Source organism: Pinus tabuliformis, chromosome 1_2, assembly GCF_031772625.1.
Source record: "Pinus tabuliformis cultivar Carrire ecotype Pingquan chromosome 1_2, CPIR1, whole genome shotgun sequence".
NCBI lineage: Eukaryota > Viridiplantae > Streptophyta > Pinopsida > Pinales > Pinaceae > Pinus > Pinus tabuliformis.
This window is the reverse complement of record NC_142298.1, coordinates 1172623963-1172676855: the sequence shown is the minus strand read 5'-3', so window position 1 is coordinate 1172676855 and position 52893 is coordinate 1172623963. Positions and strand designations below refer to the sequence as shown.

Here is a 52893-nt window from a genome sequence, read left to right as displayed (position 1 = left end):
AACAAACTCTTTCCTCTCATAATGAATTACAGTGATCATGCCAGTTCTTTTACATTTGCATGTTCTCATGATTATTAGTTATGGCACTTTCAGTTTGGACACTTGCACTTTTCTGGTTTAAGATTGTTGCAGCAGAAATAGATGGTCAGAGGACTACCTCCCATCAAAGAACCTGCAAGTACTTGTGAGTGTTGCATCTTGGGAAAGCAACACCGTGAAATTTTTCCAAAGGGAGTTGCATACAGAGCAAAGAAACCTCTTGAGCTAGTGCATACAGACTTGTGTGGACCTATGAGGACACAGTCGATTGCTGGAAGTTGTTACCTCCTCACTTTCATTGATGATTATAGCAGAAAGACTTGGGTTTACTTCTTGAAGCAGAAGTCTGAAACTTTTACAAAGTTCAAAGAATTAAAAGCCTTAGCAGAGAACCAAAGTGATCGACAGATCAAGGTAATGAGGTCAGATTGTGGTGGAGAATATGACTCAAAGGCATTCCATGATTACTGCAAACAATATGGAACCAAAAGATAGTTTACAACCAGGGACACACCGCAACAGAATGGTGTAGCAGAGAGAAAGAACAGGACAATTATGAACATGGTAAGAATCATGTTGAAAAGTAGAAACTTGTCTAATGAGTATTGGGAAGAAGTAGTTGCATGTGCTATTTATGTGATCAAGGGATCTCCTACAAAGAGCGTGATGAACAGAGTATTGGGACAAGCATGGTCAGGTATGTCTTGCAACGTATCTCATCTCAGAGTATTTGGATGTGTATCTTATGCACGTGTGCCTAAAGAGTGAAGAGGCAAATTTGTTGATAAAAGTGAAAAATGCATATTTACTGGTTATAGTGAGCAATCAAAAGATTACAAATTGTATAACCCTGTCACAAAGAAGACCATAATTAGTAGAGATGTTGTGTTCAAAGAACAAGAGGCATGGAATGGAACTGTAGACAAGATAGTTGATGCACAAGTGCCATTGATGGAAGAAGATGATGTAGCAGAAAAGGAGTAGCAAGAATCACAAGTGAAGAAACCAAAGAGAAACACACCAACAAGGACTCCAAGATTTTCAAAGCAACATGGACCTTCATGCAGATCAACAGATCAAGATTCTCCCAGCAATCAATCAGGTGATGAATCAAGAAATTGTAAGAGAAAAATGAGAAGTCTGAAAGATATTTATGATGATTTGGATGTTAGTTCAAATTTTGCATTGTTGTCATTCCAGCCTTCTTCGTTTGAAGAAGCAATTAGAGATGAAAATTGGGTACAAACCATGGATGAATAAATTGAAGCTATTGAATATAATGATACACGGGATTTGATTAATTTACCAAAGGAAAAAAATCTCATTGGTGTAAAGTGGGTGTACAAGAAAAATTTGAATGAGAAAGGTGAAATTGACAGATTTAAAGCTAGATTTGTAGCAAAAGGATTCTCGCAGCAACCAGAAATAAACTTTAGAGAAACATTTGCTCCAATAGCTAGATTGGATATTGTAAGAGCAGTTCTAGCCACAACAACGCAAAACAAGTGGAAAGTATATCATATGGATGTGAAATCAACCTTCTTTAATGGAATTCTAGAAGAAAGTTGAAGGTAACGAAGAGAAAGTTTACAGGTTGAAGAAAGCGCTCTATGGACTGAAGCAAGCGCCTAGAGCTTGGTATAACAGAATCGAAAATTACATGATTAAGAATGGATTTTACATAAGCAACATTGAGCCTACCTTATACACAAAGGTAAATGAGCATGGACAAATTTTGATTGTTTTCTTATATGTTGATGACATGACTTTTACAGGTGATTTTGAGATAGATGAATCTAAAACAGTCATGATGAAATAATTTTAGATGATATATCTTGGTCTCATGAAATATTTTCTTGGCATAGAAGTTGAGCAATCTGAAAAATGAATTTTTATTTGTCAAAATAAATATGCCAAAGATTTGTTGAAAAGATTCAAGATGGACAATTGAAAACCTGTCCCTACACTAGTTACAACAGGTACAAAGTTAAGCAAGGATGATGAAGGATCATATGTCAATCCAATTCTATTCAAAAGATTGGTTGGTAGCCTCATGTATCTCACAGCTACAAAACCAAATATCATGCAAGGAGTGAGTTTGATTTCCAGATTTATGGAGACTCCAAAAGACACACATTGGAGTGCAAGAAAAAGAATTATGAGATGCATAACATGAACTAGATATTGTGGCATAATGTATGCAAGCACATAAAAGAAGGATTTGATTGGATACATAGTGATTTTGCAAGCAGTTTGGATGATAAGAAGAGCACTTTTGGTTATGTGTTCCATCTTGGTTCAGGTGTGATTTTGTGGGCATCTAAGAAACAACCCATTATGACACTTCCGTTAGCAGACGCAGAATATGTAGCAGCAACATCAGCATCATGTCAAGCAGTGTGGTTAAGAAGAGTATTTGATGGACTCAAGAAAAAATAACAAGGATCAACAACAATATATTGTGACAACACCTCAATGATTTCACTATCCAAGAATAGTGTGTTTCATCAGAAGAGAAAGCATATTGATATTAGATATCACTTTATTAGAGAACTTGTGAGCAAGGGAGAAGTTCACTTGAAGCCTTGTAAATCTAGTGATCAATTGGTTGATATATTTACTAAGTCATTAGAAAAATATGTGTTTGAGTTTCATAGAAGAAACTTGGGTGTTCTAAGCCTAGCTGAGACATAGACCAACATGCATGTTTGAGTTTTCATGAGTCAAGTTTTAGTTTAGCAGTCGTAATTAAGGGGGAGTGTTAAAATAGCTAATTACTCTCGCATGAGGAGTTGGCTAAACTTAGAGTGTTAGTTAACTAACTGTTGAGGGTTGAGTGTTGAGTCAAGTTAAGTTAAGTGATAGACGAATTTTAGTATGTGGTTGCATGTCAAGATATTTTGGCAAGTCGCTAGTTGGAAAAGGTTAAATACCCTTCATCGGGTTCTTTGTAAGTATCAAGTGTTTATTGAAAATAGCAACAAAAAATGATAAAAATAGAAATGCTATAAATAACATTGCTATAGATAGCATTTCAGGTACCAATGTGGAAAATAGCAACAAGGAATGATAAAATAGAAATGCTAAAAATAACATTGCTATAAATAGCATTTCAGGATATATTCCAATTTTGATTTGTCCTTGAATCAAAATTAAGAATTAAAATCTGAATTTAGTCTTAGCAGTTGTTTGAAAAATAATTAATTAATTCATCTTCAGTTAATTAGTTGGAGAAAATCAAACATGAAGTCTTTGTGAAGACATGCAATAGTTATCCCTTTGATTGAGGAAGTTATCCCTTAATTAAGGAGATCAGGATGAGTTGTACTTTGAGTTGTAATTAGTCAGCTCAGTTAACTGAGTTAAGTCCAGTTAGATTAGTTCCAATAGTTTATGGAACTGATTGTGAGTTTAGTTAGTTAATGCATGCATGCATGTAACTAGTGTACTTTAGATAACTAAATATTCTCTCATAAATAACTCATGTATGTCAGTTCAGTCAGAGACCCAGTTGAGATCACAGGATGGGACAGTGTGCTATCAATTGTAGGAATATTCCCTTGAGGATATCTCTTGCATGCAGAAGGAATTCATATCCTTTAGGATTGCGTAGTTAGTTCAGAGGTTAGTGAGTAATGTGTGAGGTAATTACACACAAGTGACAGCTTGAGGACCCAGGAGAAACTGCACAAGGAAATAGGAGGCTTGGAGGGCAGAGGAGAAGGTTTGTGAGAAGCCTTTGACTGTCTATAGCAGCATTGAGGGATTGTACTGAGAGCTGGATAGCTTGTGAGCTAAATCTTTGTGTAATCCAGAGATATTTCCACTTGTATGATAATACATATACGGGGTTTTTAGTTGAGGCTTTCCCCAGAGTATTCTTTTGTGTTCATGTGTGATTGAATCTTCTTCTCTGTTATATGTGTTCTGTTTGATCTTGCTCAAAATCGATTAAGCTTCCGCAAGTTTGATTGTAGAAGTAGATTAAGTATTTTTCTTTAGTACATTACATAATCAGTTTAATCTACAGTGGAAATTTCTATAGTTTTGTGTGATCAATAGAAGAGCCGCAACTCATGTATTTGTGTGTGAATTTGTGTTTTGCCTCCTCCGCCTTTCCAACAAACTGATCTAACTTATTCTGTACCATCTTCCATCATTGTAATTTTAGTTCTTATGTGTTCATTTTGTTGTTCGTTGATGTATGTAGTATGAAGGGCATTTCTTTCTAGACATATTTGGACATATTTATTAGATACATTGAGGTGACGATTTTGACCTGAGGGCCTCGTCATAATTTTGTCAATTTTTTCAAGAACTTTCATAGCGAATTATTTTTGTAGGTAGATATTGAATTATTTTTGTTGTTACTCTCGAGGCTACCATTGCATTGACAAATTTTATGTTAAATAAATCTTGATTCTAGATATTAAAAGTATTAATATTTAGCTCTATCTACTTTGCAGGCATTACCATTCTATTTAACCAGGCTCCACTGAGTTTATATCCCTGTAACAGTAATAGTCTAAGCCAGAACCAATCTTGCATGGATATGTCTCTAGGATCGGAGTTGAGCTGCACATATGCCAAAAACTCCTTCACTTCACAACCAAAGATTAGCCAATATATCAATGAAAATGAGGATTATGTTAGGGTTACTGAGATATCATCTTGCGAATGATTTGATACAAATGGAAGTCATGGAGGCATCGATCTCAACTTGGGTCTGGATTTAACATTGTGGATCAATCATGTTGAGAGCAAACATGCAATCCCCCAACATAATCCCCCAAACTTAAGAGTGCAATCAACTATTTTAGCAGGAGGAATGGAGCAGGCAAGAATGTTGACAAGAAGATATTTTCAAACCCCAACTCTAAGCAAAGAAGACCAAAACATGTACTCTGATTCTAGGAATATGGTGGCTGTAGTGGAACGGTTTGAAGAGATCTACCAAGAAGTAATTGTAGCCCAGCTAGGATCAATTCAGTGCAGTGCTTTGGGAACACTAAAAGAAAATTAGTAGGAAACTCCTGTGAGTAACTCGAATGAAGCTAAGCATTTAGCTTTTTCTTGGATTACATCCAAACAGTTTTAGTCATTCTCAACAAACCATTTTAGAATGGATGACCTTTGCAACTCGAGCTATGATGAAGCATGCCAACCATCTACCTTTGATCACAATTTGATAAATCACTCAAAAACTCTTGATGACTCTTCTATCATAAAGTAAGGTCATACTCCTTTCTATTTTTTGGGAAACAATTTCGGTATTAATCTTGTAAATTTATCTAGTAATTTCTAGTGCTTGTCCAACTTTTATCTAGCAATAAACTTCTCAGGAATGGGTAGAGTCTGCCCTCAACTTGGGGCACACAGATGTGGACTAAGTGGATTAATGTCCACCCCTTTGAATAATAGCGATTGGAGACTGTGACTCTGAGCAAAGATGACTTGCAGAATGTTTCTTCATACAGTAAAATGACTTAGGATCATGAAAAAATTAGGCACAAATGACTTTGGTATGCTAAAGTCCAATTTCCAATTTTTTGATATGCATATTTTTCTATTATTATAAGGTATCTTAGAGGGTCACTTTGTTCTGTTTGGTGTTTCATATTTGACCACTTATACATCTTTTGGTAGCTGAAAATAACGGGAGATTTATTTGCGGCTCAAAAAAGAGAAATACTACTTGAATGGAAACACCCATCTCCAGGTCCAAGGAGATTACATATGTTGTTTCCTTGCATCATCATTGAAGAAAAAAGTTGGGGGATCACATACTACTCCTGGTGATCATGTTGCAGTGTGTTTATTATTAATTTCATTATTATTTTCCAACAATACCATCTGCCTGTAAACCATTGTTTCTGCCATTTTTGTTCCCTATTGATTGAACCAATGTTGCAGGTGTTCATTATTATTTTCCAACAATTCCATCTGCCTTTCAACCATTGTTTCTGCCATTTTTGTTCCATATTGATCCAACCAATTTCTATCTACAATTTGGACACTGTTCATATATAAGCTTCCAGATCGACAGATATATTTCCTATGTGCTTCATATTATCTTCCCCTCTTTTAGTTGCATTATTCACATTCATCTCACTAGCTTGCTAGAGTTTTACTTGTTGATTTTGTCTTCCGAAATGATTTGCAAGATTAATTTGTACCTGTGAGATTCATAGCATCACTGTTATCAGCACTGGCTTTTGTTGGACTGCATTTTCTTGGTTATTTTGGTGGGTTGTACAGATACTAAAGGCTTGGACCTTGCTAGTTATATGAAAAACAAGAATTTTCTACACACCCTTGCATTTGTACTTAAATCTTATTCTCGGCTCAGGTTCTATGGTTGTTCAATTTTGACGAGTTCATTTCGGTAATCAAAGAAACATAAGATTTCCTCCCTGAAGTTGTATTTTCTCGTCATATAGAATTATCTAACTGATGAAACACTGACTTCAGCATTTGAATATAATTAAAAAATTTGGCAAGGTGAACATGTAACACAAACCACTATTTAATACCGTATCTTGGTGGATACATCAACAAATCATTACATTCCTTACATATTTTTAAGATTTATATTTTTTTGAATCCATGCTTAATTTGTCATTTCTCTTTGTTGTTTCTCTGGAGTTTAGTCTCATCACCTCAGAGGTTGAAATTTCATTGGAGGGATTCAGAATGCGAGCTACTTTTCGAGAATTAAACCATTTTAAGGGATCCCGACTCCACCTAGCGTTGCATAACAGTTTGTTTTTTTACCCAACATTTGGCTAGCCCTCTACTTAGGCTCCCATTGTGCCCATTTTGGACGAGAATCTAAGGAAACACTGACTTCAACATTTGAATATAATTAAAAACTTTTGTCAACGTGCACATGTAACACAAACTGTTATGTAATACAGTATCCTTGTAAATAAACTAACAAATCTTTATATTTTTATATTTTAAACTAATGATCAATGGGTGTCTGTGGGGATTAGTCTTATTAGGTTAGATGTTCAAATTTCAGAGGAGAGTTTGAATTTATGATTAATTGGTTTTTGTGGGGATCAGTTTTATTAAGTTAGATGTTCAAATTTCATGAGAAATGTTGAAAATGAGAATCACTTTTGGGGAATTAAATTATTTTTAAAATCTAAAAATTTCAAAAATCCAAGCTAAACCCAACTTTGCACAACATATCATTCTTTTTTCTACAAAACCATAAATAACCCTCTACCTAAACTTAACTATTTTGATATATATATATATATATATGTATATATATATATATATATATATATATATATATATATATGGGGGGCATAACGAGTCATTTCAGCTGTGACGGACCTCATGATGGGACAAGAAACAAAATAACAAATTATTACTTAAATTTAATTAATTAATTTATTTATTTTCATGTTTCCTAACATCTTGATAAAACTTGTCCAACAACTCTATTCCCATGGAGGTTTGAACTTCGGTCACTGAAATAATAGTCCAAGACCTAGTTCCCAGAAATTTGACTTCGGAGCACTGTTTTGAAGGAGAATGACTTGAAATATCTAAGTTTCCATTGCCAAGCCTCTCTTGCACCAGGGTGTAATTGTTAGTCTTTACCATGTGTGAATTTATGCTCATCTTAAAATCATTTTAAGCAAACAAGAAAATAATACTAAAATACTAAATTTAATAAGATTATTATTATTATTGAGAATCAAAGTAATTTTTTTTCAATTTAATAACTTTATAAGCCTCTCTTGCACCAGAAGGTGCAATTGTTAGCCTTTACCATGTGTGAATTTATGCTCATCTTAAAAACATTTTAATCAAACAAGAAAATACGTTGGATCATCTTGAAAGTGGCACATGCATAACTTTAATATCCATGTGCCCTCTACCAAACAGTAGTTATATTTGTCTATTGCACCTTCATTAAGTCTGTTCTTCAGTATTGTTATAAGGAGACGCTAATCATTATGCCCTCTGTGTTTTCTTCTTTGTTGCATCATATTTCAGCAACAAGTAAGAAATTAAAGACACCCGATCAAATCAATTAGAAAACACAGAGTTTAAGATTGGCTTGTTAACGAAGATAATGAAACTGACTGAATTTAGGATGAGTTAGATGACCATATATATTACAACACTAGGCTCCATGACAAGCCAAGTTAATCGAAATAAGAATAATAATCTTCTTTCAAGGTCTTCGAGACCCAACTCTCCATTTTCCAGAATGAAAACTATAAAAAAAACCAACAAACGTCTGAGTAGATGTAGAGCACTTAACGAGTTGAAGTAATACCCGCGAACTAGATTGGTCCAAAGAGAGTTTGATCAACCCCAAGGTAACCTTGAGTATAGGTCATTTCAGTAAGCAGCCCCCCTTGTGAAATGAAAGGAGAGTGATCAATGCTTAGAATGACCTCAACGCGTTACGGACTAGGTGATTCAGGGTTATCAGAGTTGTAGCATATTCAAGATTATGTGATTCAGGGTTACCAGAGTACTAGCATTCTTTTTTATTTTTTTTTCGAGTAGTTGTATTAATTATATAATATTAAGATAATTATATTTAGTAATGTGGTTGATATAAATATATCTATATAATTTTTATAAATTTATTAGCTTATAAAAATAAGAAAATATTTTAATAATAATAAATATTGCTGTGTTAATAATTAAATTAGTTACTTATAATTAATCATATTTAATCAAAATTAATTGAAATTGACCCAAAACAAACTTGATCAACCCCAAAATAACTTAAATACATGCCTTTTCAGTAAGCAACCCTGGTTAAATAAAAAAGTAGTGATCAATGCTTAGAATAACCTCAACCCGCGAAGGACTAGGTGATTCTTGGTTACCAGAGTTTTAGCATACCCAAGATGTTAGATTCTCTATGCTATATAACAGGCAATCATTCGGATGGTTTGCTAAGAGTGTGAGAGTTTTGTGAGGCTTTCATGATGTAATCTCCTGATTTTATTAATAAATTCCTGGTGCCTATGTTTGGTGGACGTAGCCCAGATTGGTTGGGTGAACCACGTTAAAAACTGTGTTCATGTGCTTATTGTTGGAATTCAGAGGCACAGTAAATCAATTAAAACACACAGCAGAATAAATCAAGCACATGAACACAGTTTTTAACGTGGTTCACCCAACCAATCTGGGCTACGTCCACCAAACATAGGCATCAGGAATTTATTAATAAAATCAGGAGATTACATCATGAAAGCCTCACAAAACTCTCACACTCTTAGCAAACCATCCGAATGATTGCCTGTTATATAGCATAGAGAATCTAACAGCCTCATAACTCCCTCACATCAAATATAGGAGGCATTAACTCCCTCCCAACAACCTGGAGCTAATCTAGGAACTGAATTCCTATTGTTGTCACCTACAGAGATTTCTGCCTATTTCACTTCAAACAGAAAATCTCAACAATCTCCACCTTGACAACAATTCGCCTGATGCCCTGTTATTATTATTTTATCTTTTCTGCAAGCCAAGAGAAGCCAAACACCAGCGTAGCTTCTCCAACAAAACTGGTTTCGTGAACATGTCTGCACAGTTCTCCTTTGTATGCACCTTTTCAAGAGAGACTCCCCTTTCAGTGATAACCTGTCTTACAAAATGGTACTTAATTGGAATATGCTTTGATTTGCTATGATAGGCCGGATTCTTAGCCAAATGTATTGCACTTTGACTATCACAAAGTAACCTGATGTTGTCCTGTAACCTACCAAACTCACCAAGCAAACCTTTCAACCAAACCGCCTCTTTGCAAGCATGAGAAGCAGCAATGTATTCTGCTTCAGTAGTGGACAAAGCAACAATATTCTGTAGCTTTGACATCCAGCTGATAGCTCCACCTGCAAGAGTGAAGACGTACCCTGAAGTTGACCTTCTCTTATCCAAATCACCTGCAAAATCGGAATCAACATATCCGCAAACAAATTCACTACTCTTATTGTAAGAAATACAATAACTACTTGTGCCTCTCAAGTACCGAAGCACCCATTTCATTGCTGACCAGTGTTCTTTACCCGGATTTGCCATGTACCTGCTAACAACCCCAACTGCATGTGAAATATCTGGTCGAGTACAAACCATCGCATACATTAAACATCCTACTACATTGGCATACGGAATTCGAGACATATAATCCTTTTCTTCATCTGTATTAGGACATAAACTCGAAGAAAGCTTAAAATGGGAAGCTAAAGGGACTGACACAGGCTTCACATTATTCATACCAAACATCAAAAGTATTTTCTCAACATACTTCTGTTGTGATAGCCACAGCTTACCATTGCCCCTGTCTCTGAAAATCTCCATGCCCAAAATCTGTCTTGCCGCTCCTAGATCTTTCATATCAAACGTCCTTGCCATCTGAGTCTTCAACCTGTTGATTTCTTCAATGCTTTTGCTTGCTAAAAGCATATCATCAACATACAACACTAATATAATGAACATGCCATTATTTAACTGCTTAAAGTAAACACAATGATCATATTCACTTCTAACATATTTCTGACTCAACATGAAAGAATCAAACTTCTTATACCACTGCCGAGGCGACTGCTTCAGGCCATATAATGACTTCTTGAGCCTGCAGACAAATTTCTCATTGCGATGGTGAACAAACCCTTCCGGTTGTTCCATATATATTTCCTCATCTAAATCACCATGTAGAAATGCAGTCTTAACATCTAATTGCTGCAACTCTAAATCAAGCAAAGCCACTAATGCTAACACAACTCTAATTGAAACAATTTTAACCACTGGTGAAAATATCTCATGAAAGTCTATGCCAGCTTTCTGAGAAAACCCTTTTGCAACCAGCCGAGCTTTGTACCTGTCTTCCGTATCATTCACACCCCGTTTCAGCTTGTACACCCACTTACATCCCACAGTTTTCCTGCCTTTCGGAAGTTCAACCAGATCCCACGTGCCATTCTTACCTAAGGCCATCATTTCGTCCTTCATGGCTACTTTCCATTTGTCACTATTTGAACCTTCTACAGCTTCCTGATAACACAAAGGTTCATCATCATTAGCGATCAAAGCAACTGAAGTAACATGATCATCATACCTTCTCGGAGGGCGTTTGATCCTTGTAGACCTCCTTAAGAATGTTTCTGGTGCTTCCACAATTGGCTGTCTATCATCCGTAGGAACTTCTTCATGATCGCCATCTGAGACCTGTTCATGACCTCCATCTGAACCCTGTTCATAATCTGATTCTGAAACCTGTTCATGACTAGAATCTGAACTATGGTCTTTATGACTATCATTAGAAATGCTGTCAAACTAAATATGCTGGAAATCAGATACATCATCCTGTTTCAATCTACTATTTACATCTAACTGTACAAGAGAGGATTCATCAAACTTTACATCTCTGTTGATGATGATTTTGCGGGTAGTAGGATCCCACAATCTATATCCCTTTGTTCCATCACCATACCCAACAAAGATATACCTTTTAGACTTTGGATCTAACTTAGTTCGTTGATGTTTAGGCACTAGAGCATATGCATCACAACCAAACACTCTGAGTTTAGAATAGTCACAAGGGTGTCCTTTCCATACCTCTTGCGGAATCTTGCAGTCTATGGCCGTTGATGGAGATCGGTTTATCACATAACAAGTTGTTGCCACCGCTTCCGTCCACAACTCCTTCGGCAACCCGGCGTTACTCAGCATACTCCTTGCTCTCTCCAGAAGAGTTATGTTCATGCGTTCAGCAACTCCATTTTGCTGAGGAGTATAAACCGTGGTCTTATGTCTCTCGATCCCTGCATCCTTGCAATAGCTGTCAAACTCCTTGGAAGTAAACTCACCACCATTGTCAGTTCTTAAACACTTTATTGTTCTAACAGTGTTGTTTTCTACCAATGCTCTAAACTGCTTGAAAATTGTAAAAACATCAGACTTATTTTTCAACATGTAGACCCATACTTTCCGAGAAAAGTCATCAATAAATGACACAAAATATGTCGAGCCACCATATGACGCTGTAGGGGCTGGACCCCAAACATCTGAATGGATATAATCAAGTATGCCTTTACTAGTATGTTTGCCTGTTTTAAACTTTTGTTTACTTTGTTTACCAAACAGACAATGTTTACAGAAATCCAATTTTCCAGATCTCAGATTAGGAAGTAACTTTCGGTCAGCCAAAATTTTCAATCCTCTTTCACTCATATGCCCCAATCTTTGATGCCATAAGTGAATGGAACTACTGTCATGTTCAGACACAGACACATGATCTGAACCAGTTCTACCTTCTAACTGAAATAGATTTCCTATTTTCTTAGCTTTCATAACTAGTAAGATGCCTTTGTAAATTTTCATTACTCCACCTTGAATTACAGTTTTATATCCATTTGAATCAAGTGCTCCTAATGAAATCAAATTTTTTCTTAAATCTGGTACATGCCTCACATCAGTTAATATTTTGGTTGTGCCATCAAACATTTGTAGTTGTACACTTCCTATTCCAACAATACTGCACGTGACATCATTACCCATGTACACGACTCCATCATCAACTGATCTATATGTTTTAAACCAATCTTTATGAATACACATGTGGTTAGATGCCCCGGAATCTAACAACCAATATTGATCATGTTTTGAAATATTAACTGACAATACCTCATCACTCATACCTGAACCTGATACGGAACCTGTATCTGTGGTGTTGGCTTCCTTCTTTTCTGTCGACGAGCCTTCTTTAGCAGCCTGCTTTCGCTTCCAGCAATCCTTTTTCAGATGTCCAGCCTTGCCACAATGCCAGCACTTCACCTTTGGCTTATTTCCTTTGGACTTTGAACGAGAGTCGCTATGCTTTCCCCCGGAGTGTCTCTCTCGTGAGCGACCTCTGGCCATCATTACCTCTGATGTAGAGGTGTCTGCATTCGACCTCTTCCTCGTCTCCTCAGCTAAAAAGGCTCCAACAACATCGTCAAACTCAAGGATATCTGATGTACTAAAGCTTATGGAAGTAACAAAGTGATCCCAGGATTCAGGCAATGAACACAATAAAGTTATTGCCTTATCCTCTGAATCAAATTTCACATCTAGACTGTCTAATTGCACCAATAAGGTATTAAAAACATTCAGGTGATCAGCAATTGAGGTACCTTCTTTCATCCGCAAACCGTAAAGCTGCCGTTTCAGGAGAATCTGATTTGTCAAAGATTTCATCATATAGAGCTTCTCAAGCTTTGACCACAAGCCTGCGGCGGTTTTCTCTGACACAATGTTGAACAGAACATCGTCCGCCAGACATAACCGAATTGCGCTCAGAGCTCTATCGTCCATCTCATCCCAATCATCCTCCGTCATGGAAGGAGGTCTTTTGTTTTTCGCCAACAATGCTTTCGCCACACCTTGTTGAACCAGCAGATCGTGCATTTTCACCTTCCAGATCTCAAAATTATTCTTGCCATTAAATTTTTCAATTTCAAAATGGGCACTTTGAGTTTTCGCCATTTGATATCAGCAAAAAACACAGTAATCTCCAAATATCCAACCAGCAATTTAAAAATTGCCTATGCCTTTCTGCCTTTGCCTTTAAAACAAAAAACTGCCCTTTGCACTTATATTAAAAAAATAACTTTTTGCCATATGCACTTCTCAAAAAATAAGTAAGAGATGTCCTTTAAAAACAACTGACTTATTGTTGTGCAAAAAACAATTACAGTATATAAAGACCACCGCCCGAAACAAAAAAAAATTGTTTTATTAACTTCTGTCTCAAACAAAAGAAATCTGCAATATTCATGTAGAGACCAAATGTTATTCCACATAGACACGCAGGAATGCCGCACTGGATAAACACTAACGTGCTTTCACGCCAAGGATTGTTCCTAAATGGTGTCTTTGGTGCGATTTTAGTGTGTTCAATACTTCCCAAAAAAAAAACTGTTATGAACCTGAACGCCGGCTATAAACCCACGCAAAACCAATTGCACGCACACAACAGTGATATACACCCACGTAGCAGTGAAAAAACAAAAAAACCACGCTGTTCGCCGTTTGGAAACAATCTATCCACGTTGTTTTTCAAATAAATCCGTGTTGTTTGAACACATAGCCACGCAGATTTCTATCCACACCGATTGTAAATATATATAGCCACGTCGTTTTACAAAACCATATACACGCACCAGCAATGAAACATGTAATACGCACCAGTGTTACATACGCACCAGCAATGTAAACAACAGGCTCCACGCAATTAAAACATACCAGGTATCAGCGCGCACACCGCACAGCAACCCTCAGCACAGTTCGCCAGCGCTAACAGCATTCACACGCAGGCAGGTTCACGCCCGCACCAGCACAGTCCGCCAGCATCAGCAGTCACGCACGCAGCGTCTCCAGCAGGCAATCTCAGCACCTCCAGCCCTCCAACATGCTCTGATACCAATTGTTGTCAAGGTGGAGATTGTTGAGATTTTCTGTTTGAAGTGAAATAGGCAGAAATCTCTGTAGGTGACAACAATAGGAATTCAGTTCCTAGATTAGCTCCAGGTTGTTGGGAGGGAGTTAATGCCTCCTATATTTGATATTTCTGCCTATTTCACTTCAAACAGAAAATCTCAACACAAGATTCTTTCTATTTTTTTCTACTGTAGCACAGTTGTATGAATTACATAATATCATATCACAAGGGCCAAATTTACCCTCACCCTCTCCTCGCTAAATCGCTAAAACAGAATTCAATGGTCTATCCTTCAACGAATATTATATTTGAGATTCACGCACGAGCGTTTGTGTGAACACATGGAAGATGTTTCAAATGGCCATCCACTCGCTGTTGAGGTCGAAGCCTCCAGTACTTCCTAGACACTTTGTCAATGTCAATCAATCTATAGAACTCTATTTCTTCTCTTGTTAGGCGAATGTCGAAGGACTCTTCTTTTGGTCTTTGTCGAAGGACTCTTCTTTTGATCTATAAAATTCTATTTCCTCTCTTCTTAATCGAGTTATTGTTTGGTTCTTAATCGAGTTATTGTTGTACTTGCCATGATTCATTATTCCTGTGATTCTCATGTACCCACTTTCTTCCCGTATGGGTTTTAGGTTATAATTCTCTACCTACGGATATAGCAGCCCCCTATTTGGAGAGAGATTCCAAATGGTGGGAAGGCCCAAAGGCAAATCAGCTGGGTGTCCTCGAATGGCCACCCGACCATCTACATAATATGACTTGCTTCTTTCGAACAAGAATCATGTCTAGGGGATTTCCAGATCACAGAGATCTATGAATCACAGAGGATATATGGTTTCTTGGTATAAAAATTGAAATTTAAGGACCAGATTCAGAAAGAATTTCAAAAAGTTGAGGTCGAAGCCTCCAGTACTTCCTAGACACTTTGTCAATGTCAATCAATCTATAGAACTCTATTTCTTCTCTTGTTAGGCGAATGTCGAAGGACTCTTCTTTTGGTCTTTGTCGAAGGACTCTTCTTTTGGTCTTTGTCGAAGGACTCTTCTTTTGATCTATAAAATTCTATTTCCTCTCTTCTTAATCGAGTTATTGTTTGGTTCTTAATCGAGTTATTGTTTGTACTTGCCATGATTCATTATTCCTGTGATTCCCATGTACCCACTTTCTTCCCGTATGGGTTTTAGGTTATAATTCTCTACCTACGGATATAGCAGCCCCCTATTTGGAGAGAGATTCCAAATGGTGGGAAGGCCCAAAGGCAAATCAGCTGGGTGTCCTCGAATGGTCACCCAACCATCAAAATAATATGACTTGCTTCTTCCGAACAAGAATTATGTCTAGGGGATTTCCAGATCACAGAGATCTGTGAATCGCAGAGGGTATATGGTTTCTTGGTATAAAAATTGAAATTTAAGGACCAAATTCAGAAAGAATTTCAAAAAGTTGAGTTTGAAGCCTCCAGTACTTCAATGTCAATCAATCTATAGAATTCTATTTCTTCTCTTGCTAGGCGAGTGTCGAAGGACTCTTCTTTTGGTCTTTGCTATGATTCATTAAGCATGTGCTTAATAGCTTTTGAAATTTAGTGGATAACCAAGAGGAGTGCGTAAACTGAGAATTTTTCTTTATTTTTTTCATTAATATATACACCCAAAGATTTACCTTAATGAAAATCTTCTCAGTTTCATATGTTTAAAATAAAAAACAAAGAGAATCAAGATAGAGATGAACCTCGATGAAATCGAAAAGCCGCGATATGTAGTTGATAAGGTCACTGAAATCGCCATCAATATTTTCTTTATCAAGTTCCTTAGCGGCTTCCATTATCAACTGGATACGGGTGTACGTTTGCTCCAAGTGTTTCTCAAGTTTAGTCAGCTCGCCTCCACCCCCAGTTGTCCCCCAATACCTGTACCTGTGTTAAGAAATAAATATTATTTACAAGCCTATTTAATAAATGGTGTCCAACATTTAAAAAAAGGTGTGAATTTATTTAGGTGGGACAAGGAAGTTCCCACGCTATAGACGACCTAGGAATTCAGCATCCATTTACACAATGTTTATTTTAAATATTAAAGTATGTTGAGTGAGCGTTCACCTGCTTTTTTTGGAAGCCTCAATTTGAGTGCAGCAAGCGATAGAGGTTTCAATTATCAACTCTATTGCTTCCTTTACGTCATCCTCCATCCTTTTCTTCGATTCAGGGTCGTTTTGAAGCACTTTTTGAAGATCTATAACAATTTTGGCGAATTTATTAATCTCCTCCAATAGGGACAGACATGCTTCTTCACTCTTAGACATGTCTTCGTACCGCTCCCAAGCATTTGCCACTACAATAAAAGCTATATTAAACACCTGTCCTCCTCCAATGTCTTTGAGAAAACCCCGAACCATTTTCTTCGCGTCGCCTCTGGATGCAAATTCTTTCTGGATACCATAAAAGGAAGAGTAAGAACATTTCTGAATACATGTAAGATACCTTCACGTTTTAATAGAATAAATGTAGGTAATGATAAATAATCGTGAAATACATCTAATACTTACGGCTGCATTAATTGCTTCATAGAGTACTTCTTTTAATTCCAGTAAGTTCTTTGAACCTAACCAGGAATCTATAGCAAGCTTTGGCTCTGACAGCTCATTCTCCTTTTTATTCTCTTTTTTGTTTTCTTCTGTTTTTTTGTTTTTCTCCTTTTTATCCCGTTTCTCTTTCTGTAAAAATAAAATACAATATTTAATATAACAGAACACTAAAAAAAATTGAATCTATAAAAAATTAAATTAATTTTAAAAAATAAAATAACAAATTATTTTTTAAAAAAGTGTAATATTTTTTAGTATTTTATATAACAAAATAATAATAATAATAGATTATAATATAATCTATGGTAATAAAAAATAACTTTCTAATATAATGTAAATAGAGTTAAAAACTAATCAATGTAGCTTTAAAAAATGAAAAATGAAAAATTACTTTTTAAATAATGTTATATTTTTTAGTATTTTATATGACAAAATTATTATAATAAATTATAATATAATCTATAGGAAGAAAAGATAATTTTCTAATATAATATAAATAAAGTTAAAAAATAATGTAGTTTTATGGACATCAAATCTTTTTTCAATTTGTTCTCTCATTCTAGTTTTTATACAGGGTTTTCATTGTGTAGGGTTTACTCATCAAACTTGTGATTTCAATAAATTCCTAGAGAAATTAGACTGGAAAAACTTCCAAAAAGTCTCACTAAAAGCAACTCGCTTTTTATATCTCAAGAGATTTGATCTCTCCAAATGTTTAGTAGGTTGGTTTATTTTTATGTAATTTGAACTTGTTTTATTGTTAATTATAATTATTAATTATTCTTTTATTTTAATTTTATTTTATTTTGACCTAGTCCAAATGTTTACAAGACATTACATTACATTACAACATAGCTACTATTCTAGGCTAGAGAGCTCCTTTGGTGCAATAATATTTACATGGATGACATGTCTATCTTGGAATAAGACTTCCAAAATTTTAATTTAATTATAAATAATTATTAATTAAAAAAATGTCATAATTATATGTGCCATATGAAGTAAGTTATGTTTTTTTGAACATGTGGTATTGATAAAAAATGATATTGGCTCATGGTATTGTAACAAGGCCTCTTTACAGATTAAGAATCTCCATGTTAAAGTGGGGCAAATCTCCATGGTTAAAAATATTGTTCCATGTTTTAAAAATGTATATATGTTTAACTTATCTATTATTTTTTTATTTGGTAATAATAATCTAGAAAAAAATTATAATTTTATTATATCTATATATATATATATATATATATTTTAAATTTTAGCAATGTGGGATGTATCATGTAATAAGTGTTTTGATTCTTATCATGGATTAATGTCAAAAGACATTTAGTAGTCATAGGTAAATTTTGTAGTATCTTCTAAACATGAACATATATGGAAATATCTCAGTTGGGTAGCCTGTTGGTCAAACCTCCCAGCCAAGTCATTGGCCCTCTATCACAAGGTGTTGGTTTTATCCTCCTCGATCAATCTAGGTCAATATTCCTTCAGTAGAGTCGAATGGGCATGTGGCCCCTTTAGGTGGGCCTGACTAGGGGTCTTCCTGCAATAAAAAAAAAAAGGAGTGTATATGGAAATGTTGAATGATTTAGGTCAGTCTCTGGCTAGGAAGACTAGACCAGAATGAGAAGTCCACTCTCCATAGAGAGAGATACGATAGCGTAGTATTCAAAAAAGAAAAAAAGAACATGCATAACCTAAAAAACAAGTTAAATTGGCCTTAAGAAAAGACAATAATACTAAAAAACAATAGGAGCTTAAGTGTATCAAAAAACTAGGCAAAGGGATTAGAATCCATAGCTGCAACTTAGATAACTCCTGATTGTTTCCACTCGCTGAGGGTAGAATGTTGAGATATTTCTCTATACGGCCCAATCTCTAATCCAATGCCTTCATGTGATGATGCAAAAGCTGCATAGAGTGAAGGAGGTCTACTCAATGGTAAAATCAATCCATCAAAATTATGCAAAGGAGGAATTTCAAATGTCAGTACCAGTCAAAAGTGAACATGTACTGGCTGAAATTTCCACGTTTATACCCGACTTATGGCACTCGGTCTTCCCTCCTAGTGAGAACCTCTAGAACCATTGTGTTTGAGAGATGGCATCGATGAGGTCTCCTTCTCTCTCCATGCAGGTGAGCTCGTCCTAGATGGGGCCCTGGGTAAGCTCGCAAAATAAAGCAACAATTCCCTCTAGATGATGAAGAGTACATGTGTTTCCTGAGAGGCCCATTCGTAGTAGTAAGCTACTCCTCTACGAACATAGGCACAATGACAATTCGTGGTGGAGGGACCAAGAAAGAAGGGAGAGCATGTGATCCATAAAGGAAAGGCATAAGTGACAGGCACAAAGAGAAAATCCAGGTGTAGGAGGGTCAGGCCCAAGTGGCATGGCAACAAATGTGGTCAAGAGTTGGGAAGGACATGGAAAATGAACATCAAACAAAGAGAATGAGCCAGCTCAGGAGGGTGCAAGGCGGGTGATGTAGAGTTAGATGAGAATAACATTGAGGGGAGGGAAACAACTGAGGGGAACAAACTAGAGAGAGGTCTCTTGGGCCCTGAAGCAAGCTGAATACCTAGAGGGATACACCAGATGAGAATGTTGTTCGGAGAAATACAAGAAGGGAGTCCATAGATGAAAATAATGACTAAACAAGGGGTGTTACTCAAGCCAAAGCCCATCAAGAGCACATCTATAGAAGGTTTCTGACACCTGAATGAGGAATCCTCTTGTATGTAGGAGGAATTGAATTTAAAAGTTGTGTCACGCGCGCCAAACCTATAAAGGGAAAGAAACAATTGAGCAAAATCTATTCTCCTCGCAGTCAAATGGAAATTTCCTTTGTTTCCATAGCTCAATTCTGTGTGGGAGGGTCGCTCTTTTCTAAAGCTACAAACATGTTTAAAGGAAAGAAAAATAATGCTTTTTCAGGGATCAAGAAGGTGGGCCGACAGGAGACCCCAATTGTGATCAACAAGAGCCAAGGCCTATGTTTTATGAAAGAGACTCAGGTAGCCAGCAATAACTATATGATATGCAAATTGAGCAATGAGGAGGGACACAATAGTCCACAATAGAGCTAGTTCGAACTTCACATGACTGGAGACCATATAAGCTAGTTGGAGGAGTAATTGGAATTCAAAATGGAGTGTAGGATGAAGAATGATGGGTGTATCCCACATGTGGTAGCACCTTGGGATCATAGGAATCATAAACATTCTTTACAGGAGTGTGTTGTTGCATCCTCTATCCTCTTGGCTTGGTGGGGCAGTGGCAGCCCAACCTCCAACCCCTATTGCTCCATAAACACCCCATCTAGGACAAATGTATCCTTTCGAACAAGCGTCTAGCACATATCCTTTAGAGGGAAGTCTTGCAGAAGGTTTTGGTGGAGGATAGCACTGGTGAGGAGTCCAAACTTCCATAATTAACTAACATATTGACAAATTTCATTCACGTTTGTTGAACATGGGAGGAGACAATGACCGGGATGTTAGCAATACGAGAATAAGCATCACATATGAGTGCTTATAAACTCTAGCATTTGGATACATTATGCACTGGGGTATTGTTCTATATATTTCGTAGCATGTTGATGATAAATTGAGAGTCCCATTTTGCAAAAATATTGGAGAAGCCGTGTACTTTTGCAATTTTCAACATTGTGATGGAGGAAGTGAGTTCCACTTCATTATTATTGTTAATGCCCAAAGTACCAGAGTATATATAAAGTGGGAGCCCTATGTGATCTCAGAATATACCTCCAAAACTAGTTGGAATCGAATTCCATTTTGATGCACTATTGAAATTTAGGGTTAGGAAAGAAGGTTGGGGGAGGGGACAGTGTAGAGGGAATAACAAGCAGAGGAGAGGGGACGAGGAATTTGTGGAAATTATGGTGTAGAATTGCAACTGCTCATGAAATTTTAATCTAAATCACAAGACACAATCCTATTCTACTTCTCTGTGGAATTCAATTCATAATTTAGAATATCAATCTCAAACATGCAATGAGAAATAACACACCTGCAAACAATATTTTTCCAGGGGGAAGTAATCTACTAAAAACCCATTTTCCTACTTGTGTTAATCTGATGAATAGAGATGTGTTACAATTGCTAGCTCAGTATGAGCTCAACCGGCAAATGAATAACCTAACTCTCTACTCACTGAGAATATCTAACCCAGACTTAGTCAATTTCTTCATTTTCTTGAGCCCCTATTTCCTTGCGCAATTCCTATGGAACTTAGGCTCTTATTATTTAAGAATTTCCTCCAAAATTCTTGCGCAATTCCCAAGGTTAATCATCTAACTGTGTGCAACACCTCTACACTCAAAACTAGTATACAACTGATGTTACACTGCCTTAAAGTCTCCACCACAGTTGGGGAACTCGAATTCTCTGCATGCACTGGTTATTTTGCGTTGATTAATCAGTTCAACTCACAATTTAGAACATCAATATCAAACATGCAATGAGAAATAACACACATGCACACAATATTTTTCTAGGGGGAAGTAATCTACTAAAAACCCCTTTTCCTACTTGCATTAATCTGATGAATATAGATGTATTACAATTGCTAGCTCAGTATGAGCTCAACTAGCAAATGAATAACCTAACTCTCTGCTCACTAAGAATATCTAACGCAGACTTAGTCAATTTCTTCATTTTCCTCGGCCCCTATTTCCTTTCGCAATTCCTATGCAACTTATGCTCCTATTATTTAGGAATTTCCTCGAAAATGCTTGCGCAATTCCCAAGGTTAATCATCTGACTGCATGCAACACCTCTACACTCAAGACTAGTCTACAACTGATGTTACACTGCCTCAAAATCTCCACCATAATTGGGGAACTCGAATTCTCTGCATGCACTAGTTATTTTGTGTTGATTAATCAGTTCAATTCACAATTTAGAACATCAATCTCAAACATGCAATGAGAAATAACACACATGCACACAATGTTTTTCCAGGGGGAAGCAATCTACTAAAACCCCATTTTCCTACTTGCATTAATGTAATGAATAGAGATGTATTACAATTTCTAGCTCAGTATGAGCTTAACCAGCAAATGAATAACCTAACTCTCTTCTCACTGAGAATATCTAACCCAGGATTAGTCAATTTCTTCATTTTCTTGAGCCCCTATTTCCTTGCGCAATTCCTATGGAACTTAGGCTCCTATTATTTAGGAATTTCCTCCAAAATGCTTGCGCAATTCCCAAGGTTAATCATCTAACTACATGCAACACCTCTACACTCAAGACTAGTCTACAACTGATGTTACTTTGCCTTGGAATCTCCACCACAATTGGGGAACTCGAATTCTCTACATGCAATGCTTATTTTGCGTTGATTAATTAGTTAACTAGATGATCACTTAGTTAGATTGTTGTCCCATTGCACAACTAACCTTCCACTAGTTCCTCCAACAATTAGAACTAGTTTAACTGAAAACAACTTGAAATAGTTGACCTTGATTGCTATAAATTAGCAATCACACATGCTTAACTGAACTCTCACTCCTCTAACTTGAATATATTGAGCTAATTGAGTGACAATTGCCATGTCACATCAATTAATTGCATCCCAATAGTCTGCTAGTGTGGAAATTTGAATTTTCTCAATTTGACCAAGGCAAAGTCAAATTGAGACTTTCTTTCTGCATTTTTTAACACTCTCTCTTAGCAAGAAAGGGATTATCAACCACCCCTATCCTGCACGTGTGGATCTCAAACTTCCCTCTTGACAAAGCTTGATTCCGCCTTATACAAGAATGCAACAAAATATAGATACAAACATAAACATCAAGATGCAACAAAAATAAAACTTCATTTCATTAATATCAAAGCACTGAAATATGCTTACATACATAATGGAAGTAAAGTAGCTTGGGCGATGATAACTTATCTCTAAGAAGAGATGTGGCGGATACATGCCTCTGAACTATGTTTCAATGAGACTCAGTGGCCTTTTTATCATTGAGAAACAATGAGAAACCCCGAAACATCCAAAAACCTAACCCGAGAAGATGAAGCGCCAAAATCTTGTTGGCCCAGTTGGGGTAAGTTGGAATGTTAACTTCCCGAAGTCGTAACTTTGGCATGCGATCTTTGTTTGGCTATCATAATATCTCATTTCAAAGATCTCAAAAAGGAGGCCAAACATAAATTAGTCAACTAGTTGGGCACTTTTCAGGACTCTCTATTTTCCCTAAAAACATATTTTGACCCTCAAAATTGCTATGAAAGACTAGGACCCAAAAAACTGCCAAAAATAATAACTTGTGCTACAATTAAGGAAAGTGAAAAGAAACAATGGTGTGGGTCCAAGTGGAATAAGCGGGTGGCCACCAATATCCACCTGGATCAATCATCCCTCCTTAGGAAGAAATGGTCCCCATTGCGTTGAGTGCCTCCATGAGATGGGGAAACTTATTTTAAACTTGGTCCCTTGTGAGCCACTTGCCTTGGTGTAGGAGTTGGCCAACTTTGATAACATGATACAATTGGATCTTCTACTGGCGAGTGTTCTTAATATGTGTGTCCACGATTCGATCAGTTGTGGCTTGTTCCATGCAGTCTGGGTTCAGCTCTGCTGGTGTGAGTTGTTCTGCAATGTCTGATGTGTCATGTAATGGTGGAAAGTATGGTCAAAAGTGGTCCACATTGAACACTAGGTGCAAGCCAAGGAATGGGGGATTTCTAAGCTCAAAAGCATTGTCTCCTACATCCTTAGTGATGGTGTAAGACCCATATCGAAGCGGTGAAGCTTGTGGTGGGCCCCAGCGAGATGCTCCTTCTACAAATGTAACCAAACTTTGTCTCCCACCTGGAACCTGTGTAGCACCTCATGTTGATCATGATGTTTTTTGTACTTAGCATTGGCTCTGTCCAATATGCATGTTTGCGGCTATGCTAAATGCGCTTAATGATGTTGTTAACCCTATCAGTTTCGGCTCGAACATAAGCCGAATCTACTTGAGTAGCTGCAAATGGTATGGCCACATCAATGGGACATAATGGTTGGAATCCCAATCCCACATGAAAGGGATTGTGGCCAATTGAGTTATGGAGAGCTCTGTTGTAACTGTGTTGGACATAGGTGAGGCTTTCATCCCAAGTGTTTGGATGCTTCATGTTGTACATACGTAAAATGTGCATGATCATCCTCTTAACGACCACTATTTTTCCCTCAGTTTGAGGGTGAAAGGTTTTGGACTTAGTGAGCTTGGTATCCAGCATCGACTAGAGGCTTGACCAAAATGTACTTAGCAACCTGTTGTCTTGATCTGAGAAAATGGACCGTGGGATCCCAAAGTATACCCACACTCGTTCAAAGAAGAGCTTAACAGTGGCTTCTATTGTGATACTTTTCTTGCAAGCTGCAAGAATGTCCATCTTAGAGAATTTGTCGATGGCCACGAAAACTTAGTCATTTCCATGCTTAGTAGAAGGAAGGCCCGACATGTAATCCATGGATATGGATTCCCAAGGCCGACTAAGAGTAGGCAGAGGAGTATATAGGCCTTGCTTCTTGATGGTCGGTTTGGAAATGACACAGGCAGTGCAAGATCTGATGTACCTCCCAACATCCCGTCGAAGGTGATGCAAATGGCCAAGTCTTTCGTGGCAGAGCTCACCGACATCACAACTCTGCACTTTCTCTACCTTACTACTTAATGCGGAAAAATATTCGACATCAAGTTTATATAGTTTCTTCACACGAACCTCGATTTTCTTCACCTATCAAGTGGCTTTGTGCCTCAGAAAGGCTTTACTTTCACTAAAGATCATATCATAACCATGGTTTTCCAAAAGAACTATAGAGATGAGGTTCTTCTTCAAGATTAATACAAGCATGACATCTAGAGACATTTCCACCCAAGATCACTAAAACACTCTCTAGACCATGTCATGTGGAACGAGGCAACTAGATTCCAAGTACCACACACTCCCCATCATAGTGTTGGTAATGCATGTAATAAGGGTGAAATCTAGCTTGAACTGTGAAGCTAAAGCTTAACCTGCTACTCCTCCCAAGTACTTCTTGCTAGACATTTTGTGTGCACACTTTGTAGCGTATTGCCCGAATTCATGAAAATTTAAACATTTTATTTTGGACAAGTCTTTCTTCTTATGCCCTTGGTTGGATTTTGGTTTGTTTTGATACTTCCCTTTTCCTTTCTTTCCCTTTCTAACCAATGTAAAATTTTCTTCATCCTCTCCCTTGGATGAAATTCCATCTATGGTACTTCGCCTAATCACTTCTTGTACCAAATCGGACCATAAGCGTTCTCAATTCAGTGATTACTCCCTCCTGTTTATCGAGTCCTGGTAGCTATCCCAACTTTTGGGAAGGCCTAAAAGAGTTAGGTGCACCAAGTCATCTTCTGCAACATTCACACCAATCCCTCCAACCTCATCACGAACTTGTGTAAATCTGGTGAGATAATGTGGAATAGTATCATTCTTATGCATCTTGATATTTCAAAGTTTTTCTTTGAGCATCAATTTTCTAGGGTCATTGTTATTCTCAAATAGCTCTGTCGGTGCCTTCCACATTGCAAAATGAGTCTTTTTCCCATGGATATTTGAGACAATGTGGTCTCGCACTCCTCCAATATTATTCTCCTCGCCTTGGCTACATCTTTCTTCCATTGGGCTAGGTTCTTGGAATCAACTGATCCTGGTTTTGGAATGTCTATATTGATATATTCTAGCAATCCATTGTCATCAAGAACCGCCTCCATGCGATCCTTCCATGCAATGAAATTTGAGTTGTCTTCCAAAGCATAATCTAGTCTCAATCCATTGAAGGCCATTCTCCCAACTATGAAGAGATATTGCTACACTAAAGTTGAAAATTTGAACCTCCTAAGGAACAACTTCAAAATGTTTGTTCTAATTTGAATCTTGCTCTGATACCATGTAGAAATATGCTGATAGAATTGCAACTACTTAAGAAATTTAATCTACATCAAGAGACACAATTCTACTATATTGCTCTACCGAAATTAATTCACAATTTAGACCAACATTCCCAAACATGCATCAATCACATACACAAGTACACAAATTTATACTGGGGAAACCAACTGGTAAAAAACCCCTTAAGCTTGCTTGCATTAATCAAATGAATAGAGAATGTATTACAATTGCTTGCTCTCTCTGAGCACAACCTGCAAGTGAATAACCTTCCTCTCTGCACAATGAGAAGCTCTGACTCAGACTTAGTCAATTCTGCCTCTACTTGAGACCCTATTTCCTTGCACAAATCTTGAGGAATTAGGCCCCTATTTTTTAGGAATTTTCCTACAATTGATTTCATAATTCCCAAGGTTGATCCTCTGGATGCATGCAACACTTGTACACTTAAGACTAGTCTACAATGATATTACATTACCTTGGAATCTCCACCATAGATGGGGAAATCGAATTATTTGCATGCACTAGCTATTTTTTGGTTGATTAATTAGCTAAATGGATGATCACTGAGTTAGACTATTATCCCACTACACAACTAACCTCCAACTAGTTCTATCAACAGTTAGAACTAGTTTAACTGAATATAACTCTAAATAACTAAACTGGACTACTAAAAATAATCAATCACACATGCTTAACTGAACGCCAAGCTCTCTAACTCGAATTAAAGCTAACTAAGTGACAAAAGCCATGTCACCTCAGTTAATTGCCTCTAAGTTTTATGTTGATGTGGAAATTTCATATTTTCTCAATTTGACAAAGGCAACAACAAAACTATGCATCAATGACTTACAGGTACTATAATCACAAAGTGTTTGTAAATGTGAACAGCATCTGGTGGCAAGTTAGACCTTATTTCCGTAACTGCACCATGGAAGTTGGGTCATGCATAGTAACTCTCAAATAATGTTTACCCTGGTAAGTATGTTAATGTGGGTAAATGTGGGGTGGGGTTATTACAATTGTAGATAATTTCAATTGGGAGACTTTCGAAGGGAATCTCCAAGATCATTAGATCCTTATGGATCAGGAAGATTATAAATTAAGATGGGGAAAAAATTGTTAGGTCCCTATAATACTAGTGATTCCCCCATTACTGTTGTCATTTTAGCCCTTATTGTTATTGTTGTGTCCCTATTGTCCCTATATTGTTATTATTGTGCCCATAGAAGCACACTATTGTTATTATTGTGCCCTTATATTATTATTGTTATGTCGGCTTTGATTATATTGTGACCCCTTAGACTCCTATATATAGAAAGGAGGTTTTGTCATTTATATCATCCAAGAATTGTTCATTTGTGTAATGTAAAGGAGGTTTCCCCTTGAAGAGGCTGATTTCTAAGGCATTGATCTTTCTTTTCTATATTTTTGTGAGCTGGTTTCATAACATTTGGTATGAGAGCTTTGGATTCTAGGGTTTCATTGCTCGAAACAGGTCATCGTGGAATTTTCACTATAAAAAATTTTCTGTGACGTTTCAGAAGCTAAAAAAAACCCATTTGAGCCAAAACTGAACTTCAGGTCCAAAGTCTTGCTATATTTTTGGAGATATGATCTGAGGAAGTTAGTTTTTTTGCAGACTCCCAAATTACATTCCAAACAGGTGACCTTGGGAAAATCAACATAACTTTCTCTCTCAGCATCAGATTGAAATTTCGTAAGAAGTTTCAGAAAGAGGACAGACTGTAGTTTTCTGTGTATCTCTTTTAGATACAAAGGTCGAAACAGTGACACATGGCACGTCGTACAAGTTCGCTCTACTGAAAAATTATATAGTCAGGTTATCTTGAGAGATTGGGCATAACTCTTTCTTGGAGAATCCAATTTTGATCATACTGGTGGCATTGGAAAGAGGAATCAGAGGCTTTCCGCAGGAAGAAATTTTAGACCTTGGAGATCGACACTTACAGAGATGCAACAGATTGAATATCGAGCTTCTACAAAGCGAAAAAATATGTGTAGTCTTTTTAAAGTTTTGCATAAGTTTGGGTTGAAAAATTAGTTTGAAGTTCAAAGGTCATAATGAAGCATAATTATCATTAATTGATGTCTCAAATAAAGAAAATGGAAACACCTAGTAAGCAACCTGAAAGCTCTAGCATGACTCATGAAGAAGAGGAAGAAATGCAACATGATATATCAACATTACGAAACCAAGTGCAACAAATTTCACTCTCACAAAAGGTAACAGAAGCTAAGATGGATGGTTTAAAGAAAGGCGTGGAAGCTAAGATGAATGGCATGGAAGCTAAGATGGATGGTTTAGAAGTAAACATTGAATATTTGAAGAAAGACATGAAAGGTTTGAAAGGAGGTGTGGCAAAGTTACTACAAGAAATGCTTCCTAATGGTGAAAAGATAGTAGAGGAAACTCATGATGAGAACAAAATAAATGTTAGTCATGATTTCATAAACTCTAACTTTGGATTGAAGACCCACCATGTTCAAAAGATCAATATGAGGAAGTTTGATGGCAAGGACCTGGTAACATGGATACTACAGATGAAGCAATATTTCGATCTCCATGATGTGAAAAACACACAAAAGGTACGCATTGCAAATTTATATTTGGAACCAAATCAATTTGTATGGTATTGATGGCTTTGCTCTTATAAACAAATAGTCACTTGAGCAATTTTTACGAAAGAAATGATAGCACATTATGAGGATACAAAAAGAAACACTTTTTTTAGCCAATTGATAAACCTCAAACAAAAGGGTTCAATGATGGAGCACATTGAGGACTTCCAAAAATTGAATATAAGGGTAAAAGATATTCCAAAGGAGCATAGGATTGATGTGTTCATAGGGACTTTAAAGGATAACATCCAACATGAAGTTCCCCTTTGGGAACCTCACTCATTAGAGAAGGCATTCGGGTTGGCAAGAAAAATGGAAAGCAAAATTATGGCAACAAGGAAGCCTACCACTCACAACTATAAGGATGGAAGTGTTGTTTCCCATAGCCTTCCACAACCTACGAGGTTGACACCCCAACAATTGGAAGAAAAAAGTGCAAAAGGGATTTGTTACAGTTGTGATAGCAAATACACTAAAGGTCATAAGTGTGCTGAGAAGAAATTATTTTACATAGATTGTGAAGAGGAGGAAGAGAAGAAACAAGAAACATCAAAAGAACAGTATATACACCAGGAACAAACCCTAGAGAAAGAAGAAATGAATCCGACCATATCTTGTAATGTGTTGGCCAGAATTACCACTACTCAAACTATCAAGATAGAATGACATATCAAGAAGAAAAAGGTAATAATGTTGATTGATTCTGGTAGTACCCATAATTTTATTCATTGTAGGATAGCCAAGGAATTGAATTGCTTCCTATATCCAGCACCAGCGTGTTAAGTGATGGTTGCAAGTGGAGGAATCATAAATTGCTATGGAAAGTGCCATAATATCAAGCTATCCATGGGAGAATATGTATTGAATAGCCCAATGCTTTCAATTCCAATGGGTGGTGTTGATGTTGTATTAGGAGTCCAATGGCTACAATTCTTAGGTACAATAGTTGCTACTTTTCAAGAACTTTTCATGAAATTTTCTTCGGAAGGAAAGGAAGTTGAGTTAAGAGGTATCGCAGGGAAACCAGGAAATATAATCAGCTATAATGGAATGACAATGCTTCTAAATAAATAACAATGAGGCGTAATTGAAAAATTATGTTCTCTAGAGGTTCCCACATCAAAATCATCTATTTCTCCAGATCTCCAAAAAGACTTGGAAAATCATTCCAAGGTATTTAAGACTCCCAAAGGTCTCCCACCTATTCGTGATCATGATCATGCTATTCATTTTATTTCAGGAAGTGTTCCTCCAAACATCAGGCCTTACAGATATCCCTATGCCCAAAAGAGTGAAATTGAACGTATGGTTGCATAAATGCTAGAGGCTGGTATAATTCAACTTAGTCAAAGTTATTTCTCTACTCCAGTAGTATTGGTGGACAAGAAGAATGCATCATGGTGCATGCGTCTGAATTATAGGGAGCTCAACAAGCTCACTATTAAAGATAAATTTCCCATTCCCGTCATTGATGAACTATTGGATGAATTGCATGGATCAGTTTACTTCACCAAGTTGGATCTTCGTTCAGGATATCATCAAATCAGAATGAAGACTGAAGACATCCCGAAAACAAAATTTAGAACTCATGAGGGTCATTATGAATTTTTGGTCATGCCTTTTGGACTTACCAATGCACCTTCTACATTACAAGGTTTGATGAATTCCATTTTCAAACCCTTCCTTAGAAAATTTGTGTTCAAATTTTTTGATGATATACTAATCTATAGCAAGTCTTGGAAGGATGATGTTCAACATGTTGATAGGGTGCTCAAACTATTGGTGGAGAAACAATTATATGCAAAAAGCTCCAAATGTTTCTTTGTATTACAAGAGGTGGAATATCTAGGTCATATTGTATTTCATGAAGGTGTTAAGGTAGACCCTAGCAAAATTAAATCCATTAAGGAATGGAAAATCCCCACATCCATAAAGCATCTACGAGGATTTCTGGGGTTGACAAGGTATTATCGCAAGTTGTTAAGAATTATGGGTGAATAGCAACACCTCTAACAACATTATTGAAAAAATATGCATTTTTATGGACTCCAAAAGCAGCGAAGGCCTTCACAAAAACCTTTATTGTGGAATGTGATGCCTCGGGAAATGGAATTGGTGTTGTTTTAATGCAAAAAGAAATACCCATTGCTTTTTAAATTCATCCAATCAAAGGAAAGTTTTTACACAAAGATATTTATGAGAAGGAAATGTTGGCAATACTACATGCACTTAAGAAATGGCGACCATACCTAATGGGAAGACACTTGAAGGTAAAAACGGATCATGATAGTCTTAAATGCCCTTTAGAACAAATATTATATTCAAAAGAACAACAAAAATGGGTAACAAAGATGTTAGGTTATGGCTTTGAAATCATATACAAAAGAGGGAAGGAAAATGTTGTGGCAAATGCACTCTCAAGAAAGGATGAGGAGCTGGAAGCGTTGCTTTGTGCCATTTCTATTATCCAACCAAATTGGATAAACAAAGCAAGGGATGAATGGAAGAATGACGAAAAAGCGTGGGCACTCATTCAAAATTTACAACAAGATCCCAGTGCAGCTAATACATTTAGCTGGAAAAATGATTTGTTATTGTACAAATATCGCTTATACCTATGTCAGAATTCTTGACTCAAACAAAATATTCTTATGGAATTGCACGCCTCTCCCTTAGGAGGGCACTCGCGATTTTTAAAAACTTACCACAGGGTTAAGAAGGAATTTTTTTGGGATGACTTTAAATCTGATATTCAAAAGTTTGTGGCGAAATGTTTGGTTTTCCAACAAAATAAAGTTGAAACAATTAAGACCCCGGGTCTATTACAACCTTTATCCATTCCAAGCCAATGTTGGGAGGAGGTTTCAATGGATTTTATCACAAGTTTACCCAAGTCCGAAGGAAAGAGTGTCATCATGGTGGTAGTTGACAGACTTACCAAGTATGCACACTTTTGTGCATTATCTCATCCACTTAAAGGCAATACAGTTTCTACTACATTTATGGAAATAATTCAAAAGCTACATGGAAACCAAAAGATTATTGTAAGCGACAGAGATCCCATTTTCACTGGAAATTTTTGGACATAATTATTTTCTTGTCTTGGTACTCAGTTAGCTCATAGCTCATCTTATCATCCTCAATCTGATGGGCAAACTGAGATAGTAAACAAATGTTTGGAAGGATATCTTCGTTGCTTTGTATCTGATAAACAAACATAATGGGTCAAATGGTTTCCTTTGGCTGAATGGTGTTATAATACTTCCTTCCATACTGCGGGAAAAATGACCCCATTTATGGCACTTTATGGATATCACCTACCGTCCATCACATCATATTTAAGAGAAAATTTTAAGGTTCAAGCAGTGGAAGATCACATCGGGCATCAACAACAAGTTATCCAACTCTTAAAGGATAACCTAACTTTGGCATATAATAGAATGAAACAACAGGCAGATCAACATCGCAGCGAAAGAAGTTTTGATATAGGTGACTAGGTATTTCTACAGCTACAACCATATAAACAAATTTCCCTCAGGAAAGCTAAGAATTGTAACAAATTATCACCAAATTATTATGATCTGTACAAGGTGTTGTAAAATATTAGTACTATGGCATACAAATTGGAGCTTCCTGTAGCTTCCCGAGTGCACCTAGTTTTCCATGTTTCATGCTTAAAGAAGGTTATTTGTGACAAGCTCCCAGTTCAAACAATATTGCCATAACTTGACAAGGAAGGAAAAATAATATTGGAACCTGAAGCAGTCACAGAAACAAGAACTCGACAGCTACGAAATCGATCAATTTCGGAGTATCTTATCAAGTGGAAGCACTTACCCGTTGAATATTCCATATGGGAGGATGAGAATTTTATATAGAATCGTCTAGAACTACTAAAGCGTTGATGAAAACACTTTTTTTAAGGAGAAAGGCATGTTTTTTTTTTCTGAGTAAAGACTAATTCTATTATGTGAAGTAAAATATAGTACAATCAAGCCTGAAAACAGGCTTAGCAGAGAAGCTAAGGAGCCGAAGGTGATAGGAAATCAACCTTGCTCCGAATAGATAGACAAGGGACAGGTCAAAGAAGCAATGGAATACAGAGGAAAGTACTGATTCAAGGCTACCCCGAAGGGTTGTTTCCTGCAAATCGACATTTTTTGCCTTTTTTCTTGCTCACTTTTATCCACCCAGTGGAGTTTGGCTGTGTCATGACAAGTTGTAGATTATTTTGTCCTGATGGCTGATCATCCTTGTCAGAGTCTGAGGACGAAGAGATATGGGTACGTTTCTGAGAAATCTGCTGGTTTGAGGGAGCCTCCTGGTGAGCCGAGGGGGCATCCTTCGGAATTTCCTCATTCTGTAGATCAACTTCAATTTCCTCATCAATCTGCTCGTCTGCCTCCGATTCCTCCTCCTCCGAGCTCGAGAAGCCTAAATCATACAACGGATGGGGTGGTTCAAAAGGATTCCATCTCTTGGATTTGGGCTTACGATTCAGATTCTTCTTTTTATCTTTGAGCTGTGAACATGTGCTCTGAAGGTGCCCTGTTTGATGACAATGGCGACAGCAGAAGGCTGTGTTCTCGTAATCCAGTGGTTGAGTCCAATAGAAATCTCCAAACTTGAGATTAATCTGATCCGGCAGTCCTTTGCTGATATCTATTTCTGCACACAGTCTGCCATAAGTGTAGAGACCATTTTCCCTTCTTGAGGTATCTGTAGCCAGGTATCGTCCCAAAGTGTTTCCAATAGCTAGGAAGACAGAGAAGTCCCAGAAATGAGCCGGAAGATTCGGGAGCTTGACCCAAATGGGAAGCTTGGAAATGACTGCTGTGGAGGGGTCGAAGTCAGGAAACCAGGGGGTTAGAAAAAGCCCAGCTGAACCCCAGAACCAAGGGCCTCCCGTTAAGGCTTTCTGGTAATCTTCGCTTGATTCAAAAAGCACCAGAAAAAAACCTTTTGAACATAAGAAGATTTTACATTTTTTAGTCCATGAGGAATGGACCCATTGATAAAGATCTGCTGTGCGAGGTCATAGGCCATTAAATCTACAAATGAGTGTGGATTCTGCAAAGCTCTGGTAGCGGCTTTCAACCCTAGGAGTAGAGAAGTCGATGGAGGGGATTTCCTCTGATTTGTCTACTAGAAACTGCTTTGGAGCTTCATTTAGCTGGGATGCCTTTGAAGAGAACTGAGGTTGGGCAGCGTTTTTGCGTGCTGCATCTTTGTAAGAGAAAGATGGGGTAGAGGAGGTTTGCCCAACTGAACCACCTCTTAGACGGAATGAAACCCCAATAGACGAGTCCTTTTGAATGCTGTAAAAAGAAAGAGGAAGGGAATGCATAAGCTGCTTACCCTTATACATCAGTTTGAGGCAGGAGGAGGGAATCCCCAGCCGGCATTCAAGTTTTTGCAGAAGATCCTGCACAAGATCTGTTGCGCAAACCCATAACATTGTCGTTTTGCCGGAAAGAATAACTTGGATCTGGAATGCATGAGGTTCTTCTGGTAGATCCAGCTAGTTCACGATGGAGGGCTGCTTCAGAGTTGATCTCGTCTGAACTTGCCTCCTGCAAGCTGCTTGTCCATCGATCTGGGTTTTTTTAAGACCCCAAGATCTTCTGGGCTCCAGATTTGTTGGTTTACCTGCAGATCTGATCATCTGACTACCATGCATAGTCTGTGCTCCTGATTCAGAGCAGATCCATGACCCTTGACATCGGATCTTGATGATTCGAAGGCCGCAGATCTGTATTAAAGGCAGATCTGTGACCCAGAGGATTCGAAGGCTGCAGATCTGGACAATAACCAAGGATGTGACGCTGCCAAAATCGCTTCCAAGATTCTGATCAGTCCGGCTAAGCTCCGGCTCCAAGCAACAATCCTTCAAATCCTCCCAATCCCTGTAGTTTTGAGCACTGTTCCTGCCGCTTTTCCTCTTTTTTACAGCATTGTTATTTGAAGTCTTAATGTCCCCTGCAGATGACTTTGCAGATGACTTTTCAGAAACGGCAGATTCTTCAACAACGACCGACGATTTCTCAGTTTCAGCTGCCACATTTTCGACCGTCGGAGGGCAGCTTGCCGTTCTGCAAAATGCCTGAGCATCCACGACTTTGCCAAAACGGCTGAAGGTGCTCTCAAGTTCTCTGTCCGATGTATCCCAGGAAAGCCCCCTCGCAAATACACGGTATTCCTCCTTGCCAGACCTTGTCGCCATTTCTGCTTCAAACCCTCGCCGCCTTCTCTCCAGAGCTCTGAATTATTCAAAAAAAATCAATTGTTAAGGAGAAAGGCATGTTAGGTCCCTATAATACTAGTGATTCCCCCATTACTATTGTCATTGTAGCCCTTATTGTTATTGTTGTGCCCCTATTGTCTCCATATTATTATTATTGTGCCCCGTAGAAGCCCACTATTGTTATTATTGTGCCCTTATATTATTATTATGTCAGCTTTGATTATATTGTGACCCCTTAGACTCCTATATATATAAAGGATTGTATCATCCAAGAATTATTCAATTGTGTAATGTAAAGGAGGCTTCCCCCTCGAAGAGACTGATTTCTAATGTATTGATCTTTCTTTTCTATCTTTTTGTGAGCTGGTTTCATAACAAAAACTCAAGAGGTGACTTTATCCTCAAGGAGGCTTATGGATATTTGCATAACTAAAATCAATTGGAACAACGTCCTTTGTGGATTTTTCTATGGGAAAAATAATAGTGGCCAAAAAATACTCTCTTTCTTTGGTTGGTTCTCTATGGTAAAATCCTTACCTGGGATAACCTCATAAAACATGGCTTTTTGGGTGCATCTCGTTGTTGTCTATGTGAAAAATGGGAGGAAACCACTAATAAACTTATGAACTCCTACATTCATGCCTCAACTTTATGGGACTAGGGGATGGAGGTATTCATAACTTCGGATAGAAAAATGGCATCAATTCATAGCACCGTGGACAACTAGCAACCTCACATCACATCTCATTTAATTTTAAACAGAGTTTGGAACTTGTTTCCAGGGGCCCTCTCTTGGGTAATTTGGAAAGAAAGAAATGTGAGAATCTTCAGAAATATCCAGGTTACAGGGGAGATTCTACTTACCAAATTAAAGAAGATAATTCAAAACTCTAACTCTATTTCCAGTCTTACTCCTTTGCAAGGCCCTCCTCGAGCTTCAGACCTTGATATCCTTTAGCTCCTCAAACTAGAAAACATTCTATCCATTGTTACTAAAAATCCCTTTATCAACCTTGATACCCCTGACACATGGTCTCCCCCAAGTATCAACGTTATCAAGTTAAACTATGACAATGATTTTAAGGGTAACCTTGGGTCTGTACTTCGGAGGAATCTTCAAAAATAATAAGGGAGAAATCAATTAGATCTATTATGGGAAATTAGGGATCAACACGAACAATGTGGCTGAGTTGCAGTCTATGGAGCATGGACTCGACATCGCCATGTCCATGCAATTCATTAACACTAATTGTCGAAGGGACTCAATGTTGGCCACCCTTGTTGCCCATAAACTCCAACATGACACTCTAGTTAGCAAAGTAACCGCCAATTGGAGGCTTTCGAAGACTCTTCAACTCATTCAACACCACATCACCAACATCGGTGGGGTTCACTTCCGTGCAGTTAAGCACAACGAAAATTGTGTAGATAATTGGCTGGCGAATGAGGGGACAGAGGACAACCTCACATTAAGCTCCCATGCATGGAAAGAATTACCTGACGAAAATATGTGTCAAGAATGTGAAGAACTCCACCGCAAGGACATAGACATTTATGGTCTTAATGACCCTCCAAACCATCCTACCAACTTGCATGTCATTTCTTGATGGATTTGTATGCAAACTTTGAAGGTTGTGAGACGAAATGATGCTCTTAATGAGTACTTAAACTATGGAATGATGAATGATTGCAATGGCCGCCCACCACATCCTTCCACCAACTGAATGAATCAATCAAATTTTAAGCTAGATATCATTGTACATGCGAGGATTTTTTGCATTGATGTCTCCATTATTCTCCTTGGCCTTCTCAACCCCAGGAAGCTTAATGTCACCCCCCACTCAAGTTTTCTTTTCCTTCTATTGTTATTTTCTCTTGCTTGGTTTTTCGCTCATTGTCCCTTGCAATCCATCCCTTGTAGCTCCCTCCTTCTAGTTAGATCTCATATGGCTCAAACTCTTAATTTTTCTTGAGGCCCCTCATCCAGTCATAGACAGAGAGGCCGAAATATGGATCAATGGTGCCAACACAACATGAAACCAAGAATTAAGGTCGATATTGCAGCCCGTAAGGCCTCTCTCACCTTTCATAACATAATCCCTCTAGAGGTAAAAGAGAACATTAACCATTTGGAGGAGAAAACCACTGAAATTAGGAGGATTATCACCATAGAAGAGGTGGACGGACATTTCAAGTGAATTTCGAACCCGAGATTGACTAGATCTCGTGAAAATCCTTATAGTTGCACCATCAAGCTCACTTGGACCATGAAAACCATCATGGCTCTGGCTATGCAGGAGAATACTCAAGCAAGAAAAGCTTTGGAGGAGAAGTTGGATTTACTGGATGTGAAGTTCACAGTCTTTGTAGAATCGGTGCACCACAGGACTCGTTGCATTATGAACAACTCAAATGTCGTGCAATCAAGAATAAGGAAGGGGATGAATGCTTTGTCCTTAACCCTGACTAGGTGAAGCAAGATAGTGTTCTAGTTGGAGGGTCGCCAACAAAAACCCATCACTATTGGTGAGGATTATCCTAGCTCAACTAAGTCCCATGTTTTGGAAATTTTGTTTCCTTTTTTGTATCTCTACCCAGTGGGCCTGTCATTTTAAATCCATTGATTGAGGTTTTGATAGTTAGTTGTATAGTCATTTCTTGCGCAGCTCCTCTCACTAGTGTTTTTCTTTCAAGTATCTACTTAATTCTAGTTTTCGGTCTCATAGCATAATGAGTTTAAGACAGTATAAAGTTTCAAAGGCTGAAATTTATTTTTTACAAATGGTGTGGCTTCCAGTTAGACCAACCATGGACAATATATATGGATGTTTTTTTTAATTCTCGAATATGATATAACCTCTGACTTACTTAAACAAAAAAAATAATTAAATTTTTAAAAAATTAACCTACCAAACGAGAAATGTGATAAGAATAACCTATCATATTTGATAGATGATGAAATGGGATATTGGATATATAAGGGATATTGCTGAGTAGGGTAAATAGTGTTTATAGTTTTGGATTATATTTTATAATTATCATTTTAATTATTTATTTATTTGTATTTTATTTTTAGGTTTTTTTTAGTTTAAAACAATTGGTATTTAGGTTAGTTTTGTATTTGTATAGTACGGGGTTGATTTTGATAGTTAGTATTATTGATTTAGGGTTAATTCCAATTGTTATTATTATAATCTTATGTTTATATATGCCTCTTCTGTAAGTACCTGGTGAATCGGGGGATTTGAACCTAATAATCTTATGTTTATATATGCCTCTTCTGTAAGTACCTGGTGAATCGGGGGATTTGAACCTCAAATTTCCTCTTACGTAAGACTATTTTAATGGCAATGTTGAATTATATTGCAGGGTGGAAGCTTATATTTTATAATTATTTTTAAATAAATAAGATTTTATTATTATTATATTAGAAATAAATTTACAAATATAGTGTTTAGAGATAATTAAAAGATTAAGAGAAATAAAAATCTATTGTTAATTGTAATAAGTTATTTTAAGTAATTAGATTTTATAAAAGATAATTGTAACCCAGAAAAAAACATTCATCAAGATTATATACTAGTTTGACCTCCATGTACAAAAAGGACAAAACAAAGTAGTAAAAACTGACCCAAAAATAAAAACTATTTTATATGAGTTGTATAATTACAAGTATAGCACCTATATATATATAATAAATTGGGAGAAGCCCAACATTAAAGATGGTTACTTTGCATATATATTATAAGAAGGTGATTGGAAGGTATACAAACTCAACATCAATATCTTATCTAAGTGAATTTAAATAAAGTATGTACTCCACATCTAAGGAAATTTATGGAATTATAAAATTAAAGGAAATTTAAGGAAACATAAACAAAGGTTAAATTTCTAAAGTAGAGCTTGGCTACAAGACCCATAAATATGATGTACAAAATGTTTAAGGGATAATTATTAGCAATGCAAAGGACAACAAGGCTCCTAAAAAGGAGCAACGTCAATGTTTAAACACAACACACAACACCAACGATAAAACACTTTGGAGGTAAAACTAAAGAAGATCCATAAGAATGTATTGAAAGGAAAAAAAATGAGGCCTATGGGGGTTGAAAGCTCCAATCAGAAATTATGACCAAAACTTTGAAGAAAAAGTCAAATAACTTGGAAGAATATGGTTAAATTTTGAAACTAAAAAAGACTAGCTACAAAAACATAAAAATAGAAAACATTTACAATAACCATATAAATGATCCACAAAAAATGGGAATTAATTGAGAATCAAAACAAAAACTTTAAAAAAAACAAGCAAACAAACAGTGATAAAATCTAGTAAAATTGAAAACTCCTAATAAAAAATATTACCAAAATTTAAAAATTACCAAATAACTTCTAATTACATTACTATTAAAAATCCGCACATCAAAAATCCACATAGGAAGTTCAAATTACCATGCAACAACAAATAAAAAAGAAAAAAATAGTAATCAATGCAAGCTCCTTTTCTACAGAATTCTGCAGACAACTTCTCTGCCCTTACACCTTTTCTGCCCCAAAAGGATGACAATTTCATCTCCTTCAACATCAACAATAGTCATAGAGTAAACCATTGAGGGATGGATCTGCCATTAACCCATTTAATACAAATGGTGGTTTCCCAGCAAAAAAATTTAACTGAGGAACCACTTTATGCAATAGGGTCGACCGGGTTTTGAACTCTAATCTCGAAGAACCCCAACTTCAACGAAAAATAAAAAAAACCCCACTCTTCCCTGCATAACAAAAGCCATTGAAATCGATACAGAATCAAGCCTAAAGTTTCAAGAACCGCCCAAATTTTTATCCAATTTTATAGGCTAGAGTCATTTATAAGGTACCCCATTAATCGGAGGAAAACTTGTGAAAAAATCTAAATTTGGTGGAGAGAAACTTGTTAGCCCCTCAAATTAAAATTAGGAGAAGGAATTCCAAGAGTTAATAACTTAAAATTAATAGCTTACGTAATTTACATAAACAAGACTTACATAAATGTTGCTGCATATTTAAATCTCAAAACCCTATGAACAGAATAAAAAATTTAAAAAAGGACAAACAGAAGTAAAATTTTCTTGACAGTTATCTCAGCCTAAACAGATAACTGTTATTTAATCACGTAAAACATTGTTTGATGAAACATGATAAAAAGCTTAAACGAATTTCTGATTTTCATCTCCTTGGGATTAAACACAAATGGAGGAAGAAAAGAGCATCAAGAATGAAGATAGGGATAGACCTTGATAAAATCGGAAATAAATGTTGCTGCATATTTAAATCTCAAAACCCTATGAACAGAATAAAAAATTTAGAAAAGGACAAACAGAAGTAAAATTTTCTTGACAGTTATCTCAGCCTAAACAGATAACTGTTATTTAATCACGTAAAACATTGTTTGATGAAACATGATAAAAAGCTTAAACGAATTTCTGATTTTCATCTCCTTGGGATTAAACACAAATGGAGGAAGAAAAGAGCATCAAGAATGAAGATAGGGATAGACCTTGATAAAATCGGAAAGCTGCGATATGAGGTCGAAAACGGCATATAGCTCGGCAACATCACTTTCTTCATTAAGTCCTTCAGTGGCGTCCCTAATACGCTCGTTATGTTGTTCAGCGGTTGCCCTTAACCTCTTAGCATGAGCCCGTCGATTTCGAGCGCTGGGAGCAGAAGGGGTCGAAGCAGATCCTATTTCTGAAACCTTGTCTCGACCAGCATGTGCAAGGCTGCGAGAATCAGAGGTCGAAGAGGATCCTACTTCTGAAATCTCGTCTTGAGCGGGATTGGCATCGGCCTGAGGAGTAATGGGGAGGACAAATGATGTTCCACTACGTTGAGAAGAGGAGGGCGTCGCAATATTAGACAAATCAGGTATTGCAGATTTAGCAGTCATGGTTGATAAATTATTGATAACGCAGGAAAGAGGGGCAACCCTGAAAGAGTGATTTTACTCAAAAAACAGAGAAGCAAAAAGACCTTCACTTAAAAAAGGAATGTGTTGGAGCTGGTGGCAATGCCCTGAACCAGGCAATCAAAATGAAATAGATCAGCCGAAGCAGAGATACCCCGCTTGGAAAGCTGATAAACCAAAATATTCTCCTTCGGATATATGTGACAGAAAGATATAGAAGAGAAACATGCCTTACGGGAAGAAATTTGTTAGAGCCAGTGTATTCATGAAGTTACAGAAAGAGAGTGATGCCCAAACACCCAGCCAAAACGCCGACAATAAGGAAGTCCTCTCTCACGAGCCATGAGGCATTACTTGAGCTTCACGTCCAAGATATATAAGTTCACTTTGTGCCATTGCTTTATTTTACATTTTATAATTTTTAAAGTCCGCCTCTTGTTATTTTATATGAAAAAATTAAGGTGAAGAATGGTGTAACAACCCCGTGCCTACGTGGTTCATTTTAATTTTGACCTTGTCTCTTTAGGGCACACGTGTCATTTCCTTTCCTGTTGAATCCTATACCCTTTGTGCAACTGTAAATTAATGAGTATTTATTTTATTAAGAGGGCAAATGATGTTCCAGTGCGTTGAGAAGAGGAGGGCGCCGCATTATTGGAAGAAGAGGGGTTAATATTAGACGAATCAAGTTCTGCAGATTTACCAGGAAATAATCGGCTTTCTTCTCCAGTCATGGTTGATAAATTATTGATAACGCAGGAAAGAGGGGCAACTCTGAAAGAGTGATGAAAAATGACTCCAGTCGCTAACTTCAACTCGTTACACAGCCAGAGAGGGACTTGAGATTTTCAACACATCAGTTCCCATATAGTTCCAGGGGGCACCCCATAACATGTGACTTCCAGACTCCAATATAGCTTTAGCTGTATTACTTGTTCAGAGGAGAGCTTCTATATATATCATATAGACAGGTTGTTTTCCACTAAATGAAAGAATATCACGTCACGTTTCTTGGAGCTGTATTCACACTAGAGAGTGTATATGTCATATCAACAAACTGTATCCACGAAGTTTGATGATTAAAAGAACAAACATAAAAGTTTCATCCGACATAACGTGGACACTGCCTTGAATTTAATGGAACACAAGACGGTCATCGTTTACTTTATTCGTGGCAACTTCATGAAAAAGGCCTGGATGCATTGGAATTTCAAATTCACTTTAACGGCATTGTTTGACAGGCAAAAAAATTTGTTTAAAAAAAAAAAAAAATTAATTGACTCTAAGGGTGTTTGAATTTTATTTTTGATGGTGGAAATAGATTCAACACCAGTAAATACTTATAAGTTATTTAAAATTTTGAAGCTTAACATATAACCTGGATTTCCAAAAAAATTCACCAAATTTTACTAAAATCATAAAAATATTTCCATTATTTTCAGCAAATTTACAACTTGGTTAGACTACTCACTTGTTTTCACACTTCATTGTAAAATAGTCTTAACTATCCAATATAGAGCATTTAAAAAGACACTTTTCTAATTATTTGTATTGAGTAAAACTACTATTTTTTAATTAAAAGTTGAAAATAACTATCAATTTAAATAATTGAACTAGATTGAAAAGTTTCAGTTTTAAATTTAACAAAAATGTATAATTGGAATGGTTAATATTATTATTTGTTTTATTTAAAACTATGCAAATTGACAATATATGGTGAAATAGGGTTGCAGAAAAATAATTTTTTTGGTGAAATTGCAATGAGCATTAGTTTGTTTTGTAAGAAGAAAATGGATAAACCAATTATAATTATGGATTAAAATATAATGATGCAGATTTTCATGTTTTAGTTATGAGATAGTGAAACTATTTATTTATGTTGGAAGTAATGGAGAAAGCTAAACTTAGATCTGGTATTGTTGTCAGCGTCATCGAGCAGATTTGTCCTAGAAATTTAATTGTTTGAGAAACTCAAGTTGCAAGTTGAGGAGATTCCAAAACCAATTAGGTAAATTTTCTTCTAAGTTATTATACTCCACAATGAAAATGTGAAAGTTCTTGCTGATTTGAACCCATTTTCAGAAATATGTGTTATCAGAAATTGCTAATTACATACATCATAATTAGATATTGATAGTGTTTCCAGCTTGTGAGAGGTCATTTTGTTGCTCGTCACCAGAGCCGAGGGCACTGAAACCTATGTGGCACATAAGCCACAGCCAACAAGGTTCTACAGTTGAAGAGTTACCAAAGGGAGAATTTTCCCGCCTGCGTGGTAACGGGGTTGTTGGAGCTCGTTAGAGTACCATGTGGAGTTGAAAAGAAATCTCGAAGCAAGATAAAGCGAGATACGCTGGACTTTAACAACATGTCTATATTTTTAGATATTTTTTATTCTGATGATGATGATTTTCTCATGTGGGCATTTGGAGGCATTAGCATGAGTAGTATGTTCGAGTCAGAAGAAATTTCAGAAAAACAATGTGGTTCTGTTGATGACCATGAGAATCAAGAGGCACAGTCTGTTGTGCAAGATCCTGAGATTGAAGACACATGAGCTGATCTTCAGGAAGGGTGTAAAGAGGAACAAAGTGTTGAATATCAATTGGACGAGCCACATGAAGCTGATTGCAAAGACGTGGCAGAAGAAGACAAAGTTGGAGAGAATTTAAATTGTGATGATCTCATTAATATTTCTGTGTGTGCAAACGTTACATCAATGAATGATGAGGACATCATAGCTGACGTTTAGATGGTTGACACAGGAAATAGTGAGAGGGAAAATTCTCCTACCCAGCCTGTCATAATCTTGAGAAGGGTGAGAATAAGAATTCAAGCTTTCCTTCACTGGGGAAGAAATGAGGCGAAGATACATCACTACCTCATGGCGAAGAAAGTGAAGATGAAGCCTCGACTCAAGATGAACAAGCCTGGACTCACAAGCAAAAAGACCAAAATGAAAACCTTTGTTACCAAGTTTTTTCATGTTTTAATTGTAAGCCTAGCTGAGACTAAACTAGCAGGCATATGTTATTGTTTAGTACCCTTTCTCCATTAAGGGGGAGTGTTGGAAGTAATGGAGAAAGCTAAATTTAGATTATTGTTATGATGATTATAGGTTTGAGACTCTAATCTTAGACCTCATATCCTAATATCTAGGGAGTGGTTGAAACCATCCCGTTAGTGTGAAAGCCTATATATTTGAGGCTCATCTGATTCAATGTAAACGGGCTTGCGTGAGTGTTTGTACACTCTTCAGGTATCTCACCTGGAGAGTCATTTAGTTTATAGTTAATATATTCAGACTTTATCAATTTAAATGGATAAACCAATTATAATTATGGATTAAAATATAAGGATGAAGATCTTCATGTTTTAGTTCCATGATAGTGAAACTATTTATTTGAATTATTGAATCTCAAATTTAAGGTTAGCTTTTTTTACTTTTAAAGTTTCAGAATTTTTGTTCACCTTCAAATATATTTAAAAATCTAAAAAAACTTTCTATGGTAAGTCAAATTCCAAGGTTAAATTACTAAATTAAAAAAAATATATATATTTACTAGCAATTGTCCTTAAGAGTGTAAAGATACATAGAAGGAATAAAAATGACATGTGGATTTTCTGTAATGCCATGTAGGTGTACAAGAAGACACCCCAAAGATTCCACTGCATAATCAAAAAAATTCAACTAAAAGAAGAAATTGAAGAGACAAACTAAGTTTCTTCGTTGCTTGAAAAATGAACTATTATCTAATAATAGAATTTGTACTATAACCATTTTTCAAATGTTTCTATTTTTTTGAGTAGTTGATTTCTTAACATGTATAAATTCAATTTTTTTCAAGTAGTTGATTTCTTAACAAGTATAAATTCATTTTAATTTAGTGTTAAAAATAAAGAAGAAATTTTAATTTTATTGTCAAAAAGTCAAACTAATTTTTAGGCATGTTTTCATTTAGTTGCCTTTGGTATAAATTCATTGTAACAAGAAAAGAACTCTTGAAGGAGCTCATGTTTGAATAAGTAAACGTAACTTCCTAACAATTACCAAACCTATGAGTGTGTTCCCCATTCTAGAGAATAAAAGATCTCAGTGAATGAAAGGAGCTTCTTCTTGGAAAATCAAAGGGAAGGCTCAAAGGGAACGAGGTAGCAAGGGAGATACCTGAGTTAGATAACTCTTGAGTTGGTTGGAGCCAGTGGAGTTACTCCATTGACAGATAAGCTCTCGGTACTCAGATTGGACCCAGGTGGTCTTGATATCTAAATACTTGACTTAGAAAGACTAGAAACCCCATTCTAGAGAATAAAAGATATCAATGAATGAAAGGAGCTTCTTCTTGGAAAATCAAAGGGAAGGCTCATAGGGAATGAGGTAGCAAGGGAGCTACCTAAGTTGGATAACTCTTGTGCTGGTTGGAGCCAGTGGAGTTACTCCATTGAAGACCAGGTCTAGGTACTCAGATTGGACCCGAGTGGTCTTGATATCTGAATACTTGACTCAGAAAGACTAGAAATAACTATGGAATTTTGAGGGCTCAGGGGAGACTCAGACGTAATTGTCGGTCGCATAGGTTGGGAGGAAAGCACACTCAGACAGAGCATTCCTAATTATTAAATATCATAAATAGATAAGTAACTAATAATATTACTGTCTTTCTTTGAATAAATGTGATTTGGATTAATGTAAGACAAAGACAAAAATTCATTAAACCATAATTGAATTGGTAATATTTCATAAAATAAACAAATTGTAGAAAGAAATAAATTAAATATTGTGTTGATTGTTATATCTCGAGCTACCAAAAGAGTAAAGCTCCTGTTTCTGAGCTCAATAAATCTCAATGGAACTAGAAATAAATGTAGAGATTAGTTGGTAGTTAACATGAGAAGTAATAACTTCTTTAATTGAGTAGTGAACAAAAATCTTAATGCAATATGCTAGTAGTATGAAACTACAACCGCAGAGTTAATAAATAGAAGCATATAAATTTATCTAGAGGTGAATCTTTTTTTTCAATACGCAAGGATCCTTCAAACAAAAGGAATTATACAAAGGTACACTTAAAAACCCCCTCAGTGGGCAATTCCGAATCAATATTAAATTACAAGCTAGATAGTATTCTTGTTCTAAGATTATCTAAGTCTTGACTGTCAGACCCTTGTATGCATTAAACTCTAATGTGCTAGACAAGCCAATAGATCACAGTTGTATCTTGACCTCTTATGAAATCTCTGAGGTCGAGTAAATAAAAACCAAAAATGTAGCAAGTAAGAGAAACTTGGAAGTAAAGAAGAACTTGGGGTCAGCAACTTAGTCCCGTTAACCCTCCACACTATCCATGACTGCAAGAAAAGTAGAGTAATGAGAAAGCAGGGTAATTTAACCTGCACCAGAAGTCGAGCAGGTTTAGACAAAGAATAACCAGTTTGCTCTGAGTATTGTAATAAAAATAAGAAATTCCCTGGGACTACATGTTCATGTCGATGGTTGCAACTGGAAACATACCAACAGAATTGAGAAAGGCTCAGAACAACTAACCCAGAACCCATAAAATAGATAGAAACAAATCGACCTAGAAGTGGGTTAACCTGTTCCAAGCATTTTGTAGGCACAGGATTGAATCCTAAGACAACATTCTCCATGGAAGCTTCTAGATCTAGGTTACTTGCGAAAAGAAGCAGAGAAATTAGACTTGAAAACCATCTTTGAAAATGCCTTCAGACCTCTGAACTCTCTTACCGCAAAGACAAGTAACATTGCAAGGGGAAAATCACAAAATTTACCTGGTATGCCTGGTTGAGAAGACGACGTGGGTTGTTGAGCCATATCATCGGGTTGGGCGGAGTGCAAATGACAGATTCCTAGGAAAACGAAGTGGGTGGTTACCTAATTCATTTGGAAAAAGCAAACGTTGTTGGATCCAACCCTAATCAAATTGATAGTGGAAACATTTACAAGTGTCCCAACATGGGATTTGGGACAGTACGCTCAGGTGTAGCTAGCTTGGCACCCACTCTGACCTTGTCTCGTAGTACCATAGTTAATGATACCATTTAAATTACATTAAGAATGGTGTACCTATATATGTTGGCAGCGCCCTCGAGGAAAACAAATTTTATAAGATATGTATAAGCACGTAATAGATATATTAATGAAGTTTGGTTATTGCAGTTAGTTGTTATTTATGTTTTTTATTTATTGTTGTGGTAAACATGTTACAAGTGGTATCACAACAAAGTTACAAGTTGAGGCCTGTATAGGCACCAAATCAAAAATTATAATAACAAAATAAAATTTATGTGTGATTCATAGAGAGAAAGAAAGAGAGGAGAAGGACTAGGTGTCATGTGAAGAGGTGTGGAAACTAGCCCATTGGGATAACCAAGGGATGAGTCCAGACTCCATATGACAACCAACCCAAAAATGTGGGTCCAGTTAGGGGAAAACAATCGGAATGTGAATGCACTACTACTGGAAACAGTGCAACAATTACGAGTAGAAATGACCAATCTCCGAGCTGATAATGAAAGGTTGAGATTAGAACATGAAAGAATCATAAAAAGTTTGTCAGACCAACAGAACCAAAGGAACCCAAACCCAAGTGTTGATAATGGACATAGACCGAAAATGAATCATCAAGGGGAGGAACAACATGAGGTCAAAGGAAGTCAAATGAATAATGAAGAGGAGTCTGAAAATGTATCTGATGGAAAAACCAAGAAACAGAAGGTAGAGTTGCATGGGGAGTTCAAGAAAATAAAACCCCCAACATTTGACGGGGAGGCTGAGGAAGTTGGAGAGGCATGACTGATTAATACGAACAAGTATTTTCAGATATATGAGTATGATGATAATTTGAAGGCTCGATTAGCTATATATCAACTGCAGAATAAAGCCACATTGTGGTGGGAGGAGGTAAAAGAAATTAGGCAGATTGATGAGCAGGAAGTAACGTGGGACAAATTTCAAAAGAATTTTAAGAATAAATATCTAACATAATGTTTTTATGACAAGAAAGTGAAATAATTCCATGATCTGAGACTGGGTCAGCAAACCATGGATGAATTTATAACTAAATTCACCTTGTTGTTGAGATACATACCCTACATTAGGGAAGAGAAGGCTAAGGTGCAGCATTTTATTAGTAGTCTATCGGTGTTCATGAAGGAGAGATTGGAATTTGACAATCCAAAAATGATGGACGAGGCAACTTGGAAAGATAGGATTTGTTATCAACAAACAAAGTTGAAAAATGACAGCAGTAAAATTTGGGTACAGAGGAAAGGACACAAGAGCATGAAAAGTATGAAAGGGAATAAGATGTTTAGCAACAAAAACTCCACAAAAAGACCCTTTAATAAAATTCTGGAAAAGAATCAATAGAAGACTTGTATTCCTAATGAGTCCCGACAAATGGAAGCATCCAGCAAGCCTGATCCAAATCAGGTTTCAAAACCCCCACTGCAGTGTTGGGGTTGCAAAGAACCTCACTACTACAAAAATTGTCCTCGTCGGGGAAGACCGGAGCAAACTGCAAATATTCAAGAGGTTTCTACAGTTGGAGAGATAGCAAGGAACATTCCATGAATTAATGCAGCGTTGGAGGATCACCAAGTTGAATATCAACCAACAATGTCTGAATTCAAAGGTAAATTAGTCAACCATTATGTTTCTGTTTTAATAGATCTTGGTGAAAGATTAAGTTACATTAGTCCTAAGATAGTTGAATCCTATCATTTACAAAGTGTTAAGTTTAATAACGCTTGGCTGGTACAATTAGCTACTAGAACAAAACGAAAAGTAACCTCTAAGGTAGAGGAGTGTGTGATAAGAATTGGTGACCAGTGGATTAAGGAAACATTTTATGTGTTGCTATTAGGATCGTATGATGTATTGATCGGCATGGACTAGTTGGAGAAACATTGGTCTGTGGTGAACTGCAAAGAAAAGACCATCAGCTTCCTCAATGAAGAGGGAAATAGACAACAAATCCAGGGCATTAAGAAAGGAATTAGACTATGTCTAATCACAACAAATCAACTGAGCAAATGCATGAGGAAAGGCTATGAAATATACATTGTGCAAGTTGGATACACCAATTCAAAGGACAATCTTTCTGCACTGGAAGGTATACCAGTGGTGCAGGAATTCAGTGATGTTTTTCTAGAAGAAATTTTGGGGCTACCACCCAAGCGAAATATTGATTTTACAATAGAATTGATACCTGAAGCATCCCCTGTGTCAGAAACTCCTTACATATGAGTGTTCCAGAATCGACGGAGTTGAAATTACAGTTGCAAGAATTGTTGGACAAAAGATACATATGCCCTAGTGTTTCACAATGGGGTGCCCCAATATTGTTTGTAGGGAAAACAGACGACACGTTATGATTATGTATCGATTATAGGCAGTTAAATAAATTGACCGTTAAAAACAGATATCCCTTACCCCGAATTGATGATCTATTCGATCAGGTAAAGGGAGCAAAGGTATTCTCAAAAATAGATTTGTGCTTAGGTTATCATCAGATAAGAATAAAAGAAGAAGATATCGACAAAACTGCATTTAGAACTCGTTATGGCCATTATGAGTTTATTGTGCTCCCGTTTGGCTTAACTAACGCCCCTGCAACATTTATGAGTTTGATGAATGAAATTTTCCATCCATATTTGGACAAGTTCATCCTAGTTTTCATAGATGATATTTTGATTTATTCAAAAAGTGTAGAAGAGCACAAAAAATACCTCAAGATAGTGCTGCAAACACTGACAGAAAAACAACTTTATGCCAAATTCAACAAGTGTGATTTCTTTAAAGACCAGATTCAATATCTGGGGCATGTAATTTATTCTGAAGGGTTAGTAGTAGATCTAGAGAAAATCAGAACTATCATGGAATGGTCAGTACACATAAATGTATTAGACATTATATCGTTTATGGGATTAGTTAGGTACTACCATCATTTTATATAAGGGTTTTCATGAATTTCTTATCCAATCACTTCTTTACAAAAGTGTTATAGCTCCAAATCTCACTCTTGATGTTTATGATGCTGCACTCATGGCCTAGGGAAACCCCTCCTTCCAGACCTGGTCCAAATACTTAAAAAAATAGTGTTTTACTCCCTATACGTGATATTGCCCTGAGATAAACGTGTGTGTACGCGGGTCTGTGTATACCCAACCCGCGTATATGTCTTGAAACACTTAAAAAAATTAAATCTCCTTAATTTCGAGCGGAGATCACAGGTTTTACTTGTTGATTACCTATTAGTTCCCATGGCCCAACTGTTCCCAATGAATTCCCAACTAAAAAACTACTTTGAGAGAAGTATAAAAAGGCTTCAATGGGAAGGCCTAAAGGAGAATAGAATAGAGAGAAAAATCACTCTACTGAGATTATCCCTGATCAGGTCTGAGGATCCTTGTGCTTCTAGCACTTCCCCCATTACAGGAAACCCTTGTTTCCATGAGTTACGATGTCTTTTCACTAGTTGAGATATCCTTGTGTGAGTCATGGCAGGAGCTTTTTGAAGACTTGGGATTGGACGGATTTGGAGGACAGTTCCGCTTGGATCCAACGAGAGGAAGATTCAGGTGATATCATTCCTTACTTTGTTTTAGTTATCCGCAATAAAGAAACACATGTCTTATTCCTGAAATCAATATTCTTCATGCTTATGATGTTGTCGTTATGGTTTGCATATAAATCATTGTTTCAATTGTATAACTAACTACCTTTCAATATGTTATGAAGTTCGTTTCTATATGATGCTTGGTCCATATACTGCTATGCTTCTTTGAATTGATTGTTTTGCAGGTTTAAGGATCGAAAGGAACTCCAATAGGGTTTGAACCTTGGCTGGATCTACCCGAATGAAGGAGCCCCAGGTGCACCTCTCTTCGCCTAGTTTGCTTATTTTAGTATCATGGTTGTGTGGAATGCTTGTTCTTTACTGTAGATAACCCCTGCTCTGCTAGGGTATTGACCCAAAACCCTAGGGGACTTTGTCCCTCAACAAAAAGAAGGGAAGGGCATTTAAGTGGACAATAGAGTGTGAGCATAGCTTTGAATAATTAAAGCACACACTGAGCACAACTATGGTATTGAAGATTGTTGATCCAAGGAAAGAATTTGTGATCTGTACGGATGCTTTCCAGGAAGGTGTTGGGGGAGTTTTAATGCAAGACGATAGAGTGGTGGCTTATGAGTCACGCAAACTAAAGGAGCATGAGCATCGATACTCCGCCTATGATTTGGAAGATTTGGAACTAACGACAGTGGTGCATGCACTCAAAATGTGGCGACATTACTCGTTGGGGAAGAAATTTATGTTAATGATAGATCATAATAGTTTAACAAATTTCTTTAGACAACCCACTTTAAATGCTCGACAAGAAGATAGACTGCATTTTTAAGTGAGTTTGATTTTGATATTAGACATCTGAAGGGAAAAGAAAACTGAGTGGTGGATGCCCTCAATAGGAAGTTGCAGTGTATTTAGGAAATGAAATATAGTCAAGTAAAACCTAAATTTGCAGAACAAATTAAGGAAGTATCAAACCAAAACCCAGAATATGTGTCTTTATGGCAACAGAGAAAACAGGATTGAGATGAAAGAAAACAGATTGATTTTGGTATTAATAATGAAAATTTGTTGACATTTAAAGGCAAGAATTATGTACTAAACCAAATAGCCATTAAGAAATTACTTTTGGATGAATTACATCGAAATCCTTATGCTGCACATCTAGGTTATCAAAAATGATTTTCTGCCATTAAAGGGAATTATTTCTGGCCCGAAATGTGGAAAGATAATATGGAATATTTGGCTAGGTTCTTAGAATGCCAACAAGTGAAAGTGAAACATCGACGTCCGACAGGTTTTCTTGTTAGGTCCCTATACTACTAGTGTAACCCCTTATTGCTATTAGTACAACCCCCTTATTATATTGTTGTACCCATGTAGTCCCCATATTGTTATTATTATGCCCCATAGAAGCCCACTATTGTTATTATTGTGCCTCTACATTATTATTGTTGTGTCGACTCTGATTATATTATGACCCCTTATAATCCTATATAGAAAGGACGTCTTGTCATTTGTATCATCCAAGAATTGTTCATTTGTGTAATGTAAAAGAGGTTGCCCCCTCGAAGAGGCTGAATTTTAAGGCATTGATCTATCTTTTCTATCCTTTTGTGACCTGGTTTCCTAACATTTGGTATCAGAGCTGATTATCTTTCCCGGTTTCCCTACAATACCCCTTAATTCAACTTCATTTTCTTCCGCACAAAATTCCATGAAAAGTTCTTGAAAATTAAAAGCCTTTTGGCCTTACCAATGCACCTTCTACATTTCAAGGTTTGATGAATTCCATTTTCAAACCCTTCCTTAGAAAATTTGTGTTAGTATTTTTTTATGATATACTAATCTACAACAAGTCTTGGAAGGATCATGTTGAACATGTTGACAGGGTGCTCAAACTATTGGAGGAGAAACAATTATATGCAAAAAGCTCCAAATGTTTCTTTGGAGTACAAGAGGTGGAATATCTGGGTCACAATGTATCTCATGAAGGTGTTAAGGTAGACCCTAGCAAAATTAAAGCCATTAAGGAATGAAAAATCCCCACATCCATAAAGCATCTGTGAGGATTTCTCAGGTTGACCGGGTATTATCGCAAGTTTGTTAAGAATTATGGGAGAATAACAGCACCTCTAACAACATTATTGAAGAAATATGCATTTTCATGGACTTCAAAAGCAACAAAGGCCTGTGGGTGGTTAATATGACTAGGGGTTGGTCCATGCTACTCTTCTCCATCCGCGTGAAGGTTTTATGGCAATGCACAAGACTGGGGGTTGGGGCTCACCGCGCGGCCCCTCTCCCAACGTGCCATAACTTAGCCCTTAAATGTATGTGGCAACATATATAGGTTAAGACCTATCGTGCAAGATAGTTGGTAAGGCTCAGACTTTGTAAGTGGCAGGTCACCCGTTTGAACTCTGCTGAGGCCAT

General features: G+C 36.8%; 1 protein-coding gene and 1 pseudogene across 2 annotated transcripts; one reads left to right on the top strand and one right to left on the bottom strand.

The window, feature by feature from the left end:
- The first annotated feature begins 705 nt into the window (after nt 1-705).
- Nucleotides 706-5272, top strand: LOC149210399 (uncharacterized; annotated as a pseudogene).
- A 10917-nt stretch (nt 5273-16189) lies between these two features.
- Nucleotides 16190-40893, bottom strand: LOC149210398 (uncharacterized). Of its 2 annotated transcripts, none has more exons than XM_089394430.1 (4): nt 40454-40893; nt 17057-17224; nt 16611-16939; nt 16190-16427 (listed from the first exon to the last, which is right to left on the bottom strand). In XM_089394430.1, the coding sequence occupies exons 1-4, from the start codon at nt 40844-40846 to the stop codon at nt 16205-16207; spliced, it is 1113 nt and encodes a 370-aa protein (XP_089250556.1). In that variant the 5' UTR covers nt 40847-40893; the 3' UTR covers nt 16190-16204. The 2 variants fall into 2 exon arrangements, with proteins under 2 accessions (XP_089250556.1, XP_089250557.1); XM_089394431.1 differs by having other exon boundaries at nt 16190-16421.
- Nucleotides 40894-52893: the final 12000 nt, after the last annotated feature.

Excerpts from the sequence above, each read along its gene's own strand:
- LOC149210398 (XM_089394430.1), bottom strand. The coding sequence starts at position 40,846 with ATGACTGCTAAATCTGCAATACCTGATTTGTCTAATATTGCGACGCCC. Across the intron at positions 17,225-40,453 it reads AGCTTTCCGATTTTATCAAG|AAAGAGAAACGGGATAAAAA; the intron begins GTCTATCCCTAT and ends TTATTTTTACAG. Across the intron at positions 16,428-16,610 it reads GAGGCTTCCAAAAAAAGCAG|GTACAGGTATTGGGGGACAA; the intron begins GTGAACGCTCAC and ends TTCTTAACACAG.